General features: G+C 49.5%; 5 protein-coding genes across 9 annotated transcripts; 2 read left to right on the forward strand and 3 right to left on the reverse strand.

Moving 5' to 3' along the window:
• Positions 1-2,236: 2,236 nt before the first annotated feature.
• LOC119107563 (V-type proton ATPase 16 kDa proteolipid subunit) lies at positions 2,237-8,789 on the reverse strand. Its single transcript, XM_037231048.1, has 3 exons — positions 8,597-8,789; positions 3,672-3,861; positions 2,237-3,345 (listed from the first exon to the last, which is right to left on the reverse strand). Exons 1-3 carry the CDS (start codon positions 8,670-8,672, stop codon positions 3,138-3,140), a joined length of 474 nt encoding a protein of 157 aa, XP_037086943.1. The 5' UTR covers positions 8,673-8,789; the 3' UTR covers positions 2,237-3,137.
• Positions 8,790-13,355: 4,566 nt separating this feature from the next.
• On the forward strand, positions 13,356-22,054 carry crim (QVR superfamily protein crim). Of its 5 annotated transcripts, none has more exons than XM_037230657.1 (5): positions 13,356-13,371; positions 15,889-16,051; positions 18,917-19,051; positions 19,435-19,588; positions 21,293-22,054. In XM_037230657.1, the coding sequence occupies exons 2-5, from the start codon at positions 15,991-15,993 to the stop codon at positions 21,414-21,416; spliced, it is 474 nt and encodes a 157-aa protein (XP_037086552.1). In that variant the 5' UTR covers positions 13,356-13,371; positions 15,889-15,990; the 3' UTR covers positions 21,417-22,054. The 5 variants fall into 5 exon arrangements, with proteins under 5 accessions (XP_037086552.1, XP_037086549.1, XP_037086551.1 ...); XM_037230654.1 differs by lacking the exon at positions 13,356-13,371 and adding an exon at positions 13,372-13,426; XM_037230656.1 differs by lacking the exon at positions 13,356-13,371 and adding an exon at positions 13,373-13,414.
• Positions 22,055-23,082: 1,028 nt separating this feature from the next.
• On the forward strand, positions 23,083-30,510 carry HDAC3 (histone deacetylase 3). Its single transcript, XM_037231247.1, has 10 exons — positions 23,083-23,423; positions 24,862-25,090; positions 25,381-25,575; positions 25,914-26,047; positions 26,672-26,784; positions 27,161-27,267; positions 27,732-27,880; positions 28,263-28,404; positions 28,852-28,953; positions 29,391-30,510. Exons 1-10 carry the CDS (start codon positions 23,357-23,359, stop codon positions 29,461-29,463), a joined length of 1,311 nt encoding a protein of 436 aa, XP_037087142.1. The 5' UTR covers positions 23,083-23,356; the 3' UTR covers positions 29,464-30,510.
• A 256-nt stretch (positions 30,511-30,766) lies between these two features.
• On the reverse strand, positions 30,767-37,373 carry TfIIFalpha (transcription factor IIFalpha). Its single transcript, XM_037232178.1, has 10 exons — positions 37,060-37,373; positions 35,183-35,364; positions 34,801-34,935; positions 34,242-34,412; positions 33,600-33,727; positions 33,220-33,339; positions 32,880-32,994; positions 32,285-32,584; positions 31,801-32,025; positions 30,767-31,340 (listed from the first exon to the last, which is right to left on the reverse strand). Exons 1-10 carry the CDS (start codon positions 37,069-37,071, stop codon positions 31,136-31,138), a joined length of 1,593 nt encoding a protein of 530 aa, XP_037088073.1. The 5' UTR covers positions 37,072-37,373; the 3' UTR covers positions 30,767-31,135.
• Positions 37,374-42,498: 5,125 nt separating this feature from the next.
• LOC119107562 (sodium- and chloride-dependent glycine transporter 1) lies at positions 42,499-52,711 on the reverse strand. Its single transcript, XM_037231047.1, has 16 exons — positions 52,602-52,711; positions 51,942-52,140; positions 50,791-50,922; positions 50,185-50,328; positions 48,571-48,727; positions 47,976-48,108; positions 47,199-47,333; positions 46,721-46,824; positions 46,299-46,423; positions 45,869-46,052; positions 45,508-45,589; positions 44,962-45,147; positions 44,351-44,524; positions 43,888-44,005; positions 43,604-43,658; positions 42,499-43,344 (listed from the first exon to the last, which is right to left on the reverse strand). Coding segments are annotated over exons 1-16 (2,007 nt in total). The 5' UTR covers positions 52,680-52,711; the 3' UTR covers positions 42,499-43,343.
• Positions 52,712-70,498: the final 17,787 nt, after the last annotated feature.

Here is a 70,498-nt window from a genome sequence, read left to right on the forward strand (position 1 = left end):
CTTCGCGAGAACATCGCAGCCGTCACGCGAGCGGCGTTGGTTAGTGAAGGGTGACTAGCATCTGCGCCGCTGTCCTCGGCAGGCTGGATCGGTGTGCCGCTGATCCTGGTGTGAAGGGTGACTAGCATCTGCGCCGCTGTCCTCGGCAGGCTGGATCGGTGTGCCGCTGATCCTGGTGTGAAGGGTGACTAGCATCTGCGCCGCTGTCCTCGGCAGGCTGGATCGGTGTGCCGCTGATCCTGGTGTGAAGGGTGACTGGCATCTGCGCCGCTGTCCTCGGCAGGCTGGATCGGTGTGCCGCTGATCCTGGTGTGAAGGGTGACTAGCATCTGCGCCGCTGTCCTCGGCAGGCTGGATCGGTGTGCCGCTGATCCTGGTGTGAAGGGTGACTGGCATCTGCGCCGCTGTCCTCGGCAGGCTGGATCCGTGTGCCGCTGATCCTGGTGTGAAGGGTGACTGGCATCTGCGCCGCTGTCCTCGGCAGGCTGGATCGGTGAACCGCTGATCCTGGTGTGAAGGGTGACTGACATCTGCGCCGCTGTCCTCGGCAGGCTGGATCGGTGTGCCGCTGATCCTGGTGTGAAGGGTGACTGGCATCTGCGCCGCTGTCCTCGGCAAGCTGGATCGGTGTGCCGCTGATCCTGGTGTGAAGGGTGACTGGCATCTGCGCCGCTGTCCTCGGCAGGCTGGATCGGTGTACCGCTGACACTGGTGCCGGACATCGCGTCCGCTGCCCCCTACAGACCAGTGAGCAACGCTACCAACGCTATCCATATCAGCGGTTGATGTAAAACTAACAATGGCGTCTTTTGAAAACCGGGCTGGATCGCAATCTACCGTTGGGTCACTGGGTCGCGCAAACCACACATGCAGCATCCCATTTTACTTTAGCCAACACTGATTCACCGAAAACAGTCTCGCTGTAACAATTCCACTTGATGTGAATTGGCCGGGCCAGGCCAGACCCAGAGCCAACCAGTCCCAAAGCCAAGGCATTGCTAAATCAGCGGGCGAATGCCACATCATTGTGCTTCTTGGTTGCTATCATGAAAGACGCACATGCCAGTGCGTTAATCCATCCGATTTGGACGTTTGTTTTTGGTACGCCTGGTTCCATGCCCTTAGAATTTGTAGCCATCTACTCTGCCTACAATAACACTCCCGCCAGTTATAACCGCGATCGTTTCACGCCACAGAACGCTTCTCATCAGCTTCTTGGGTCCCCTTGACGAGGTTTCATCATGGGAAACCTCCGTTTAGACCCCTTTACCTGCGCGACGACGCCGCCAGATGTGACCGCCTCTATTTAGTGACGACAACCGGTGTTGTGACGTTCAGCAGTGGGCAGTTCTCCCTGCGGTAGCCCCGCGCGTCCGAAGCCCTTGCTGTGACCGGGCAGCCACCTGCGTTAAGGCGCACGTGCGCTAGCACCGGTAGATGGCGTTGGCAGCGGGTCTCCCTCCCCACTAGCGTGACCGAGGGATCATGCGACGGCGGACTTACCATGCCGAATATGGCCGCGCTGACGACCGGCATTCACGTGCAGTTCTCGGCATTTCCTACGAATCGGCTTGTTAGTGCGTTCTACTCATTCGTTGATAGTGTGATGCTTACTATTTAAATGGTTTGGCCCACTAAGGGCCGGCGGGACGTTTAACGGAAGACGGCATAGCTCGCTTAAAAGGCATAGGTCCTTAACTAAACCTATACCAGGTTCCTTTACGAACACGGCGTCTGTTGATACCAGGGTACATGTTCATGCTCATATTCAGTTCGTGGTTTGAACACATTAGGCATATTGAAGAACTGTCAATCAATGCTCAGAAAGCATGTTAAATTACGCTTCTCCTTGTCGCGAACAGAAACCCTCATACTAGAGGGGAATAATGGCGTGTCGAAAATAAAGGCATGCCATTGCATTGAATGGAACGGTCCGCGCTGCACACGAGTCCATGGCATCGCTTGCACCTGAGGATCAGCGCTGTCTAAAATGCTTGCATGTGTTTTCTAGTTTGTTTACTTTTGGCAAGCCAGTGCGAGCTTCAATTGCTGCTGTAATTTGCAGCCCCACAAAAGGATGGCAGGCGCGGTGATAAAGCCCGTCACGTCAGCTGCGCTGCGCGTATAAGCAGTCTGCCTCTGTTTTTGTACCGCAATTCGTTTGAAATTCATTTTCCACACAGAGAATAATGCTCTTCAAACCTTGATCGTGTTCCGTTTAGCCACAATCAAAACCGTTAGAGGCTACACATATATTTTTGTCTTCACGAGTTCGAGTCTTGCAAACAGCGATAAATGATTAAACAACACGGGTAAATTCCGTACCAGAGCAATGTGCACCATATATCCATTCTTGGGTTATCCTACGGGAAGATACACGGCTGGACTACCGGTTTCGGTGAGTCCAACCAACAATTACAACAATCCTACCCATATATACAGAGCACATTCACAATTACAACACATCCGTCTGATGTCTCTCCCGTCACATAAAATATTATACATACATAGCACTGTACAGATCATCAACACATTACCAACATAGTTATAAGATTGGTAAGTAAATTAGAGGTCCAAAGAGCATCACGCCACTGCTATATATGGAAACTAAGTTGCAGCAACAGTCACCAATCGAAATAATCGTTCAAAAACGGTTCACGTATTCTACAGCAATGTTCAATAGTCAGCAGCAAACAGCAGGTGTCGTAGCCAATCAGCGCTGCGTCGGCTGAGAACAGGCACCGCTGATTGGCCAGTTATTGACGACTGGCGCTGAGCAGCCGACAGGCAGCCATCGGCCGGGGCGGTTTCCTGACACCGGCCCTTGCCAGACTGCGTGTATATGGGCCCCACACAGGACTGCCCTGCATGCGGTCCGAGCGTGCGGTTCTTCCAATTTGTGTTCGTATTTAGCAACAAGTGTGTGCTTGGCCACCGTACCCATCGGCGCGTATTTTACATGTCGAAAGTGGAATGTTGCGGGCCAGGGCCCCGGCGGTGACGCCCTACCGCCCTAGCGGCATCACATGACGCACACAGGGGACACTGAGACGTGCGCCACTGGCTGGATATGCGCGCGAGCGCGTCGGCGCGCCACTGCTCGCGCGGCGCGCCGACCGGTCCGCCCCGGACACGGCTTACGCCTTGATGTACAGGAAGATGGCCACGATGAGGCCGTACAGGCCGAGCACCTCGGCGAAAATGAGGATGAGGATCATGCCGACGAAGAGGCGCGGCTGCTGCGCCGTGCCGCGCACGCCCGCGTCTCCCACAATGCCGATGGCAAAGCCGGCCGCCAGCCCGCTCAGGCCGACCGACAGGCCGGCGCCGAAATGCACGAACCCGCTGCGGACGCAGAAGAGGCGATGTGAGCACGTCTCCGGCTGGTGCCCGGCAGAGCGCGCGTCGCCGCCAGGCGGGCGACAGCCGGACACCCCGCATGCCGCCCGTAAACAAGGCAGGCCGCGCGGTGTGTTACACATAAGCAGTGCAAAGTACCAGAAAAAACACCAAAAACGCAGGACAGGGAGTCGCTGCTGTTTATAATAACACGCCCGTCATAATGCGACTATCAACGCTATTCAGCGCGGTGAAAACGACACGCGTTGAGCCGAGGAGACACGCCACGCGCCGCCGGCGGCGGTAGCCGCGGTCGCAGGGTCCCGACTCACGAGAACAGCTCGTAGGTGGCCGGCTTGGTAATGCCACCAGCGATCAGCACGGCCACCACCAGGCCGTAGATGGCCAGGATACCGGCCATCACCACCGGGATGATGGACTTCATGATGAGCTCGGGCCGCATCACCGACATGGCCGCGATGCCGGTGCCCGACTTGGCCGTGCCGTACGCGGCGCCCATCGCTGCAGCGAGACAGACCGGGGTCAGGGCGGAGGCCGACGACGCGTGGTACGCACACGACAGGCGGGGATGCTCGCAAGCAGCAGGCGCCACCCTGTGCTAGTCGGGTCATGTGGAAAATGTAAGACCTGCGTTGTACACCACTAGGCCTTAAATGCCTTGAGATCTGCGACGCATATGCCACTGCAATCATGATCATGCGATGTAGCGAATAGTCTCAAGACTACAGCAGTGTGTAGAATAGGTTCCCAAATACATGAAATCAGTCTCTTGCCGCACATTTCAGACATGTTAAGCCCCATGGCACATTGGGCTTTATTGTTACACACAGAAACAATTCATTACAGCCACAGGTCATCATACTAGACAAGGTTGGCTGTGGTGAACAGGTTTTCAGGTTGGTGGTCAACCAACCAGGTACAGGCTGCAAGACCACCATGGTGGTGGAGATGATGATTGGGGCTTTAAGGCGCGCATATTACTGTGGTCATTCCGTGCCTAAACAGTTGAATAGCTAATTCAGCACATAGTCACAGATTTTCTTAAGGCCAATAAGTATGTCAGCTAGCCCACCAAGGCTAGAAATTATACCATGTTTATTACAAAACAAGACAAGCATAGCTAGAGTTTTCTTTTATGGACATCTCACAACTCAACTATTAAATGACTAATGCAGCATGTAGCCACAGATCCTCTTCAGACTAATAAGTCATGTGGGCTGGGCCACCAAGGCTAGAAATTAGACCATATTTACTACAAAATAAGACAGGCATGGTTAGGATTTTCTTTACAAGGGGGGAAGGTCGGCGAGAACGCATCACAATGGCTTGGTTGCTTGGATTAGAACCCTTTCCATAAGTCATACTGTTTCGGGACAATGAGATGGGGGGGGGAGGGGAAATGGACAACAGTGGAGCACACCCACATGCCAGGGGGCCCCATCTGCCAGGGTTTATGTTGCACATGGACCCTCTTCAGGGTATGGCTTGGGGCTTGGATGGCCCCAGCAGGGTACACTTCAGCTCAGTCACGGCTGGCACATGCAGCCAATCCAGCACAAGCAAGCATTACAAGGATGGTGGATACAGAGAGAAAAGGGATAAAACAGCAGATCAGATAGCATCACAATGATTTTAACTCCATATCAGGAGTCACCTTTGATCACCACACAGATACACAGGTCCCTGACTCACAACTGCCCTTGCTGTGGGTAATAATACCACATTTCCAGAGTTTTAGCAAGCTGGGTGTAGACATCATATAAACCAGTATATTTCACTTAGAATGCTATAGATCAAGCTCTAGTGTTGGTAAAAATAAGCAATGGGATGCAAGCAATTGTTCAGCATGAGTGATCTAGCACTGACAATGAAATCCATACTCAGACAAAGATGAAATTAATATGATATAATATACAACATAGAACCTATCTGACATCACTTAAAATATGTGTCATCCCCCAGTCCCCACTGTTTGCGAAGAGGCAAACACAACAAATTCTATGACATCTTACAGATGCTCTGCCAAGTGTGCGGAGCCTTCTTGGCATGTTTCATCACTATATCACAACACTAGATAGCTGAAGAGCACTAGTTTCTGCTCATATCAAAGAGACAGTGCGCAATATGATGAAGCAACATTAAATGAGCTACTGCAAAGCATGTCATGCTGTTTTATCACATCAATTCCAGTGCCAGTGTGAAAAGAAATGGCAGTGCCAAAGAGGCATTACACTAATGGTATCAACAATATTGTCACTGGCTTCATCTTAATGGAATGACACAAATAACCTACACCTTTAAGGCCTCATGCATGTTCCACACCATTTGAAAATGTTTCATACAAAATTATGTACCATCACAAACTGACCATACCATTTGTTCAACACCATTGAGTAAAACAAAATTGCCTACATTTGTAAATTACCATGCATTTGGCCAATATTTTAACCATAGCAATTCTGTTGAAATTAATTGAAACATAATGCAACATAAGACACAATGGTTGCTGCCAGGCAGCACATTCTGGTTTCAAAGTCTGATGCACTTATTTGAAAACAGCAATCCAGACAAATATCTGAGAGGAGCAGAGTTCAGTGTGAAAGTGTCATTGGGTAGTCCTGTGTTTGGAAAGACCTCCTCATGTGTCCAAGACTAGCACCAGCACATGGGTTCTAGTGCTTTCAAGCATATCCCATCCACATGTTATACATGAGCAACATTAAGTGAGATGACATGTAAGCATCTGCTGGAAATAGAGCTTCATATAGGTATAGCAAGTTCAAGACCAGATGTAAGTAGGAGCTCATTTTTCAACTTTTGGGGATATTCAGCACTTTTTCAGTTGCATTGGCCGCAATATTGGTGCATGACAGAAATAGGAAAAGGGTTGTACCAGTCAACCAGGCCTGTTACAGGGGCATAGCTCTACAAAATGTGTTGAGGGCTGAACCATGAAAAATGATGAAACCTGCCCCCAAAGTTATGCTGGCAAACAAGCTTTTCCCAAAATATGACCTACTTTCTTCTCAAAGCCTATACCAGTTAACCAATTGGGGGGGGGGGGAGGTTCCCCACTGGTCTGTCAGCTGTGTTGAAGATAAGTCGGCAAGCCAATTCAAGTTGCCTTACTAGTAAGTGTGCAGACTGTCTTTGGCTCACTAGCACAACTTAGCCAAAATCTGGGGATACATATCTACAGGAACTAATTAAGCTGGTTTTAACTGGTTGCAGAACCAGTGAGCTATATGATTGCAATTCCCACCCAAATGCAGATGATATAGAAGATACAACAGTGACATCAAACAGTATCCAAAACACTTGCTTGGGCACATGGAAATCCATGGCTCCATGAGTCTTCAGCTGTTGGGGGCATTGGAGAGAAGGCATATTCTCTGCCAATAAATCTGAGCTGAGGACAGGATGAAGCACACAAAAGAAGGAAAAAAGCACAGGATTTGTCTATCAATCTACAGAGCATCAACACAAAATCATCATCTGAGTATAAAGCTAAAGCAATTTGTTATTCTCCATTGAGCAGAGTTTTTGGTTCTATAATTACATAACTAGTTGTTTTTGAGATCAACCTTTAAACTGAGCTGGCTGTTGCCAATGAAAAGTTTTTACAAAATTAATCCAGCCCTAAAAAAGCCATATAAAAACCAATAAATAACTTACAGTAGTTCTGTCATGAAAGACTGAAGACTGCTGCTCTGTGAGTGCCATTTACATAGCCTTCCTTAGTTCTTTTTTGGAAGAGCCACATGCAGGAGCCATGCTGGGTGCACTGGAGCTGTGTTGGGCAGTGATAGAGGGAGTGGTTGATAGTATAGACAAAGGCAATATATAAGTTCAGCTCTGTGTCATACAGTGCTGGGAGTATTGCATCACACCCAACATTTGTGTGCAGATGTAGCAGCGCTATCTGATGCTGGCTTGCTCTATGAGGAGAAAATAATTCCTCAGCCCCAGCTGCAGTGACCTCTGAGCACTGATCACACAGCAGCCTAAAGTCCTAGATGATTTAGTTTTGCACTTAGCTTTCTGCAGCTGGTGGGTAGATATATATCTAGGCCCAAACAAAAAATGCAAGCCATGTTCCCTCTGATTTTGACCAAATTTTTGTAGAACATTAGTGGAGGGGTTAGCATCCCATCCAACTGAATGGCAAACTACACCCCTAGTTCAAAATATAATACATACCTAGGTCACTAAAAGCCACATGGGTATCTCATTACCCCAGCATCTGTCCCTTAGGTAAAAAAGATAGTACCTTGGCTAGAACATGGCTGCACTAACTACCATGTCCCTGATATTCCTATCTATATTATTGTGGTATGCATAACATCAAAATCATTTATTTGTCATGATGTTCTCTGGGGTGCAGGTAGCATAGTGGCTAACATGTCCATGTTAACCATTGCACATCTGGGAGACCAGAGGTACAGGATTTGATTCCCTAATGTGCCTGCCCTTTCTGCCTGGGTGAGAGGCGGATACCATATAGCCTTAGCAGCTGAGTGCACCATAAAGTACCAATGACACAAACCCACACCCACACTCACAAAGTTCTCTGGATAATTATTTAACAGATGCACAATATTTAAGACATTGGTTACTACCAGGATTAATTGGGTCACACCTTTACAATAAAATTATCAACAACTTAACTAGTAGGTGACTAACATTATCAACTCTATAGCCTCAAGAATACAGATGGTCCAGAAAATTGAAGACTTGCACACAGCTAATCTTTGAGGGTGTTTAGAAATCACTGAGACCAGCTAGTGCATGATGTTTTCTGTCCTCTGAAGAAAAAAGAATACCTACAGTGCCAGCTGTGCCTATGGTACAAATTCGCCTGGGCTATTTTCTCATTCCAAGCCATGATTTTGTAATTTTTCTCTCCCCACAAGGTAAAATCAAATTTCAGATGCTGACGGCCCCACAATAGCATGAAATGACCCATTTCAGTACGTCATCCCAAAGTTTAAAAGGAAATGCAAAGTATTTGATTTTGCCCCAACCCTCTCACATAGGATCTCGTGGGGATGTGCCATTTGCAGCAGACTGGAATGGGCACTCAGACTGACAGCCCATTGCACTTAAGGAGATGCGTGTGGGCACTGCTACATGTGCTATACCACATGTCCCCTACATTGGTGTGCATACCCGGCACCGAAGACAGACGGCCAATTTCAATGTACATCACTCATGCTGAGAAACCAAAATAACTTACCGCTGAAAACCATCGCCGAGGCGGCGCCCATGACTCCAAAGAAGGGCCCATAGATAGGTCTCTCGTCCGTCGACATTATGCTGGATTTGTGAGGCTCTCACACGCACCAAACAGACAGCAACACACGAACGGACAGGGACAGAATATGGCCGGGAAAGACTTGAGCTTGTGCGCATGTCTTGTGACACTCAATATTTGGGGCTGAGACCGAGTTCAGAACGTGTAGATCATTGGTTGAAACGTTGCCATTACCTCGCAGGTCACCAATCAGAACAGCTTTTACTATAACCCAGCTGGACCACACCTCTGACGTCACCGGCGCTTGGCTGCTCGGCTAGTAAAGAGGGATTTCGTACAATTAAATCCTGAGAAATAGGCGATTGTATTACATGAAAGAAGCTATGAATGATGTTTCTTTTAATAACTAGGGATTTTTGTAAAGACACATAGACGCATAAGTTTTCTTATAAACATAACTGAGCAGCCCAATCCGCTAAGCAGTTTTACAAACTATTGCGGATATCAGAAAATTTTAGGAGAATGAATTCAAGCAAAAAATAACAGAATGATTTCATCTTGAACTATTGGAATTCCTTTTAAAGGGAAACCAGAATAAGCTCGAAATCGTGCAACGGATTAAATTGAAACAGCCAGAGACTTTAATGTCTTCTACAAATACCTCGCAATCGCTACGAGTATTGCCAATACTCGTAGCGATTGTAGTTGCGTGGTACGTCTGTCAAGCTAGCAGCAGATTGATATCCAATTGCCAGTTGGATATTGCGGGGCGTCTCGATTGCCGCCAAATTTGGTGTGCAGGGCCTTCTCAACACGCTGATTCCGAAAATCAACGTCTTTGGGGTGGAATTTTGCGTAATTTTCGAGTTATACGCTGCGTAACATCCCAATGTGATATTGCGGGGCGTCTCGATTGCTTCCAAATTTGGTGTGCAGGGCCTTCTCAACACTCTGATTCCGAAAATCAATGTCTTTGGGGTGGAATTTTGCGTAATTTTCGAGTTATACGCTGCGTAACATCCCAATGTGATATTGCGGGGCGTCTCGATTGCCTCCAAATTTGGTGTGCAGGGCCTTCTCAACACGCTGATTCCGAAAATCACTCCCTTTGGAGTGGAATTTTGCGTAATTTTTGAGTTATACGCTGCGTAACATCCCAATGTGATAATGCCGGGCGTCTCAATTGCCGCCAAATTTGGTGTGCAGGGCCATCTCAACACGCTGATTCCGAAAATCAATGTCTTTGGGGTGGAATTTTGCGTAATTTTTGAGTTATACGCTGCGTAACATCCCAATGTGATATTGCGGGGCGTCTCGATTGCCGCCAAATTTGGTGTGCAGGGCCTTCTCAACACGCTGATTCCGAAAATCAATGTCTTTGGGGTGGAATTTTGCGTAATTTTCGAGTTATATGCTGCGTAACATCCCAATGTGATAATGCGGGGCGTCTCGATTGCCGCCAAATTTGGTGTGCAGGGCCTTCTCAACACGCTGATTCCGAAAATCAACGTCTTTGGGGTGGAATTTTGCGTAATTTTTTAGTTATGCGCTGCGTAACATCCCAATGTGATATTGCGGGGCGTCTCGATTGCCTCCAAATTTGGTGTGCAGGGCCTTCTCAACACGCTGATTCCGAAAATCAATGTCTTTGGGGTGGACTTTTGCGTAATTTTTGAGTTATACGCTGCGTAACATACCAATGTGATATTGCGGGCGTCTCGATTGCCTCCAAATTTGGTGTGCAGGGCCTTCTCAACACGCTGATTCCGAAAATCACTGCCTTTGGGGTGGAATTTTGCGTAATTTTTGAGTTATACGCTGCGTAACATCCCAATGTGATATTGCGGGGCGTCTCGATTGCCGCCAAATTTGGTGTGCAGGGCCTTCTCAACACGCTGATTCCGAAAATCAATGTCTTTGGGGTGGAATTTTGCGTAATTTTTGAGTTATACGCTGCGTAACATCCCAATGTGATATTGCGGGGCGTCTCGATTGCCGCCAAATTTGGTGTGCAGGGCCTTCTCAACACGCTGATTACGAAAATCAATGTCTTTGGGGTGGAATTTTGCGCAATTTTTGAGTTATACGCTGCGTAACATCCCAATGTGATATTGCGGGCGTCTCGATTGCCTCCAAATTTGGTGTGCAGGGCCTTCTCAACACGCTGATTCCGAAAATCAACGTCTTTGGGGTGGAATTTTGCGTAATTTTTTAGTTATACGCTGCGTAACATCCCAGTGTGATATTGCGGGGCGTCTCGATTGCCTCCAAATTTGGTGTGCAGGGCCTTCTCAACACGCTGATTCCGAAAATCAATGTCTTTGGGGTGGGATTTTGCGTAATTTTTGAGTTATACGCTGCGTAACATCCCAATGTGATATTGCGGGGCGTCTCGATTGCCTCCAAATTTGGTGTGCAGGGCCTTCTCAACACGCTGATTCCAAAATTCCACCCCAAAGGCAGTGATTTTCGGAATCAGCGTGTTGAGAAGGCCCTGCACACCAAATTTGGCGGCAATCGAGACGCCCCGCAATATCACATTGGGATGTTACGCAGCGTATAACTCGAAAATTACGCAAAATTCCACCCCAAAGACATTTATTTTCGGAATCAGCGTGTTGAGAAGGCCCTGCACACCAAATTTGGAGGCAATCGAGACGACCCGCAATATCACATTGGGATGTTACGCAGCGTATAACTCAAAAATTACGCAAAAGTCCACCCCAAAGACATTGATTTTCGGAATCAGCGTGTTGAGAAGGCCCTGCACACCAAATCTGGAGGCAATCGAGACGCCCCGCAATATCACATTGGGATGTTACGCAGCGTATAACTCGAAAATTACGCAAAATTCCACCCCAAAGGCAGTGATTTTCGGAATCAGCGTGTTGAGAAGGCCCTGCACACCAAATTTGGCGGCAATCGAGACGCCCCGCAATATCACATTGGGATGTTACGCAGCGTATAACTCGAAAATTACGCAAAATTCCACCCCAAAGACATTGATTTTCGGAATCAGCGTGTTGAGAAGGCCCTGCACACCAAATTTGGAGGCAATCGAGACGCCCCGCAATATCACATTGGGATGTTACGCAGCGTATAACTCAAAAATTACGCAAAATTCCACCCCAAAGGCAGTGATTTTCGGAATCAGCGTGTTGAGAAGGCCCTGCACACCAAATTTGGAGGCAATCGAGACGCCCCGCAATATCACATTGGGATGTTACGCAGCGTATAACTCAAAAATTACGCAAAATTCCACCCCAAAGGCTGTGATTTTCGGAATCAGCGTGTTGAGAAGGCCCTGCACACCAAATTTGGAGGCAATCGAGACGCCCCGCAATAGCACATTGGGATGTTACGCAGCGTATAACTCAAAAATTACGCAAAATTCCACCCCAAAGACGTTGATTTTCGGAATCAGCGTGTTGAGAAGGCCCTGCACACCAAATTTGGAGGCAATCGAGACGCCCCGCATTATCACATTGGGATGTTACGCAGCATATAACTCGAAAATTACGCAAAATTCCATCCCAAAGACATTGATTTTCAGAATCAGCGTGTTGAGAAGGCCTTGCACACCAAATTTGGCGGCAATCGAGACGCCCCGCAATATCACATTGGGATGTTACGCAGCGTATAACTTGAAAATTACGCAAAATTCCACCCCAAAGACATTGATTTTCGGAATCAGCGTGTTGAGAAGGCCCTGCACACCAAATTTGGAGGCAATCGAGACGCCCCGCAATATCACATTGGGATGTTACGCAGCGTATAACTCAAAAATTACGCAAAATTCCACCCCAAAGACATCGATTTTCGGAATCAGCGTGTTGAGAAGGCCCTGCACACCAAATTTGGAGGCAATCGAGACGCCCCGCAATATCACATTGGGATGTTGCGCAGCGTATAACTCAAAAATTACGCAAAATTCCACCCCAAAGACGTTGATTTTCGGAATCAGCGTGTTGAGAAGGCCCTGCACACCAAATTTGGCGGCAATCGAGACGCCCCGCAATATCACATTGGGATGTTACGCAGCGTATAACTCAAAAATTACGCAAAATTCCACCCCAAAGGCAGTGATTTTCGGAATCAGCGTGTTGAGAAGGCCCTGCACACCAAATTTGGCGGCAATCGAGACGCCCCGCAATATCACATTGGGATGTTACGCAGCGTATAACTCGAAAATTACGCAAAATTCCACCCCAAAGACTTTGATTTTCGGAATCAGCGTGTTGAGAAGGCCCTGCACACCAAATTTGGAGGCAATCGAGACGCCCCGCAATATCACATTGGGATGTTACGCAGCGTATAACTAAAAAATTACGCAAAATTCCACCCCAAAGGCAGTGATTTTCGGAATCAGCGTGTTGAGAAGGCCCTGCACACCAAATTTGGAGGCAATCGAGACGCCCCGCATTATCACATTGGGATGTTACGCAGCGTATAACTCAAAAATTACGCAAATTTCACCTCAAAGACATTGATTTTCGGAATCAGCGTGTTGAGAAGGCCCTGCACACCAAATTTGGAGGCAATCGAGACGCCCCGCAATATCACATTGGGATGTTACGCAGCGTATAACTCGAAAATTACGCAAAATTCCACCCCAAAGACGTTGATTTTCGGAATCAGCGTGTTGAGAAGGCCCTGCACACCAAATTTGGCGGCAATCGAGACGCCCCGCAATATCCAACTGGCAATTGGATATCAATCTGCTGCTAGCTTGACAGACGTTTGCGTGGTTGCGAACGGTTCGCAACTCAAATATGTTTAAGACGCAGTGGGAATGCGGCTGTTTGTAATAGGGTGTGGTGTGGTGTTTTGCGGAGCCCTTATGACCTTAAAATGGCTTGTGAAATCAGCCTAGTAATGTTGTTTCATGCAGTACCAACTGTTCTCAAAGCCTTGAATTTATTTTGTGCGGTCGTGATCTATGCCTTCATAATTTATATACCTTGAGTTAATGTTATGACTCTGTTATGATTACATTAGCGTAATACTATTGTAGATATGGGATGCCTTTTTTCTATTCAGTTGAAATCCAGAACACCAGGACTCAGATTGTTCTTCTCATCCCATGTCAAGATCATCTGACTTATGGTCTATTGCTATAAATATTGGAGCTTGGGGAAAATCACACTAGGCTGAGTTCCTATGTCTTTGTATTCAGTCCCACAATGCAAACTTGCAGTGTAAACCATTTCAGTTACCATGATATGGCCTTATGTGCCATGAACTGCCTGTCATTACTAAGGAGTGCCATTTTTCATTAAGCTGGTAAAGCCCTTGTGAAGTTTATTGTTCCTGGATGGTTGGATGCACAGTGATATGGAATGGTGAAAGCTGTAAGTTTGTGGTATGAAACTGACTGCTCATTATTATGTTAATTTTCCCTACCTTACTTTACCTTATGGTGATCAGGAATTGTAAAAGGCCACTAGGCCTGTAGGTCCCGCTCTCGTCAGGCTCCCGGTCCGGTAACCAAACAGTCCCAAATTATGGGAATATTCAGTGTGGGACGTCGTACATTTTCCTCATAGGGTTTGAGACTTGGCCACCCAGTCTGAAAAATTTGACCTAATGTGTTGGACATTTATACAGCATTTGGAGGTAATTGTTGTGCTTGTCTCTATGAAGCTCAGGCTAGGCTAAAATCATGCTGACTGTTTATCTTACATGATAAAAACCTATTTGTGAACTTTTTCTGCCTGAAATCACCTTTGCAAATGTATAATTTCTTGAAACTTTGGCTATCTGTGCCCTGAAATAAGTGTTAACTGTGCATTGATCTCAGACCTCGGGATAACAGTCACACACAATTTTATTTTTGTAGCAATGCTGCTATGCATGAGAAATGAAGTCATTTTTTAAGGCATCATCTGTCACTATTATGCTACAAGTGTTAGGTGTAGTAGTCTTTTTGTTGTTTGGCTGCCAGCTAGGCCTAAGGATACTGATCTTGTAAGACACAGTCAGGACAAATATGACAGTCTTAAATTCAAATGAAAAGCTTATTTCCCTCCCAGAACTGATCAGATGTGGTCTTAAAAGAAATATTTCACATTTTAAGGTAGTGTAGCAACAGATATAATGGAAGTGTGTTGTTTATGACTAATTTTATACTTCTAAGCCAAAATGACTGCTTTAGACAACATAATTTCTGTATTTAGTAGTTATGCTCCTGAAGATGTCACTGTTTGGTTGCATCACCATACCTTGCACAGCATTGATTGAGAGCAAATTGACAGCCATTATATCTGGATATTGTGCTCACAAAGGCCAGGTATGAGCAAAACAATTGTATTTTCTTGGCCTTGGCTGCTGCATGGCCAGTGGAATGGCATAATTTGAGTGGTATTATTATGTCATCATGAATGCCTTGGTGACATTGAAATAGTCTGCACCTCTTTGTGTGGCTCAGTGGAGCTTAGGTCTTAAAATGGACAGTGCTGTGAACTGCACCAAATAATTGTCAAGATGGTTATTTCAGTTCAAAACCTGATACAGATCTGCAACTTTTTTAAACTCATTAACACAATCATGTCTTCCATCACCAGGAAGGTAGTTTGAACTGTTAACTGGTATGCCAAGTTACCTTACATGACTTCGGGTGGTATGACATCTTGAGCTTTCTATCGTGGTCTGTTTTGCACAAGTCTGTGGCAGTTTTGATCAAGGTGATGTGGTCCAAGTCAAAACCTGAGTGTGGGAAGTGGAATGTCTGTACCCTCTTCCTGTAATTACACCTGTTTATGGTGGTGGCAGGCCAAAGGGTCTGAGGCACTCACAGTCAGGCCTGTTTTGTAGGGCTTCTGGTGTGCCTTGTCAGATGTCACTGTGTTCTTCCAAGGAGTACCAAGGAGATTTTCACCTTAGCAGGATTGAACAGGCTGAGTGTGGCCTTGTCATTTTAGATATGTGGTCAGATTATAATTTACAAAAATGCAAAACTATGCATGCATACAACATAACCAATGAGCATCACACCATTGCCAACATCTGACTAGCTTTGGTTGCAGCATTGACCATGTTACTGCCAGTGACAGGTCACTCAATGCACTTTTCAACTGAGACTGACATACCATTAACTTAGTGCTGGTTACATGATATAGCTATACTAGTTGTCTTAATCACTTTTGATTAGCAATACTACCTAATCTTCATTTTGTTTTAGGCCATAAGCCACAATTTGTCTGAATGATTTAGCTGAGCAGGGTTTAGCAGTTTTGTCCCCTTAAATGTCTGTTCTGATGAATATTTCTTTTCAGGTCAGTATTTGTAGGTATTTTATACTGCTTGTGCTGTGCACTCAGCATATTGCGCTTCCAGAAGGAAGTATTCTGATGAACTAAGCATTTATAAAGGTCATCATGGTCATGCCCCAGCAACTGGTGCTACTGCTGGTTGTGGCTGGCATGCAGATACAAGAGAGTAAGTATGTGTGCTCATGAATTAATTGACATTGTGTGGCTTACATTAATCGGCATGCACACCAGAAGTTATTTCTAATGCATCTGCACTACTGTTATGTCATTTCGATTTAGTTCAGCGTGGTTGTATGTGGAACTTGTCTTCATTAATGAACATACATAGAATATGGTTCATGCTGTGTCTTACAGTGGTTCTTTTCCCCAGCAGTGGACCTACAGCCAGTGGTACCAACTTGTCAGTCTTAGCCTGCAGAACTGGGAGTGGGATTGATGTCAGGCTGTCTGAATGTGAATGTGCTTTCAGCACACTACTAGGAAAAGTTTGTCTGACTGCAGATATATTGTGATTCACTCAAGTAGTGTAATATTCTATTTAAGGCAATTAGGAGGGGCAGCAGTGGTATAATGGCAAGAGTACTCAGCTCTGTACCTGTCAGTTTCGGGTTTTGGCCCTTTCTTTGACACCACTGCATCCTATGTCACAGCTATGAAAGGCATTTGTGTAGAAATGACCCTAGCAGTTGGTGAGATATAAAGCCCCAATCATGATTAATAAAGTTGATCACTTTATGTCAGCAGGTTTGCAGACCATGCAATTCAGCATTACTGTATGCAAGTTGTACACTCACTACATGTTCACAACAGTCAGTGTTTGGGATCTTCATAGCTGTTTCATATGGTGACTGTCAGTGTTTCATCCTTAGATCTTGTTATTCCAAGGCTCAAACTGGGTGTTTTAGTGTGAGCTCTCATTTGATGACAAGGCTTCAGAAATTTTGTTTACTTTGTGTTCTGGAAGGGAAGGAGATATATAAATAGATATGTAATGCTGCATGTTTTGTGGATTCACTAATGTGTTACATAAAGTAATTAAGAAATGCACCAATATAAAGTAATATGCATTACACATCAGACAGCTTGGTGCTCGCTGGGGATGTGGAAATGAGTTTCAGGCAACAACATAGTTTTGCACAATAAGCCAGGTATGGGGGATGGACAGGGAAAATGATACAGGGAATGATTCACATCTGATGGTATTGAAATAAGCATCAAATATGATGAAACAGACTCACTTATAACTGTTCATATCCTTTTAAGGAGAAAGACTGCTTGAGGCCACACAATTTCTCTGTTTAGAAATGTGCTCCTCAAAACATCATTGTTTGATGACACCATAATACCTTACACAACACTGAAAGCCAAGTGATGGTCGTTTTATCCGGATATCATGCTCACGAACGCAAGATATGAACGAATGGACCATTATATTTTTTTTCGGCTTCCATCGTCGCATGGTTATGGAATGGCAGGATTCGAATGGCGTTATTATGATGTAATAAATCCCAGGGTGACTGTGAATGCTCTCCTCGAAATATCCCCGCCCGTTTACGCGAGCTTGCTGCTCAGAAACTAGAAGGATTTAAAATAAAAACTAAACTAGAGGGATGAGGAAGGACGGAGCTGTGAACTGCACCGAAAGGTCTTCAAGGTGGCTATTTCAGTTCAAACCCCCATATAAATGAAGAACACTTTAAACCTTCCCCAGTAATACTCAAAAAGGGTTCCTCCTTGTGTTTGGCCTGCTTTTTCTCAAGGTGATGTTCTCAGGTACGTTCATAAAGGAAGTTGGTGCACAAGTTCGCAAGTCCCACTGCTGCAATGCTCACAAGGCTACTTTCATTAAGCATTATGCTTGTGATGCTGTTCAGATTTTGTAGAAGGACTTTGGTTTGGTACTTTTGCCGGCAGTGGATTTCAGAATATTGTATGAGGAAGTGATCAGTGTCAGCTTAATTTCCACGTTAAATACATGGCCAAGTTATTTAGCGTTGTGTACAACAATCGCTCACCGGAGTACAAGGCGCCCCCACTCCCTCTGATGATACTGATCTGAATGGATTCGAATGGGTCCAATCTTGCGAATCCCTGAATTTCAAACACGATGATTCAAGTCCAGAAAAGCGGGATGGCAATCGCAAAACCACACTTGCCGAAAGTCATGTCTTAAGTCCCCAGATGTATGTAATTAACAACGGCTGGGTTCCCGTTACGTTTGAATAATCCACATGCAACACGTTTATATGGGTTCTGCTCCCGTCCGCATCGTTCGCCCACCCGCATTTTCATCGGGCCACATGAATCTCGATGCAAAGATTCGAATAGAGTCTATTATAGTATATTATAATACCGAGGATGTGTTCGAATTCGAGTCACACTAGGATCTGCGAATTCCCAGCTGTAGTTTGATCCGAAAAGAGACAATCATTTTTCTCCGGTGAACTTGATAAATCCTTATCACGATTGCCCGTGCCGTGGTGGATGATGACCCCTTAGTGCCAAAAACGGCATCATGTTGATCTTGGTGACATTGTGGCACATGATACGATAATATGATGCGACGTTATGTGGTTGGTGCGATAAAGAAGCCATAGGGTAAAAGGACAGGCAAAGGATATCAAAGTCTCATAGATTTCACTACTTACCGTTATCATGGATGGATATTAATGATACCATGGCGTCATAGTACTGAAGAATCTATTCCAATGGGCTCCCAGTATTGCTAACAGAATGCGTCTGCGCGTGTCACGTTGTTCGAGAACAGGCGTACATGTAGCTAGGTTGCACTTTTTAGTCACGCAAATTGGAGGGTTGACAAAAGCTGCTCTGGCGATGCCGCTGGGATGACCATAACCAGCGCAAAATCGTATCGTTGCATTCGCTCCGATGTGTTGTGCTGTCGATGCCACTCCGGCCACGCCGCCTCCCAGCGTGACATGTCAGCTTGTAAGTGGGCGACCGCAGGCGTGACGTTACCAGGTCAAGACTGGTTTGACACCGGCGTTGACCGGCGCTTTGTTGGCTTCAGGCCTGGCCATCTGGTGTTATCAGTGCGTGAGCACACACCCGGGCTGCGGGGAAGACTTTTCGCCCCAACTCTACTGGAGCATCTCCTGCCCTACTCCGTGGGATGTCTGTGTGAAGGTCACAGAAAAGAAGGGGGGTAAGACATGTTATGATGATGTTTTGGTTATGCGTGGTGAAGGAACCGCGCAGCGCACTTCCCATGTCAACTCAATGGAATATCTCGATACAGTGCATTTTTTTTCGCTGTCGAAAGTGGTTCAATTCCATCCACACATGGTAACCTTTGTGCACATGATGTTGATTTGATACATTTAGCACTTATCTTACCTTGCATTCGTTATATACTTTGTGTCTTCACAATGCGTGTGATTGCACGCCTTTGGCTGGGCGGTGCGATACCAGAGAAGAGATCCGGATCGAGCAGTGTTCGGTGACACTCGGAAGTGGCTCCGACGGGGGGGGGGGGGGGGGGAGCCGCCGCGGGGTGGGGGTGTCTGACGGACCGTGTCGTACCGCCAGCGGACACGCTCATCACGCGCGACTGCCTGAGCGTGCTGCAGTGGAATCGGCGAGACGTGCCGGCCGATCACTACGAGGGCTGCCGCAGGGCCGCCGACGACCCGCGGCTCGGCCTCTATACGTTCAACAGCCTGAAGGAGCTGGACACCAAGCGGTGAGCTGCGCAGCTGGGCGTGGGTGGACCACACTCGATGGCACGGGTGGACCACACCCGATGGCGCGGACGGACCACGCCCGATGGCGTGGGCGGACCACACCCGATGGCGTGGGTAGGCCACACCCGATGACGTGGGTGAGCCACACCCGATAACGTGGGTGGACCACACCCGATGGCGTGGGTGCATCACGCCCGATAGCGTGGGTGGACCACGCCCAATGACGTGGGTGGACCACGCCCGATGACGTGGGTGGACCACACCCGATGGCGTGGGCGGACCACACCCGATGGCGTGGGTGGGCCACACCCGATGATGTGGGTGGACCACACCCGATGGCGTGGGTGGACCACGCCCGATGGCGTGGGTGGACCACGCCCGATGGCGTGGGTGGACCACACCCGATGGCGTTGGTTGACTACCTCCGATGGCGTGGGTTGACTACATCTGATGGCGTGAGTGGACCTCACCCGATAGCGTGGGTGGACCACGCCCGATGACGTGGGTGGACCACACCCGATGACGTGGGTGGACTACACCCGATGACGTGGGTGGACTACGCCCGACAGCGTGGATGGACCACACCCGATGACGTGGGTGGGCCACACCCGACCGGACCACACCCAGCCGCGACGGCTGCGGCGATGCATGGTAGAAGGGCTATCTGCACAAATGCGTAACTTTTTCATAGTTCAACAATGACCAATGTGCAGAATCGAACCCTGTCTTCTTCCGCGGAAGTCAGGGCCTTCAACCTAGCCATTACACTCAAAGTGTCTTTTGCGGGCAGTAGTGGTCTCAGTCGCAGGCTGCCGCTGTATTGGTGTCGTTATGCGCTTTTGACGTGCAGATGCAACATGATCAACCGAATTGTGTGGTGTCCGCCGTCGGGACATGAAGTCAAATGAAAAAGTAGACCAAAAAAGTGGACGGGGAGATAAGTTGAATCCGAAAGGTCGAAGGACAATAAATAAAAGGCTAAGAAATCGACAGGATTAGAAGTCGAATTGGAAAAAGTCGAGAAGGATGAACGTCGACAGGGATAAGATATTGGAGAACACCAGTGCGAACCGGTGCCCGATGTGTGTAACTAACACTTGGGAACCAGGTTCCGACAGTCGCGAAGTCGGAGTGAATCGGGGATTAGCCTTAGGGCCGATTTTGCATGATTAAGTCGCGAAGGCTCGATGGCTGGCTTCCTGCCGAGTGAGCGCGAGCCCAAATTAGAGGACTAAGGGATGCAGGGTAGTCAAACCCATGGAATCCACGGGCGCATCCGAGTGCAGTCGGCAGCATCCTGTTGTTATGCCAAGCGTCGAATCGTTGAGACTCCCCTGTCTTAAATTCTCTTGACTGCGTACTTGTTTGTTTTGATCGCAATGGCGGTCTGTCCGTGCCGCACTTCTGTCCGTTGAAATATTGTTTCAACCTTGCTTTTTCCTCCTGACTTGTGTTCCCAACGACTTTCTGTCATTATTATTGCTTTCGGCTTTTTCTCCTGCGCGCTGTTTTTTTTTTTTGGTTTTCTCCGCTGATTATTTTATATTGTCGATTTTTCCGATTCCACTTTTATCCTTGTCAAGTTGTATCCCTTTTGACTATTTTCATTCGAATTTTTGCCTTCGACTTTTTCATCCGGCTCTTTTTCACTCGATTTTTCCGAATCGTGTAGTGCCTACCAGTGACACGTGCTTCTGTTCTAGGGACTACTACGACTCGGTGGAATACTGCTTCTGTCAGTATGACGAGCAGTGTAACACGGCCTCAACAGTGTCCGCTTCCGTGGCCGCCCTCCTGCTGCTGGCCGCGCTCCCGAGGCTGTTCTGATGGCGTCCGCTCCGGTGCTTGCGACCTCCCCCTGTTGAACATCATCCTACAGAGACTTATGGTGGCCGCCGTCCCATTGCCGGTGCCAGGCTGCTGCGACGATCTGGAATGCGGTCGATAACATTCTTTGCCCGTAGAGTCGTGATACTGGGGCCCTTTAGTGCGCTTTGGGATACACATTCCAATGATCTGCCATGTTCGTTAACACGAAGAGAGGCTGCTTAAAAACTATGCGAATTAGTTGTCCACCACAGTTCTGCTGGTCGTCATGTTTGAACGGCATGAGGCTTGTGCCGGGTGCGATATCTGTTCCATCCATCCGCAGTATCTTCGGCTGCCGTTGTCATGGCAGGAGCTGGTGTGTCGGATCATTCACTTGGTTGTGTATTTGGACGTGTTTTTACGGTCCTCTGCCTGTTTTGAAATATCACAATTTCTTCCTGTCCTTAGGTAAACCGTTTTTGACCAGCTATATGCCGTGTTCGGTTGTTGATAGCTGGAGAATCGCTTGTGTCCGTCCACATGGTGGCATATATCATGTAGAATCTCACCGTGTATTTTTGTACCTGCGCGGTCATACAAACTGTAGCCCAACGGTGTTCACTGCACACATACTCATAAAATAAAGAATATTCGCAACCCTGTTTTGTCAGTGAGCGAGGGTGAATTGTGCACCCGTCCACGTGGCTGCAAGATCTGTGACCACAGCGGTAACACCGCTTTCTCCTAACCTTAACGTGTCAAGTGCTGCGCTACAGCGCCATCCACGCGAAACAGTTCAATAACCTATGGATGCGATTGCTCGTTAGTTCGCATTGGTGTAGGAGTGCCTCAGTGGCGACGGCATTCTTAGTAGTTCCTGCGCCAGTGGACCGGAATCGTTCACGTTCATGTTCACGTATGCTCAGAGCTGTGGTGTGGTCATGCTTGATTCTCCGGACAAAATTCAGAGATGATGCCAGAATCAACAACAAATTTCCTTGCGTCAGGGTGGAATGAACTCGGGACCTCTTGTTGGGGGAAGTCAGAGCTGAGTCAACCGAGTTGATTGTTGTGTGGACTGGTGTGACAAACGTCATATTCATAACTGGACATTTAATGCTCGTACGCATGTGAATACAGTGCTTTTTAACTTTGTTATCGAAATAAATGTCCTCTTTGGGTTCTAAACGACCATAATGCCCTGAAAACACAACGTGGGTGATTTGCACCACCACGCGGTAACCGGCATCGATTCTGTCGCAATCGCCTGCGGGCGTGAAATGTCGAATGGCGCCAGAATTCTGGTTGACCTAAAGTTTTGCTGAGTTACTCTGGGTCACGGTCGGAATAAACCCCACGCACGGCGAGACAGAATCGATTTTGGTAAGGCGAATCAAGTACGAGTTGGATTTCGACATGCAATGCAGGTAATAGTCATAATGACATAACATAAATGAAATAATGGTAACACATAATGACACATAGATGACATATGACTTAGAGGATATAATGACATAATAGTCATGCTAACAAGGTCTTGCATACGTTGGAACATAACTGTTGCGACGCGAGTCACAATCTGGTAGCCTTCAGTTGACGTCATTTCGATAAAGGTCAGATAACTTTTTCGTTACCTTGAGCCTGTTCACCCCGCTATACGCCCAACCTTGTTGCATGTCTGCGCTATCAGCTCTGTACCCTAGCACCCGCCAACGTTTGACAGTGTGTCCGGGGCCGTGTTTGGAGAAGGGGGGAAGGAGTGGGGATTGGGCCAGAATCGTCGGGGCCAATTTTATGTCGAGGTGCTACAAATCAACTCTATGAGGGCTGATTCCGAGCTGCGAGGGGTTTCTGGCTCTCTGTTAATTGAAGCCTGATTGTTATTTTGATCAGAGTAATTAACTGCTTTAATTTTAACGTAATTGTGTTTGTGTTTTGAGATATATAGCATAAGCACCATGACAAGCACATCCAATAAAACTGTTGCCTATTTCTATGACCCTGATGTTGGAAATTTCCACTTTGGTAAGTTCAGCGGTGTTACCAGTCCTTGACTGCAAAAAGTTCGCGATTTTTTGGCAGACCAGACTGCAAAAAAATGCGTATGCACTTAACATCTCCGGTGTGTTTAGAAATGGCGGTAACAATGTCAATGCATGCACATCTTAAATCAAACACTGAGTCCTGTTTTTTCAGCAGCAATGCCAGTATGTAACAGTAGTCATTGTTTCAAGGCATTTAAAGATGTGATGGTAATTTCATGCAAAAATTATGTTAGAACATTTGTTTACAGAAAAATGTTAACCCTTAGTACAATTGCATGTGCGGTTGCACAATTCTTAAACGCAAGCACATTGACTGAGGTTTGGTGTTTTAGCTGGAAGCCCCCAGCTCAAGCCACATCAGCACACTGATATCACTGGTGCAGTGGTGGATTTATTGTGCGCTGGTTGGTAGGCATGTTAACAGCCAGTCTAGACAAATTTCACATAGTTCACAGGATGCCTAAATGAGATATGTGTGCTGGCCCACATGCTTGGGTGTGCAAAACATAAACTAGGCTGTGATGTATTGAAGTTTCCATGTTTTCATAAAAACATGCAATTGAATTTGTCTTGAAGTTTTTTTTGCAAGATTATTTTATGACACATTTACTCTATGTGCTAAAACTGGTGGTGATGGTGTGCCAAATGCTTAGTGCTAAGATTTGTGCTGTACATGCTCGGAAATTGTTGCTGCAATGTTGCCGCTACACCAGATAGCATAGGATGTATTTTCACAGTTTTGCTAACACTAGAATAAAGGGAGTACTAATAAAGAGCAGTGATATAACCTTGTTACCAGTGTTGCAAAAATGCACTGTATGTTATGACTAAATTACATTTTTACTACATTCATTAGATTATTAATGCTTTTGTTTTTGTGTTGTGCCGCAACCTGTTATGAGCCTGTTATTGTGTGTGTGGTCATGTTTTAGAAAAATTCCCCAGCAATCAGATGAACATATATTTTTGATTTTTGAAAATAATTTCCCAGCAATCAGATGTACACAACTGCTAATAGTTCTGGTCATTAGCAAACATGTAGTTTTACTGTTGGATCATGTCATCCACTGACATATGAATTAGATTCCCAGTTATGTGCTCAGGTGATCACATGAAAAAGGGAAATTTTGTTTTTTAATGCTACAGGCCATAGTACCTTTGCATGCATTGACCTTTGTGCGGGGCCTGCTGTATTCACCGCCATCAATTGACAGGTATCCAGGCTCACTGCCATTGTTTGATGCTTATCAGGGCCCACTGCCATTGTTTAATACCCATCAGCAATGGGGCCATGTGTGGCCCCATTGGTGATGTTGCCATGTGTGGCAGATGTTTGACACCATAGGCAATAAATACCATGGTGTGATTGCACATCATCGCTAGATGGAGAAGTGAGCACTTTGACATTGGCCTGGCAGGACCAAGTCACCCGATGAAGCCACACCGGCTGGCAGTGACACACAGCCTTGTGCTCAATTATGGCCTTTACAAGAAGATGCACGTGTACAAGCCATACCGCGCCAGCAGCCAGGACATGGTGCGCTTCCACTCGGGCGAGTACATCGACTTCCTGCAGCGTGTCACACCCATGAACATCCACGGCTTCTCCAAGAGTGCCACACACTTCAATGTTGGCCTGGATGACTGGTCAGTGGGTGTTGACTATGCAGTCGCCGCGCGGTCGGCCTGCTTCGTGGACTCGCGTGTGTTCATTTGCCAATCTAGTTCGTAGGTTTTCCTTTCAGTATCGCGATCGCCATGGGCCTTCTCTTTTTCACATCAGCTTTATTTTAATCACACAAAGCTCTTGGCTGTAAGTCTTCTTGTGAATCGCCCGCTGGTTAGTTCGGCATTGGATACCGGCTTCGTGTCCATTCTCCGGTTACTTAACAGTGTGTTGGTTTGACATTGGCTTCGTGTTTGCTGTCTCCCGACAGCCCGGTATTTGACGGACTGTACGACTTCTGCTCGATGTACACGGGGGCGTCCCTCGACGGCGCAACCAAGCTGAACCACAACACCTGTGACATCGCAATCAACTGGTCCGGTGGTCTGCACCACGCCAAGAAGTTCGAGGCCTCGGGCTTCTGCTACATCAACGACATTGTCGTCGCCATTCTGGAACTTTTGAAGTGAGGCCCTGGTCAGAGGGCACAGTGATACCCAGCCTTAAGTGTTTTCAAAGCGTGCAAAAAAACCTGTGTTTCTGGCACGTCACAGTCTCACGCGATCACGATCACTTTTGTCTCGCGAACCTGCAGCATGCGTCCAGCCAGGATTCAGCCTTGCTTATCTACAGCCTGTGCACTTTATGACTCCAGTCGCAGGGCCTGACAGCCAGATTAACACTCCAGTTCCGTTGTCAGGCCACACGTGCCACAGCACCCGTTTAGCATGCTGTCGTGGCAAGAGATGCAGTCGTCCGTCAGCCGCGCCCCCGAGCGCCTCTGACGCTGGGCGATGTCGGCAGGTACCACCCGCGGGTGCTGTACATCGACATCGACTGTCACCACGGCGACGGCGTGCAGGAGGCGTTCTACCTGACGGACCGGGTGATGACGCTGTCGCTGCACCAGTACGGCAACGGCTTCTTCCCAGGCACAGGTGGGGGTCGGCCAGACGGCCGACGCGCGCCGGCTTCGGCGGTCGGGTTCGGTGTTTGGCAGGTGCCTGAGTAAGCTTACAGTGAACACGGCGGGAGGCAGGACGGTATGCTGCGAAGACAAGTCTGTTGGAAACTGAAGGCTCATGCTCACAGGGTTTTTACAGTAACCGATGGCCGCTTTCGTAAAACGAATCATGGGACAGAGTTGCATACTGTTAGCGATATAAACCTTGACTACTCGATTTCACAGACCAACGAGACACACCAGCATATGGGTAGCCCATTTCTAGTTCATCTTTCTGCGAGTAGCATGACTGCATAACCGTTCGAATACCAGTTTTTCTTCGTGGCATCAGCATTGCATGCTATTGTGTGTTTTGCAACACATTCAGAACGCTGTATTGCACTCGTTGGATGACGCGGTGCCTCGGCTGCTACAAGGCGCCTTTCACAAGTGCTGCCCTGTGAGACGCCTGGCGCGTCGCAGTCTCCCATGGCCTGGTGGCCTGTCGAGACTAGGAGTGATGTGACGGACCGCGGTCCCCCTGCCCGTCCGGTGGGCTTCGGGGCCGCAGTCGCGGGGTCCGCGGGCCCTGACCTGAGGCGCGTCTCCGTCCGGCCAGGGGACATGTACGAGCTCGGCACGGAAGCCGGCAAGTACTACTCGGTCAACGTGCCGCTCAAGGGCGGTATCGATGACCCCAGCTACATGCAGATCTTCAAGCCCGTCATCACGGTGAATCTGCGCGCTTCGCCGATTCGGTGTGGGGAAATGAATGATGCAGTTGGGCATTGCACTGGCTTTAGCTGAGGACGCAGATTTGTGGAGTGCTTGTGGACCCGATACAGTGTTTATGATGTGACCCTTTAACTTGCTGCGGGCGGTTTTTGCCCGAAGCTGGCGCACGAAAACTTTGTTAACGCGTTCGTTAACATTTTGCCACAGTGTGAATTCAACAGCAGCGCTTCATGTGTTTGTAGGCTTCAGCGCTAAGAGGCGATTCTGATGACAAATCAGACGCTGGATGAAGCGTCTGTGTAGGCAGCCAGTCCGCTGCTGCTCTGCCGTATGCATGCCGTGGCGCCTGTCAAACTGTCGTGTTGTGCCCCAGGCGGTGATGGAGAGCTACCGGCCGACGGCCATTGTGCTGCAGTGCGGCGCCGACTCGCTGGCGTACGACCGGCTCGGCTGCTTCAACCTCAGCACTAAGGGCCACGGGTCAGTCTCGGGGAGCGGCGCAGTTTTGGCTGAGGCCGCCGCTCTAGCGAGTGGGTGCAGCGGCCGGGGTGTTGATGGTGCGGCCTGTGACATGAGTGTTGAGGGTGTAGTTGAAAAGGCTCTCTGTCTTGGGTGGCACTGATACAGTGTAGCTGGTGTTGGTCGCGAGAAGACGTCACGCTGTATCTGTCGCCTGCCAAAACAGGTAACTGCCAGCAACGCATTTTGTTGCAAATCATATTTTCTCCCTCAAGTCATCTTCACCCCCATTTCATCTCCGCTGCTCCAAAAATTGTCTGGTTCTATCACCCCGGCCCATTTACCCGCGTCACCCAGATTCCTGTCAGTTCGGCCCGGCAGAACGGCCCATTAAACACACGTGTAGTTCGTGATCACGCAACGGCGCCCCGTACCAGGTAATAATCCGTTCTCCCTGTAATTACTGATGCACTCGCTCTGTGCAGGGAATGCGTCAAGTTTGTGAAGGATCTGAACGTACCGACCCTGGTGCTGGGCGGCGGCGGCTACGTGCTGAAGAACGTGGCGCGCTGCTGGACGTACGAGACCTCCATCCTGGTCGACACCGACATAAGCGACGAGCTGCCCTACACCAGTGAGCCGGCTGGGCAGCAGGATGGGCGTCTAGTATTTGGTGTGCGCTGTATCACTGCTGTTAGTGGCAGGCGTGGTCGTCCTGTCATTCAAATGGCAAAACACGTCTTAAAGACTCCGCCAAGGACTATCTAATCATTTTTGAACAGTGATATCCAAGTTGGCAGACCTGTAGTTAGTCGGTGTTTCCGTTGTATAGGCTTTTGCTATCCTGGCCGCCTGTTCTGCCGGACGATGACGGCGGCTGCTGCTGGTGGTCGTTTGCCCGCGTCGCCAGCAGACCCGACCGACCTCTTGCGATCAGTGCGTCGGCGTGTCCGCTCCCGCCCGCCCGATGGCCACCCTCACCCCGCCGACTGACGCTGCGTACCGTGCCCCGCCAGCCTACTTTGAGTACTTCGCGCCGGACCTCTGCCTGCACGTGGACAGCATCCCGCGCCAGGAGAACGGCAACACCAAGGCGTACATCGAGAGCATCATCCGCACTACTATCGACAACCTGCGCATGGTGGAGTTCGCGCCCAGGTGAGCCGCCGTCGATGTGGAGCCAGGCTGCGCGTCCGGCGCCAGGCGACGCGGACTGGGGGAGGGGCTGTCGGTTCCAGCAGTGTCGCAGGTACGCACGTGCCGGCCACGTCGGGCTGATGTGCACTGCGCAGCGGAGCGGTCACTGGTGGCACAAACATTACGGTAGAGGGCAGGGATAGTCGGTGTTCCTTTTGTTTTTGCTTCTCCTGTTTTGTTGCGTTGTTATTTTTAATGTTTTCTAAATGCTGCTGCCCCGTGAGACGGTCGGGCTAGTTTGCTCAAGGCGGATGGGATGCTAGGAAACAGGCGCTGCTGTCCAACGTGTCTCGGGTGTAGATTATGTGGACGGTCTGTTGTGGAGATTCGCCAGGACTTTAAACACAGCAGGGGCCCACTCGCGTGCGGACGCACCATCGCTGCCCTGACGCCACGGTACCTCCCCAGTGTGCAGATGCACGATCGGCCACCGGACTTCATCAAGAAGGAGGAGGACGAGGACGAGAAGGACCCGGACGAGCGCGACCCGGAGGACGAGCAGAACGCCAGGTGCGAGGCCGACCGTGCGCCGGCGCCCGGCGGTCCTCTGGTGACTCAGGCCTGTTTCAGGCCGGCGGCCGTCGCGGCTCCCCAGTCCGAGAATTCTTCGGGGTGCCCACGCGCATTGTACGGCGATATGACGGTGATAGGCGCATGAGTGGCTTGGTTTTGCGTCGCGGCTCGCGTTAGGCATCGCAGTTTCTTGTAACCCAAACCTCCGCTGCAGACATTGCATTGTGCCATGTGAAACTTCCCGCGTGGTTTGAGTTTAGCGCTTTGGTAAGTGGCTCGTTTTGTGGCAGCGATGTCTGTCGCTGTCTTTGACGTATTGTACCGATCCTCAGGCCTGTGAGATGCTTCCTCTTGGAGCGGGTCGTGAGCTGGGACGTTGCACAGCCCCTCCCTCCCTGCCCCAACAGATCTTGACGAGCGCGTTCCATTCGCAGAGTGGAGCCAGACAACGAATTCTACAACGGCGAGAAGGACAACGACCAGGACGTCGCGATGCGAGCCACGTGACCCGCCGCCGGGTGACGGCGCCGTGTGAGGCCAGGCAGTCACATGACGTGCCACTGGCCGGCGGGGCGGGCGAAAGGCGGGCGGCGGCAGCCGCCGAGGGGGCGTCGTGGGACGCTGCCGTCGCCCCGGTCCGAACGCCGGCTGAGCACGGAGCTGCCCGCCGAGCCTGCGGACTGACGCTGCTCGCGGCCGCTGGTATGAATGCGGTCGTGAGGAATCTCGCCCGCGCTGGGCGGTTGCCTGTGCAGGACGTGGGCAGAGCTGGCCGCATGGTCAGACGCCTGGAAATGAGTCGCTTGCTCTCACTGCGGAAAGTGTGCGATCTCTTGTCTGTGACACATGCTGGGAGAGCCGGAGTGTGCGGGAATACGTTCGCGGCGGCGTCCGACGTGCCGCGGCCGGTACGCTGCTCGCTGTGCGGGCAGGCTGCTGCACCTGAGCAGGCAGACGGCTGCGGCTGTGCTGGCAGACGGCTGCACCTGTGCAGGCAGACGGCTGCGGCTGTGCAGGCAGACGGCTGCGGCTGTGCAGGCAGACGGCTGCGGCTGTGCAGGCAGACGGCTGCGGCTGCGCAGGCAGACCGTTGCGGCTGTGCGTGAAGGCAGCTGTGCGGGCAGGCGGCCGCGGCTGTGCTGGCAGACGACTGAGCTGGGAACTTTTGCCCAGACGGCGCGCAGGACAATGCCATGTAGCTGGACGTGGACACGTGCTTGGTCGGCTGCGTTACAACACGCTGCTGGTTACTGCTGCTATTCGGCAAGCGTTTCTCGGCATTCTTGTGGGTGCTGTTTCAGTGGCAGGCGTCCTCGGCCACGGCCCAGCATGAATGAGAAGCTGTTTTGTAAGGACTCACTGACCCCGGCTACGGGGTTTGCCATCGGATGTTCGAACAGGTGTTCTCGGTTCTCAGATGACTTATGGGTGTCTGGCAGTCAGCACATGTTCTCACCAAATCAGCATGCGTCTTACAAGAGTGTGAGGTTTTGCTGAACTCCGCTGCATCATTTTGAGTGGGTCATCGTTTTGGAATAAAGCGAAACTAGTTGCTGTGGTGTTTTAGAGCAAGCATACGGCTGATTTGAGGGGCGCCCGGACTGTTTCCCGGGCATGCCTTTCCCGAACAACTGATCCTTCAGCGGAGACGCGTTGTTTCCTAGGAACAGAATATAGCCCTCTAGCACCTAATCGTACCCGTCCAGCTTAGGCTAGCGCAGCTCCGTGTCCCGTGCCAGTAGCTAAACGGACGCAGCGGCTACACCGGCAGAGTCATGGCTCCATTCGCCGGCGATGACTGAACGGAACCGCCCGGCACAGAGCGCCACCTCACACCTCTCGGCCCGGCCGTGTATTCGGATGGCCCATGTTCTATAAATAGCGCGGGTGTTCCTCGATGGGCCCGCCTCACCGACACAGCGTTCAGCACGCACCAGCACCGCCTCTGGACTCCCGGAGACGGCAGCGTATGCCGGCCGGCAGCCGCTGGAAGCACGTCCGCTGGCCTGAGTGTCCACAGCCGCCGCAGACCGACCTCGAACGAGAGGCCGGGTCGTAAGCGCGTCGGCCCCGGCGGTCAACAGCGCCAGACGCCGGCGGGCGCCCGTCGCTGGGGGTGAGCTAGAGCACAGGCGTCGTCACGCCGCGTCTCCTCCCGCGGCGAGTCCTGCCCGCCAGGTCACTTCTTGATGGACAGGTACATCTTGCCCTTGATGGTCTGCTTGTTGGGGTTGATCTTCTTGAGGATCTGCGCAATGACGGGCACCAGCTGGTCAGAGGAGAGGCCCACCTTCTTGCTCTTGAACTTCTGCAGCAGCTCGGTGGTGGTCATCGGCTTGCGCGTCAGGTACCGCCGCACTGCCTCCTCCGTGATGCCCGTGTCGCTGCAGTGGGGGGGGGGGGGGGCAATGTCAGCGGCAAGGCGAAACGTCCCACGCCACCAAAGCCGTCACCGAGGCGTGACGTCCCACGCCACCGGAGGGGGGGGGGGGGCAATGCCAACGACAAGGCGTAACGTCCCACGCCACTGGAGGCGTCACCGAGGCGGGGATGTTTGGTAGCCGAAGGCATAACAGCAATAAGTGGCGTGGCTGTGATCTCATTCAGGGGGCCAAGTCCCACCAAGTGGCTCTAACATTCCAAGCGCGCCAGAGAGATGTGAGCCGACCTGTCCCAAAAACACTGGATCCTCGGCCCACAAGTAGTCAGGCGAGCTCTGGAGTGGAGCGGAACACTCCCATGCCACCTTGATAAACCACTGATGGCCCCCAGCCAGCACCAGGAGAGACTCCAGTCATGGTAAGCTTGGCGGCCAGCGTCCACGAACGCCAGGCATTTACCCACCTGGCGATTTGTGGAGATGGCACAGACTCGAGCTTTGCCCTCTTGGCGACAGATGTCAGGCCAGCACCATCCTCCGGCTTCCGTTTCATGCCGCCTGACTCCAGCTTTGACCGCTTGCCGCCAGACGGTGCGTTGGAACCATCTGCAGCCTGTTTCATGTCGTTGACGATCTTTTCCGCTTTCGTCACGGTGGTGCCGGAAGACGCGGCAGAGCTGTTTCCCGTACTGCGGAACATGCCACATACCGGGTCAAATGGTGGAGAAGGCAAACGGAACTCGGAGAAGCAGCGCACAGAGCTCAGATCAGCAGGGATTACTTAATTTGTTAGAAAACGGTCAACAGCCGCGGTAGATTAGTCATCGACAGACGTACAGCGTACAGCCAAAACGGCCAGAATTGAACAGAAATTTCATTGATTGAGGATGACAGCAAACTGCGCTGAGCTGCGACGACCCACCCGCGCACTACCAGACAACATCTCACCCGTCGCCTTTGGCCTTGGCCGCCGCCGCTTTCTCGTCGTCGGAGCTGTCTACGGCATCGCTGTCGCCGCTGTCCTCCTCTTTCTCAGGCTCGTCCTCCTTTTTCTTCTTCTTTTTCTTGCTCTTCTTCCTCTTCTCGCCGGCCTGCGGCTCCTCGTCCTCCTTTTTCTCGTCCTCGCCGTCGCTTTTCTTCTCCTCTTCGGACGACTCCTCCACCTCGGCGTCCGAGTCGAGCAGTCGCTTAAGCGCGTCCTCTTGGTCCACACCCTTTTCCTCCGCCGCCGGCTTCAGATCGTCCTCGCTGGAATCGGCCGAAGCACCGGCCAAAGCGGGTCAGAGCCAGCGTCCAACGGCGGCCGACGGCAGGCTCGTGGGTCACCGGCACGACAGCACAAAGCTGAAGCCTTCGCAGAACTCTGGGGTAATCTTGCTGAAAACGCCTCATTTGAGCTCGCAAACAAATGACGTACGCCCATTTGAACAGTTCACGATAATTTATCAGCTATCAATGACTGTTGTAGACCACGAGTCTCCACGATTTTCGGCGTCCCCGCGAAGAATCAACAGCCCGCCCCCGCTGGAGGCCTCCCGCTCACCTGTCCGAAGAGTCCGAGATGTAGTCCATCTCCCTGCCCTCATCATCGCCGTCGTCACTGTCCTCGAATGCCTCGTCCTTGACATCCGATTTCCGTTTTTTCTTCTTCTGTTTCTCTAGAAACATGTGATAAATATTTTATCTGCATTCTCCAGCTCCAACAATGCCAACATTTTGAAGCAGGCACCAGATTTGTGGCAGCATAGCGCGACAAGTTTGCATTACGACTACTCCAGCTGAAGTCTTTTGTAATGTTTACAACATGCTCAGGTCTCCAAGGACTTCACGTTACCATAACGCATCGAACCTTGCAGGTGCAGAGCATTAAATCAAGCTCGTACCTTTGGTATCACGCTTCTTCTTCTTCTTCTTGTCTTCCTCGTCCTCGGCCTCGTCTCCCGAGCCGTCTTCCTCGCCCTCGGAGGAGTCGGGCCACTCGTCCATGTCGGTCAGTTTAAAATCTGCGGGTCACGACACGGAAGCCATTGCCACACCTAATTCGCGCTGACGAACATAACTTACCCGTTCTGGACCAGCTATCCAAAATATTATTTTTCTATTCAAAATTACCTACCCACTTTGGCTTTTCTAACTTTGATATACGGTAAAAAGCTGGGCGTCCTCCATACAATATCACAATATACGATAGATAAAATTGAAAGCAACGTAGCAAATTGAGAATAATACAAATACATCGTGTCACTACACCACCGGGGCTGACCTTCGCCCTTCTTTTTCTTGCCGCCCTTTTTCTTGTCCTTTTGTCCCTCGCTGTCCTCGTCCACGTCATCCTCATTCTTGAGCCGTTTCTTGACCATGACGCTGAAGTAGTTCATGATCTTGTCTCGCCTGAGGATGTTGACGCCTTACTTAGTTCAGCGGCGTGCTGGGTACGTGCCCCACACCTGATCTCGCACGGTTACGTTCGGGCCGGAGCGTCGCGGCGTCATATGGCACACAGCAGCGGCCACTCTATAAGCTCAAGCAAATCGCCTAGAAAAGGCTATCTGGCCAACTTACACCATACAAATAAAACGCGTTACTGAAGCCGCAGGAGCCGCGGGCAGCGATCCGCAGAAGATTTAGCAGCGCTGGTAGAGCGTGGAGTTAACCAAACGACAAAATCACGGGCTACGGCGAGTCAAATCCTATTTGAACTTTATGAAAGCTCAACGGAACACAAAAGGTCATGTGTGTAGTGCACGCTAACAAGACAAAGCAAACAGAAAACAACGCCAACACGATGAAACAGGGTATCACACTTTCAATATCTAGTCAACTTTTTATAGCTCTCGTTGGAACCCGGCAGAAAAAAATTACCCACACCCCACCCCCTTTCCACAGAGGTCAGCGGATTGCTCACTTCGTGAACTGCTCCTCAGCCTCCTCAGCCGTGAGCGCCTTGTATCGCTGCACGTGCTGGAAGTTGTACCACTCAGAGACCGGGCAGGCCTCGAAGGCACCGTCCTTGGCTTGCGTGAACACATAGTAGGACGCGTTCTCTGTGATGCTGCCGCCGCGTACGCCGCGGTATCTTCCGAAAGGAGAGAACAGACCTCACTTCAGAGGTATCGACATTAGTCATGAACAGAAAGCATGGTCAGCCCATTGCTACAACATCAGACGTAGCATTCCCAGGTTTTAGGAGTCACCACTGTGGATTCGCGAGAATTCCCTGCTGTGCCGTGCAGATTGACTAATGGTGATGCTGATGATAATGATAAGCTTCATCTGCCCCCGAATTCCTCGATCGCAAACCCAACGCACTCTAGTAAAGCACGAAGGCTCGCAATGGTCAAATACGCTTATGTGGGGATGCTCCACAGCGCATATACGTGCGTGTCAGCTTTGTCGACGGGAAACATAAGCCAATGGGCAATCTGAGACAATGACTGTTACCCCACGAGCCAGCGAGCACTCACTTTTTGCCCGCCTTGCCGCCCACCTTCATGAGCCACGGGTATGAGTCCGGTGCATGCTTCTTAGCCACAATGCCCAGCTTCTTACGTCTTGCCTCCTCTCGCAGATCTTTACCAAATTCGCTGCCAGCGCCGAACCTAAAACGATATCCCTTCAGAAAAGGTACGACGGTCGCATGGTAGCGTCACGGGAAAATAATATGTGCACGAAGTACATACGTACAGTTTCAGTGCACCAGCATGCTTTATTTAATGAAAAAGCCAGCACAGTAATGAAGCAGACAACTATACACCCGACACTGTCATAATCGACACTGCCACGTTGTTTCACTTTCACCCAGGCTGCTGGCATTCAGCACGTGTCCGACGCGCGCAGGGTGCTCACTTTGGGGCCTCCTCGCCAGCCGCCTCCTTGATTGGCACCTCACGGACCATCTTCACCTGGTTCCACTTTGTGAAGTCGACCAGCAGCGAGCTGTTGAACTGCATCACGCAGTTCTGCTTCTGCTGCACTTTTGGCACACGCACACTGTACTCTTGCACTGTGACGCCCGAGGACGACGAACCCTGAGGCCAAGTGCAGGAGATACTCAGTGCTGACGTCAGCTGTGCTTAATTGGCATGTGCACAATTGTTTGAAAAACATACCATTAACAAACCTGTTTGCAAAGAAGCAGCATGTATTTCATTGTTGTTCTATCACAAGACTGTGGCCTTCCCATCCAATACAGCAAATCTGGTTTCAATGAAAAGTTTTGCCAGCATATTTCAGCATGCCACATCACATGCATGGCACACCAGCTACAACAGCACCAGACCATAGCACCATTATAAAAACCCTATGCTGTCTTCTGAATACCCCTGTTGGCTGCCAGCTGCTAATCAAATGCAAATTACATATGCATGCTCACTGCAGTAATATACAACTGGCCTGCTACAGCAGTCACAGTGGAGCTATGGGGTATGCTGGAGCTCCTCTGAAGGGTTCACATTACAGTTACTGGTCTGCAACCATACATCCCTTAATATTACACACCTAAAGCCCTATCCTACTGTTTCATCCAGCCAAGTAACTCTGATTATCAAACACAACTACAAACTTTTGGATATAAAATGTTATAAAATCATATCACATATACCAAGATCTTTGCACATTTCTGAAAAATGCATATAATAGCCAAAGATAATATAAAACTGGCAAAAAATCCAAAGTGCCAACACTTTACCAACAGTGTTTGACCTAACCATCATGTATGTGCAGTGCTGTATTTTACATGAAATCTGGTTACCACAGATTTGACATGAAAATATAACTCAAATCAAGTGATCAACAAGTTTAAGAAATACCATCAAGAACATATTCCATCGCACATGTAGTGCACTGTTGGGGCCAAGCTTCCCATACAAAATGTTGTCATCATTTAAAAATATGCTACCAATTAAAAATTGTGCTATGCCTGATCTAGCAGCATATCAATGGGACAGCCAGGGTTTCTGAAGGGAGGGGCTTAGAGCATGGTGAGTACATCATGCTGATTTCCAACTCTCTGTTGCAGTGATCTACTGTGAAAAACAAAATTGCTAGGTTTAAGGAGGGGGATGGACACTTCTCTTCACTGTGCACCTGAACCTGAACAGCATTAATGCACTGATTTTAGTGCTTTCAGATAAAGCTTTTGAATTTTACATATGTAGTGTAACCATAGGGGTATCCCATAAAATCATCCTGGTCCATCTGCTGCAAACCCTGCCCAATCCAGATATCATATGTGCACTTCTCTCAGTTAAGGCTAGATTGTGCATGAATTTTGGCATTGTTTTTTTGTCTTTTAAGCACAATTAGTTCAATAATTTGAAACAAAGGCTATCCATGCACTGAAACTGGTCACTATCATGTGGCAACCCAAAAAAATCCAGTTTTAGTCATATTATATGATCTGGCATTTGTGGTTAATGTTTTCATTATGTAAGCCATGTTTGATATAATATTGGTCTTGCATTCCTTGGTCCTGGCAATGACTTTTATCATTACAAATTTGATATGCATTCTTACACCATGTCAGTGCCAAATGATCACAATTTCTGGTCTATGGATGGATGCCTTTTTTGCAATCATATATCTTATTTACCCAAGCCTATCATGAAGGTCATGATGATACACATATACTGACAGGCCTGCATATTACTCCATGCATATCAATGTATTCCACTCCTCTTCACCTTCAGTGAAGTGCAAAAGGACTTCATCATGCACATACTTACCGGACTGGACATATTGACCCTTTTTATTCTGCACTAAGGGCTACCAATCAAAAGAGAGGGCAGCCACCCACGAAGTTTAGAAAGTCTTGAAGCTGATCCTCATAGCACGAACAGAAGCGGTATCCTTTCCTCATGCGAGTGGAGGACGGACAACATGCCTTCAGAGCTACCGGTGAGCTAATCCCTACACTGGTTCAGGATAACCCGCTCATTTCCGTCAGTGATGACCGCATTAATCCCTAGCTTAACGAGTTATAGCCACAGTATTCAACACGCACTCCCTTCATACGGATCACTAGCACCAACGGCACCAACCAGCACCGTTATCGGCCCAGGATCTCCGGCTCTCTCTAACACCGTGAAATGTCGCAGACTCGCCATATTGGTGACCGGGTCCGAATAGAATGTGGACAAGTAAATTTAACTATATCACGGGCTATGCTAAAACTCATGGGCTAAAAGGGGTTACGTTGCAAGAGTTGACGCTTGGCGGAAACTTTTTTCGCAGATTAAAACTGAAGTTAAGCATAGCGTGCATATAATGTGGTAAGCCACTAGTATGCTGTCTGATATATATCAAGGGATAGCAAGGAATCTGTGTAGCATGCGTGGATAGCAAGACGCCAACCATGCAACCGTCTTAAGATCAGCTCAGCTCGAACTGCTCGGAAACCTCTAGGTCTTACGCTACTTAGCTCTGAGCATGAAAGCTGGTTGCATGATCCCGACCTAGGTGGGCTGGCTCCACAGAATAAGGCGACATTTGAATCGCGGAAGGGCAATTGCCATGGCGACGTTCGCAGGAGGCGGATCGGATCCGATCGGCCCCAAACTCAGCCACCGCGGCGTCTGTTCACAAAGCATTACTGCCATCTCCCACCGAGGGAAAATGAGGGCACTAGTATCGAATAGCTCACACCAAATAGGCTTCACCACACTGCTTTTGCAGCTTCGATGCAGACATGCGGTAAGTGGGGATTCCCTTGTAGAGCAAGCGTATGTGCTAGAACTGGCCCTACCCAAAAGTGCGCACAGAAAACGCGGCTTCTACTGACTCCCACTACAGTACGAAATACTGGTACGGATGTTTGGGGATTTTGTGAAGGCATCGGCTAATGAGGCCGTTTCGCGTTTTAACTATCACTTCCTGAGCGTTATGCTGCTCAAAGTATGAGCATATCACACTAAGACCGGTAGTGAACAGAAAGTTCAGCAATTGATAAGGTTCTGTTTCATGATGTTTTCCAACTAGTGACGTCAGTGGCTTCGACCCAACAAAGAATTTTTGCCTCTTGGCTGACAGCTGTCGACAGCCAACATAGACAAAGGTGACATTCAGCATTTCCCCGCATCTGCTCCATAAGGGAAACTCTTGGGCGTTGTTTCATCGAAATATGTGCCTGCTGCGCGCGTGGCCAATGCGTAGGCGTGGAAATGTTGTCTCTTCTTGACGTGATTTTTAAAAAAAAATGATGACACCCAGGCCTATGAATGGTTTGATAATTCTGACCTGTTTAAATGGTGTTCCTCGGTCCAACGGATTTGCCATTTGGCAATCATACAATCATTCCCTTTTGAGGATATGTCGTTTGCAGGGATTCGCAGCGTGCTGTCAGTTGTAAGAAGCGCGGCAGACTTGGCCGCCTGGTCTGCCGGCTCGTTGCCAGGCAGCGCTACGTGGTTCAGAATCCAGACCGACACTGCGTGTTCTCCGTTTACTCTCAGCGCAGCGAGCTTTCCTGCAATCAGGAGTATTAAATAAGTGTCGGACGTTTGAGCGTTTTCAATCGCTATGACGGAGCTGAGGGGATCAGTGAAGATTGTGGACGATGGAGGTTGAATCTTTGAGACACAGTCAAGGCGGCCCGAAATGGCGCACAATTCAGCGGTAAAAACGGAGGCCGAAGAGGGCAGTGCTATACGCTCGCTGCTTCGAGACGACACGTCTGAGCATTCTGAACCACGCGCCGTTTTAGCACCGCCGGTGTAGAAATGCCCAGAGCGTACGCACTTTGTAAAAATAAGCCTCTGGGCTTTTTTATTTGAGCTCGATGGGATGCGTAGAGCCCTTCTGAAACTGAATGAGTGATATATGACTCATGGGCTGAGCGACTTGGCACGGCCATATATGACCCATGGGCTGAGCGACTTGGCACGGCCATATATGACCCATGGGCTGAGCGACTTGGCACGGCCATATATGACCCATGGGCTGAGCGACTTGGCACGGCCATATATGACCCATGGGCTGAGCGACTTGGCACGGCCATATATGACCCATGGGCTGAGCGACTTGCCACGGCCATATATGACCCATGGGCTGAGCGACTTGCCACGGCCATATATGACACATGGGCTGAGCGACTTGGCACGGCCATATATGACCCATGGGCTGAGCGACTTGGCACGGCCATATATGACCCATGGGCTGAGCGACTTGGCACGGCCATATATGACCCATGGGCTGAGCGACTTGGCACGGCCATATATGACACATGAGCTGAGCGACTTGGCACGGCCATATATGACACATGGGCTGAGCGACTTGGCACGGCCATATATGACCCATGGGCTGAGCGACTTGGCACGGCCATATATGACCCATGGGCTGAGCGACTTGGCACGGCCATATATGACACATGGGCTGAGCGACTTGCCACGGCCCCGGAGATAAGCTGCAGCGGGTCTGTTTAGTGTTTTGATCAACACCGGGGTTGTGCAGCTAACCATTTACACGCACACAGAGTGTTTGAGTTTTACTGGTCCTTCCCGGAGAAAAGTAATGTATTTGATGGGTACTGAAGGTCCGTTTGTATGCTGGGTGCGTGGGGAATTGGCTAATTCTTGTCGCATACAACATTACCAAGGCGCGTCGTCTCAGATCAAGGGGGGGTTCATTCTCGTCTTCCAGCAGGCTCGCTGTGGATCACGTGCGGAACGCACCGGTGACTGTACGAATGGATACGTGGTGAATGGTGTCTAGCACTTCCTAGATCCGCGTGCTAAATCATAAGCCAGGCACGTGTACCCCAACTTTGACCTGGCTAGCCAACGCTACAATAGAAGCATACACTTGCGGTTTACTCGGCATGTCATACGTGACACCACTTTTAAGCACTTCACACGGAAATCCTTAAAGTGGTCCACATATGAAGGGTGATAGTCAAGCACCACGCCCAGGAACTTGAAGGTTTTCACCACTGAAACGACGCCGCCACACAGCTTGACCTGCGCGTCACTGAACGGTTTCCACCGGCAGACAGACCAGGCAGACAGGTGTCATGCCTTTAAAAATGAGATTCGGATCCCATCCGTGAGCCCAACGACTGAACTCTACGCCGTTCGGACTCGACGGACCTTGACCGCACTCTGGGGCGTGACCTGGGACTCCCGCCGTCCGCGGGCGACACCGGCCAGGGTGGGGCTCGCCTGGCACCACGGCTGGCGGGAGGTGACGTCGAGGGTCCGTCTGTTTCTCTCGGTGGTGGTGCGGGGGGCGGACCCATCGGCCCCGATGGGATGGCGGGGCACGCAGGCGGCGGGGTCGATGGAGGCGGCGGGGTGAGAGGGACCGGGCGGGCCAATCGCGCCGCGTGCCCCCACGCCGCGAGGTAGGTCGAGGGATTCAGGCCGGCCGCCTAGGCCAGCCGTCTCACCCCGCGAGAGCACCGATGTGGGGGAGTGACGGCCGACCGGTGCTGGCTCACAGGCACGGAGGACAGTGCCGTTGCTCTTGGAAGCGGCCCGAGGTGGGCTCCCGCTCTGAGCCGGTTCATTTCCAAGAGCCTGTGCTCCCTCCGATGACACGTTCGTAGTGAGGTGCGCCCGGCCCCGCCCAGTGGAGGCGGGTCTGTGCCCTGCCTCGGGCGTTTGTAGCTTTTGCAGGCTTCTGCCCCTCACCCCAGACTCTCCATGGGCTGGCGCTCTTCCAGAGGACACGATGGCAGCAAAGGCTGCCCGGCCAACTCATGGCTGCTTTTCTGTTTTGGCTGTTTTGCCGCAACCACAGGAGCGACCGCCCTGTCATGGGGAAGGGGGGGGGGGGGGGCAGAAGGAGCTTGGCGTTCCTCGGTGTTCGCACACGCACCACGCACCGAACCGTAGATCATCTTTTGACGGCAGCCCCAGGATAACTTGCCGTATGATATTTAACTAAATGCCGTTTAGCCGGATGTGAAAGACCTCAATGCCCTTTGCTGGCATGTGTTGCTGTTGCCATGTTAAAATTTGTACAACGATAGCCTCTTAAAACCATGCCAAAAATGACCTAAACGAGAAACACATATTGACGACAGTTTTTGGGACGGCGTGTAAATTGTTCAACTTCTAACAGGTCAAAAAGGTAACAATTCAGCAAATGCTTTGAGAGTCAGCCAACCAACGATCGACTGGTTATTAAAAGATAACGATGGGAGAACAAGTTAATCAAGGGATCACTCGAGATCGTCTCGTTACTATCGGTCATTTTAGACGCGGCATGACCGCATTCGGTAAGCTTCACCAAGTTCAACCGTGGTTTCGCCCGGGGAACGGGCTGAGAAAATGGGTACTTCCGGTTAATCTGTTAGCATGAAACGTAACCCCATTATGTGTCCATGCAGCAACAGCCAGACAGATGGCAGAGGTCTCCAAAGTAAGCTCCATCACCATTTGTCCGTCGCGCAAAAGTCTATGGAAATTAATGCATTGAGTGAAAACCGTGATCCGGCGTATCCGGCGCGATCCGGCGTGGTCGAACAACTGATCAAAGCACAGGTAAGCCAAGACTAGATTTGGGCTCATATTGTTACTACAACACTGTTGAACTTATGCCCTCTAATTTAGTGCACTTCTCGAAACCCATTGCAAACATTAAACTGTTATCTCTTCACGTTGTTTTTTTATAATAAGCCCTCTGAGCATCTGATTATGTGACGCCCTCCCCTTGTCAAAATATGACGCACGCATTGATTAGGGGTTTAACTGGGCTGTTTGCACGGACTAACCGTGGCTGAGCATGGTAAATATGACATCTTTATTTATGCTGGAGGCGGTTTTTGAGTGTATAATATTTTATGTGAGGGGTTTAATTTGGCAGACAAGGCGACTGCTTTTCATAAAGAGCACGTTTGCTTGGACAATTAGGTCGCGTTTTTGGTTTTGGTGATTTAAGTTTAGCCGACGAATCGGGATATCGGATACACCAAACAGTTCAACTTACTGTGGTGTATCGCTTGTTAAGATGCATCACTCACATCGTTTTCGGCAGTTGTAAATTTGCCGTCTCAGCGGGCCGACCGAGGACTGAGTGTCGGCCAACCGCCGACTGGGCGTGGGCTGAGCTTGGGCTGAGCGTGGGCTGAGTGTGGGCTGAGCGTGGGCTGTCTTGACAGCGATGGCAAGTGGTCGCTTCCTACGTAGTTGCAGCTGTATGGGACGGCAGGAGTAGAATATGATGCGCCAGTATTCATTTATTTTGACGTAATTCTCATCAACATTTATTTATTTTCACTTCTGACATGATGCATATAAATACCCAGACGGCGTTGGGTACACGCTTCCCTTGTCATAACGATAAAGAGATGAGGCTTAGCGAGCGACTGGAACCATCTGAAACGATAGTCATGGGAGGAAATGAAGAGTTAAAAAACTCCTTGGGGCTGCGGTGCTAATCTCTAACAAGTAGAGAAACACGCGTCGTTCTAGAGAGCATTTTACGACATTTTAGGGGAACTATGGTTCCAATATTGATCTCACTGATTGAGCTAACCATTCAGTGGATGGGGTTGCGGCTCCTCTTCAGAGACACAGTGCTGGAACACTGCCTTATCCTTTTCCTGTTCTTTCATATGAAATATCTCACAAAACACATGCTTACTTCATACGCCACACCATGAAACAGCCTACAATTGTGCAAACGTGCACAATACAAAGCACCGCCACTCGTGGACAAGAACCTATTGCACTTGGTCTTGATTCACGCTGTATATCACCGTCTTGTCCGTGATCATTTACCATATTGCAGATCACCAATTACCGTTACGGAAAAGTATCCAAAAGTTCCAGCATCACTCCACAAATATGAAACATCTCCAACCGCAGGCATTTGCGTGACATGCCAAAGAAGTGTATGTGATGCCGTTGAGGGCGTGGAAGACGCTACGCCCACCACGGCGTGAATGTCATGTCGCGTCACAATAACAGCTGATTCAGCACTGGGTGCCCGACGCATTCCAGCCAGTCGTTGTCGTCATATTGTCGCCATAGGTGCGACGACAGGGATGACGCGACTCAAGGTGTACAAATCTGAAATGAGGGAAGATCAGAGCGTAAAAAGGAAGTTTAAGTAATTCGGAAGCAAAGGAGTCAATGATGGCGAGGACCATTACTAACTGTTGGCGGCCGTTTGTGCTTGTAGCTGGTCAGGCCATGCTTCAAAAACAGTCGTTCGTTCGTGGGCAGTCACGTTTGTTTTTGCTTGTCTACGAGATAGTCTATGTAGTCACATTAGCTGCGATGACGTTGATAGCAAAATAATTTGCCGTTTCGAAAGCGTCCATCTTACCAATACGGAATGCTGTCCTCTCCACTCTCTTCCGAGAAACTACCAAGGGTAAAATCTGAAAACAGGACATTGGATCACGAGGACTCGCGGTCGGATGCGTCATGTACTCGTTTTGTCTATGGGGCTCACATTGCGTCGGCTTGCATGCGTGAGGAGACATACGAGGGCGAAGCACACGCAACAACAATACAATTTCTAACTCAACGTAACATTTGGTGCCAGCCCCCGTGCCATTGCACTGGTAGATATCACCGCTACAACGGCGGTGACGGACACGCACTGACCGTTGCAAATCTGCTGGGACCCGTGGTGGGTCCCTCGGGCCGCCATCTTGGCCTCGGTGCGGTGCACAGGCAGGGCGGGTCCCCAGGGGGCGTCCGGACTCGTCAGGCGTCGCACCCTCTGCACACGGGGAACGGAGGGGTGATGTGAACAGGCTTCATTCTATTTACCCGACAAGGAGAATACTTCACCTCAGCAATCGCCGTGGGCGTTCATCAAGCCCTGCATCAACCGCACGCTGTTGCATAAAACGCAAACGGCTCATGGGCTGACTCCGGTCTCCTGACGCTGTATCGTGCTTACCAGGACACTAAGAGCCTGTGTTTCGAAATGTAAACGTTCTGTTTGCTGTAGAAAAAGGCAAACCCTTGTACGTAGCTGTTCCATACATGACAAACTGCGAAATGCACTCTCATACAAGCGCCACAGAGCGTAACTTCACAGTAGCTGAATATGCATCGTTACCTGCATGAGCGACAAACTGCTGTCCATGCTGCACAGCTTGATGGCGGCCACCAGCGGTATCATGGCGACCGACGTGAGGGAGATGATCCAGCCCACCGCCGTCGCCCACAGCGGGAACTCGTAGGCGCCGTACGTCAGTGGCGAGTGGTCGATCCAAGTGAATAGCAGCAGACCCTAGAGAGAGACAGAGTTTCGCCAGCGATCGTTTTGCACGCTACCGGCCGGTAAGTCTGCGCCGCCGAAAAGACGGGCCTCCTGAGACACGTTCAATAATGCAAAGCAGCAGTTGGAAGTTCATGGTTTAGATACACACGCGTGGCCGTATAAGGGAGCGCGGCAGCATGTAGCGTAGGTACGATGTGCCTTCTAATGCAAATGCTTTGCCAGCAAGAAGACCCAATTAAAAAAAAATGATTGCATATTCTTACCTTACTGCAGGCATATTTCACGCATCTGCACACTCCACTAATTATAAGTCAGCAGGCCATCGTAATGGTCGCGTTCACAGCCGACCGTCACATGGTGATACGCTTGCCACACGACTCCTCGCTCATCTCCAACAGCACGGCGCACAGATCAAATGACCAGCACAGACTACCAGCGCGGCCTACCGTCACCATCACGGGCGTGACGAGCTTCCAGGACCACTTCCACCAGACGTAGTGGAAGGGGTAGTAGCCGAGCATGGTGCGGATGTCGTCCAGAAGACGGTCGGCCCCGTAGATGTGCGCCACGACCAGCACCTCAGCCATACCCACGGTCAGCGCCGAGAAGGTGCCCGCGTAGCTGTCCAGCAGCTGGTGACACGGAGGTGGCGAGGCCAGTTATAAGGGCACGATCAGGGCCGCACACGGTCAGACTGTGAAGCACGGTCACGGTCAGCAAGGTATGGATGATTGATTGAAATGTGAGGTGATGACAGTTATTTAGACGGTACGAATCGGTTGCAAACAGGCTGGGCCGTCGCTTGTCGTCTATAACATAGTGTCCCCCTCGCTCCGTCCGTCCATTCGTCCCCCCCTCCACCCCCTCTCCATCTCTCCCTTTTTCATCCATTTCTCACCTCTCCATCCCTCCATCCTCCCATGTGTCCTCGCTTGCTCAGTCTCTCCCCTACCCCCTCCCTTTGCCCTCACATGGAGCAAGGACAAACTTACAGTGAGAATGTACAGACCACCGCTGCTGCACAAGGGAAGGCCACAGCCGAACATAAACAGACAGCTGCCCAGGAGGACCCATCTGGGAACAGAACAGAAATCACATGAAACAGGCCATAGCGTGGTTATTTGAGTACTATCGGGACCATGTCGCGCAGATGTCTAACCTATAGAATCGTCTGGCATGCTGCTACGCCCTTAACTCGCGGTTGTTTAAACCATGTGCCTTGGAGAAATCTCGTATCATACGCGTCGCATGACGTCAGCAAATGCGTCACAAACGCCCACGGAAACCCAACACCCCGCCAGCTGCAAGTTTCCAGCCGAGGCGCGACGCACGGGCTCCGCAGAACACACGCACGTGTGGTGCTGACGCAGTCGGTGGGGGTAGAGGTCAGTGACCGTGCTGATCACTGTCTCCAGCAGGGTGAACTGCGTGCCCAGTCCCAGCGTGAGCAGCATGGAGAAGAAGAGGACGGACCAGAGCGGCGACACGGGCAGGCGCGACACCGCCTCCGGGTAGGCGATGAATGCCAGGCCGGGGCCTGTGGACGTAGCGTTCGGCTGAACTACAACACGGGTGGCGCATACCAGACGGCTGGTGCACGGACTGCAGTTGACCAGGGAGATAAGAGCCGCCAGATCCTGATAAGTCACATGTTCGAGGTGCTGACTTGGGAATTTGAACGTGTGGACAAATGCCATGTACAAACATGTGCAACGGAGCTCTAAAACGTCACGGGTTCTGAAACTGGGTGCCGGCGCGGGCACTGAGCAGCGACATTACTTACCTTGGGCCACCACGTCTTCCACCTTCACCCCAAGTTCATGCGCCATGAAACCGACGATCCCGAAAATCACGAAGCCAGCGAAGAAACTCGTGAAACAATTACCACACGAGATGATTATGGCGTCCCTGCAACGCAATATACTTGTCATGCCATGTCCGTTTGGGAAGGACCGGGACGCTCCAAGCCGAATTATCAGCGCATTGATTCGCAATCGCGAGCCTGTTCTAAGTCACATAACCGGAATCCAAATTGCGCCTTGACTACATACCAACTCCAGTTGTCTCCGTGGCTATTAAGTGCTTCTCGAACATCGTTCGATCTCAAATAATGGAAAGTGAATTATTGCCCCGCCTTGAAGAACAGCGCGACAAGGACGTCCTGCACCCAAAGCACACCGCCAGGCCTATCATCAGAGTACCCGCCTGAAGTGGTTGTTGTGGAACTTGTTGTAGGAGGCCAGGGTGATGAGACCGCCCCAGCACGGTGACAGAGAGAAAAATATCTGGATGGCCGCGTCTGCCCACACCTGAAGCAACGCAACACCGGAAGTGATGCAAAACAAAAAACCGTCTCTAAAGCCTCTAAAGATAACTCTTAACAGACCTGCAGACGAAAGCCTCGAAGAACCCCGAGATGCAGGCTACAGAAGGTCAAATACAAGACAGGGTACACACACCAAATACGAGCAGTCGTTATGTCATGCATTAAAACATAAGCTTGCAATTATTCTGTTTGAATTTCGTCACGAAAAAAATTATTTGTCACAGGGTAGGCTGAGAAGTACCAATCACATGCAAACATCTATGGGCAGCCTGACACGCAAACTGTAACGTCCATGCACTTCAGGCTTACAACGACCTGACCTGAGCATGCCAATCAAAGACGGTAGAGTTTCTCCACCTTAGCGCTGGCCAACTTCTCCCAGCGCGGCGTCAGGTAGAAATAGATGCCGTCCACGTAGCCGGGCAGGGTGGCGGCACGCACCAGCAGACACAGCAGGATCAGGTACGGGAACGTGGCCGTGAAGTACACTGCCTGGAACGGGGGGGGGGGGGGGGTGAGAAGAACTAGGGTGAGAGGGGAGGGGTATAACACAGCAGCCGTGTCGGGGAGGGTCGCGGAATGTGGCACACAAGGAACTGGGGGACGGGGGACGGGAAGCCATGTCCACACGCTTAACATGGAAGCTTATATTAATCCTATGACATCGTGAAAGCGACCTGGTTTGGTACATTCACTTTTGGGGGAGGGGTCCCTACGCCGCTGGCGTGTTTAAGGCACATGCGTATCAACTAGGTTTGCGTGGAATGTTTGCACTTTGTAGGTATGATGCACTTTTGGATAAGGACTCCCAAATTATTGCCGGCCCGTGACGTGAAGCGAGCGCGAGTGATAACATCGTAGAGAACGGTAAACGACATCGGGCTTCCATCTAATCCATCCATCATATCCATCTAATTCATGATATCCATCTAATCCATCTTAAAAAGATCGTCCACTCAAGTTGTGCAGACTTTCCACACATAGCACAGGTGTTGCCATGACACGGAATCACAACGAAGGCAAGAATAACAAAAAACATAGTGACTATCATCTGCATGCCATAGCTGGGGCTCAGATGGCGGCGATGGGAAGCTAGCTCACGATCCGAAATGATAGCTCTAAGTGGTGTCTGACCTTGCCGAAGCTCTTGACGCCCTTCAGCAAGACCAGGAAGACGAGCGTCCAGGCCACCAGCAGGCAGAGGACCAGCGGCCACCGCATGCCGCCCGGCGTGTGTATGCCCTCCGTGATGTTCAGCATGTAGTTACTGCGGCACGCAAGGCAAGGTGGCAGGGCCGAACCCCGACGGTCGGCGCCGACCACTCACGTATTATCATACAGCACAGCGTTACCGAATGGCTCCAAGTGCTTGACATGAAACCCAACGCGTGGGATTAACGAGATATCAAATGCAGTTTCCACGAGTCATCAAAATCATCGATTTTATCAACCTACAAACAATATGGCAAAGGCTGCTTGCTATCAACGACGTGGTCCACATGTGTTGCCAAATCAAACTGCGCGAAAAGTAACGGTGCGTGTTGCGCAGCGCCGACTTCTTTTTCCATAGTTCCAATACAAGACAGTGGCGATGTGACCCGCCGGTTTTGTTTCCCAGCCACTATAAGCTAGACTTACAACGCAGTGTGCTCTCATAGGCAAATACAGCTTATCATAGCCCGCCTCCAGTCCCACACACAGCACAACCAGAGCCAGCTGCGGGCCGTACTGGAAGAACTCATCCGCGGGCATCTTCAGACTGCCGGCCGCCTCGCTCAGCGAGGCCCAGGTGCCGTCATCCACCTTGCTCTTCAGCACGCAGCCTCCGGTGCCGTTCAGCAGGCCGCCGGCCAGCGTGCAGTTCCTCGCGTCGAAGCGGCGACACGCTGTAACACAACACGGCAGAGCGTGATTGCAAGATGCAGCAGAGGCGTGTTTGCAGGCGTTCCTTCACGTTAACTAACAGTGTTGGACTATTAGGCTTCCGGTACTGGATTGGAGCCGTTGAACTATGTGGCTTCTAGTGCTAGGCTGGAACGTCAGGATTGTGTTGTGTCGAGGAGTAAAGAGCAAGACATCTATATTTTGAAAACTAGCACAAACGTCAATACTTGGTGAAAGTGATAAGTAATGTAAGCAATTAAATGCCAAATCAGACGACGCTTTCCGCTCGCACATAACATACTAGAAGACGTGAATTAAGCACCATTTCTCAGGCAATGGGAGTACAGTTCAAAGCAATGGCAGTTTTTCAAAATGTGCTCTTTAAAAACGATTCCGTGCAAGCAGATCGATGTAAGCTGCGCTTCACTATGACGAAGAGCTGTTGAATATTTCATTTATATATATATATATATATATATATATATATATATATATATATATATATCAATTATCACAACTTACAAACATTACAAAAATGCACATTCTGTCAATGAACTAACGCCCTTCGGGCACGTCAGACACGCCATCTTTTGCTGGCATCTTCCATCCGAACCCAGCAATGCGTCAGTATTTCAGACTGAAACGTTACGGCATCGTGAGCCGAAACCAGAACTGCCGAACTGGTAACATTCTGCCGCTCGGCGTTTGCTAGCGTTAAAAAACTGCTCTCTGGAGCAACAGGTCTCATTTTATTCCTATAAAAGAACACACCATTGGAAAAAATTATCGGCTGGATTAAATCCCTCTAATGAGTACAGCTCGCAAGGATGGTACGTTCTCTAATGGCGCACGAGTGCTATTTAACTGCCCCATTGCGCCTTCTGAGCACACTGCAGCGACCACCTTGTGCGTATCTTCTTCCACTCTTATCCCAAACTATAAATTGTGGTTGTGGATAACTTCTTTACGTTGCAGTTGTTCGGGAGGCAAAACTTAAAGTTGTGCCGTGTAATGGAGTCAAATGTTTTTCATCGCATGTACCAAATTCAGCAAGCGCTGGCTTGATTTCGTGCATAAAAAGGCGTGTTTATTGCTTCTTCTTACTTAGAATATGCATGCCGGGGGTATCCAGAACGCCAGCTACCAGATAAACTCGACTGAACCATGAGTGGGTGTGTTAAAGCATGAGAGGGTACCGATGTACCTTGGCAAGCTGGTCCACATGTTTTTTGTTGGTGAAGCGATCTTGAACCGTAAACAAGCAGCATGTTTAGTTCATGCGTGAGTGTCCAGGCGCAGTGCAACGTGCAGTGGTGTTAACACTGAGGTCCCTTTAGACAAATATAAACGGCGTTCATCGTTCCCCGTCTTTCAAACAGGCAATGTGAAGCAAACATGAAATGACATGCAACTGCACTCACACACTATGAGGAGGTCGCTGCACGCTGCGGCCTCTTACCGTCGGTGTTCCACCAGTTGTCGCAGCTGTTCCAGGGAAGGCTGTCCGTGAAGCTGGAGTACAAGTAGAACAGCGTCCACGCCAGGATCATGTTGTAGTAGATACCGATAAAGAGCGAGATGAAGAACATGGCGTAACCAATGCCTGCCGAAGCATACGATGTAAATGACACATGAAGGAGGGCAACGTGATGGGAAGCTAATGACGGCTGTGCGCATGATGCATGCGTAACCCGGAGTCAGCTGTTTTAGTCTGATGACTACGAGTTTTGACCGGCGTATCAAGATCAGATAAGATAGGCTTATACAAAGGAAGGTGTGTGGAAACTTGTCTGCACTCATGAGCCGCACAAATGCCCAGAAAATGAACAAACTTATGGATGAAATGTACAAACGCTGAGGAGACACAGACACACCAGTCCACTCTCAGCAGGCATGTGAGCGCGAACTACCAGCACCGACCGCCAGGCATCTACCGAAACGCTAGACATCTACCAAGGTGTCGCTGAGCAGACCCCGCTATCCTGCGTGCGACAGCGGCGCCTGCTGGCTGTTTATTCGTCCACGACACGGCTCGTCCGGGGACGCCGCGGCCGGCGGGGCTAACCTTGGAACAAAGGGCAGATGCTCCACACGGCGATCGGCCCGCGGCTGCTGAACTGACCCAGAGTCAGCTCGAAGAAGAACAGCGGCACGCCCGTGCAGAACAGCATCAGCACGTACGGAATCAGAAACGCTCCTACGGTGCAGGGTTAGCCGATGGGGTCGGTGGGTTGCAAAGCACAACAGCAGGAAGCACGGGACCAGAGGCACTCCTGCAGTGCGAATTCGACTAGTAGCAGACAAACAGGTAGGTCTAGAACAACAGGAAGCGCGCGGAAGCAGGTGTAGAACAACAAAAGCATGCCGGGAAATCGGTAGAAGGTAGAACTTTTCAGCGGGCAAGAGTCGTCCAGCACGAAATCAGCCGTGCTGAGCGGTGGCGCGTAGGCAGATCAGCAGGGAACGGGGCTTTTTCTAGACACGTCAGCGGGTATAACATGGGAAAGACTTCTGGGAGTCAGCATCAGGGAATATATCGGAATCACCCGTGCACAGAACCCTTGTCATACCCGCTGCAACATGAATACCGCCGCGAGTTGCAAGTATGTGCAAGATTGTGGTGTATGGCAGTTGTTTAGGGCGTCTACGCGCCAGGAAAGTGGCAGTTGCGCGAGAGAGTTCACCTTGGGTGGTGGCGCGTGGAGGGGGCGCGGCGTGTTCGGACGCCTCGGACGTTATATTATTGCTATTGTTGTTATTACCGAAGTATTTGGCAAATACTCAGGGTAACACCTGACTTAGTGTTTGAGCGGACAGGATACTACAAAGATTATCAATGCTCCTAAGAAGTGTAATCTTTCTAGCGTTTCTAAAAGTTCAATTGTGAAGAGATCATTAATATTTCTCTCCCTCACGCCGATGGGAGCGTGGAAGCCGGAACCGAGCAGGATCGGCAAGTAACTCACAACTCAGCGTTGTCATAGGCCTATCAGACCAGAAATGGCTATGCTGTGTCTTAAGGTCGCTGACGAGTGGAAATGTGACATGACGGCCATATACAATTATAAGCTAATTTCAGGTAAGTAATGTTCAGATTTGTTCGTCTTCCGTCTTAATTACGAACGGGCGAAGCAATTTTAACCAAATGTACCCACCATAAAGAAGACCCCATCTCCTTGAACGTCGAGGACACGGCATTTACGAAGGCGAACCCACCTCCGCCATTCTGGTAGCACAGGTAGGGAAACCTCCAGATATTTCCCAGTCCGACAGCATAGGATAGGCAGGAGAGCAGGAACTCCAGCTGGGATCCCCAGCTGCCACGCTCAGCACCACTGGCGCTCGGTTCAGACTTCCCCGAACAAGCAGACAGATCGGTCGCAAGTGGAGCCGAATTTTCCTCACTGATGAACGCCTGAGGACATCAGTGATTGGGTTACGTTTGGAGAGGTAAACGACACTTGGTTAGGCTTCTGTTGCCAGGTGACCAATCATGACTGGAGACGATCGCGCCTTCATTTGCGTGGATCTGGGCGCAAAATACATCCACGGGGTCTGGGGCTATTTGGCAAATTGTATTCACATTACTGGACACGATCAGATAGATGAAAAGGTGACTGTATTTGTGTGATTTACGTTATAGATCAGCGCTTACTCGAACGGTGTGATCATCATTGGGAAATTGTTCATTGAATATCTGTTGCGGCTTCATAATCGTTTTATGCCATATCTTCCACTCGGGTCACTGATATAGATCTGACTCCGGAACCTTCGAAATATTTCACTCACTCTCTATTGCTAATGAGATCATTGCTCCACGGATTACTTTTACTATCACTGAGAATGGCGCGAGAACAGCGCCTGTCAGAGTCTCACCATGGCCTGCACGCTGCACGCGCCGTCCTCACTCCTGCCGGGAGGATCCTCGGCAGCTGGCGCGTCTGACGTCCCCATCTCCGTTTACCAGAGCCGGACTCGACCGGACCCACCCTCGCACCGCCTGCCCTCAGCGCGCACTGGCGCCCGTCGGCCTCGGCTCGCCCTCCTCCCGTCCTCGTTCCCGGGAGACCAGCGGCGCCAGAGGCGTGCCGCCCGAACGACAACGGCAGACTAGGGGCGCCAGGAGCGTGCCGCCTGAACGACAACGGCAGACCAGGGGGCCCACTCACAGTCTACGGTGCTGCGTCACAGAAGACCCGTGTTTGTTGCTAGTCCATGGAGATGCCCAGACAGGGACGGCTGTCGCGTGGCGATGAGGGGGATGTGCTACCTCGAGCTCTTAACGCACCAAGCATGCCAGAGCAAAACGTTCCCATCGTAACATAACGTCAACGTTACGGGTAGTCGGAGCGCGGATGACCAGCACGCGGGAGTTGTGTTTTGAGCTTCGGCATTGCCCATACGGGTTCAATGCATTAGAGGCACAAACATTCAAGTAAGCCAGTCAAGTACTTCCATGTCAGTTGCGCACGTGTATCCCTATAGCTACCTTTCCATTGGTCTTCATATTTCAGTGGTTAACTTAGACTGAATGATGTAATGCCTGGTTGCCGATTTTTTGTGATTCAAGTTTCTCCGAATCGATGCCAGCCTAGCGTTTTTCGCTCCTGAAAGCGCATGACGCTTGACTTGACTTGGTTAGTTCTGTAAGTGTAGGGATTAAAGATTAACCCACGGTGTGCGAGTCAGCCTTGCCATACACACTGCAAGTACCAATCACATTGTTTCTCGGAACTGATCTACTGAAAAGCCACGCATCACTGACTATATACCACCCCTTTTTCATTGTTTGCTTAGGTGAGAGGCCTCCCAAAAACACGCCAAAACAATACATTGCACTTCTTATCATGTCAAGGCTAGCGTAATTACTCACGAGCGGCCACATAAATATTTGTGGTAATAAAAATCTGAAATATGTTTGTGACCACTCACAAGTTATTACGTTGCATCAACACACGTACATGAACATGCCAGATACATGAATAATCATTCGCAAGTGCTACCTCTCCTTGCGCCGTTATTCACATGACGGTCAGTTGGCGTGACTGCCGGTGGGACGACCCTCTGGAATCCCATAGAGTCCTGGCGCTGCGGCCAGCACCCGGTCAGCGACTAGCCGGCACGAAGAATAGGGCGTGCGCTTCACAATGGTTGGCGCGAAGCACAGGGATGGGCCGGACTCCGGGGTTCTTATACTCGCACCAGTCTGGAAATTGCAGGTGGTAACAGTGGGCTGTGCAGTGATTAGTGAATCCCGCAAGCCATGCCAGAACGGTTGGCCCCACCGTATAGGTTGTAATTGCAGTCTCCCAGTACGGTTGAGTAAGGTGAGAGATCCAGTCTACTCGCAAAGACGTCCACAGCTGTGCTGAGCTCGACTCTCTGTCAGTTTTTCTGCGGCGAGAACCGTTTCAGATGCACCACAGGGGTGCGAGAGAGCTTCTGAATCAGAATCAGAAGTTCCGGGATCACTTCTGACGTTTTTGCCATGTGGACCAGACTGGGTTTTCGTCTCCATGAAGCACCTCTTCCTTCGTGAGAAGACCGAAGCTGCTCTGGAATCGCACGTGGTCCATCTTGAACGGGACCGGCAGGCTCAGGTCCCAGAACGGGTCAGACATTGCAGACGAGTGGCCACACACCATGCGCACGGCGATGTGGACTTGGGATGTCCGACGAGTGGACCAAGGAACTCGGAGCTCTTCAGTAATCAGAAACGCTTCCAGACCTCAATGCTGAAAGTTCGAAGCCTAAAACTGTCATATTAGAAGTAGGGCCTCCGCACGACAGAGCTTTCTGTGTTGCAAAATAAGTCATGTAATGCGTCAATGTAAAGCATGGCTTGAAATGAATGTACAAGACGCCCAGACCTGTCCGCAGCGGAGTGGCGTGATCCACGGTAACATGACACCGAGCAGCATCGCCATTCCAACGCCTGTTGATGTCAAACAGGCCAATAAGTGTAAACAGTTTGCGATGTCTTCACATTCAGTGGGGAAATCAGCCAGATAAACGTCGGTGCGAACATGACCCGCATCGTCGAGGCGCAGTTGGGTTTTGTATTTGCTTTTGCCAGTTGGGTATTGGATTTGTTTTGGTCAGTTGGGTTTTGGATTTTGGTTGTTGACGGAATGACGGAAAGCGAGATGGCGCCGCAGCACCGTGCTACCGTCGTCGTGCCACATCAGTTGGGATCATCCAGCCTCGAGGACAAGGTGGTCAGTTGGGTTTTGGATTTGTTTTGGTCAGTTGGGTTTTGAATTTGGTTGTTGACAGAATGACGGAAAGCGAGATGACGCCGCAGCACTGTGCTACCGTCGTCGTGGCACATCAGTTGGGATCATCCAGCCTCGAGGACAAGGAACATCTCATGGATTTCAACCATGAGTTTGATTTCCTACCCACTTAAGCTGGGGGAGAGGCTGAAGCCCTCTCCTTCCAGTTTGAGCTCTACCCCATGCAGAACTTCAAGGTGAAAGTGCGGGCAATGTGGTCAAAAACCTGCTTTTGGGATATTTTGGGCGTAAGTGGATTCATTTCTTACTGTTTCGGCCGGGACCAGCCCGGTTGCACACATATAGCTTGATGAATGGAACTGTAATGTTAATACCGCCACCGGAACTGGTGTCCGAAGTTTTCTGATTAAGATCTGTCACTGCACGGTACCGGCACTGTCGGTTCAGGCACTGGCCCAATGCTGGTTGTGAATGCTGTGGTGCGACTTCTTATTCCTCTTGCTCACGTTAATGTTGGCTTCTATAAATCATCACAGACTCAAAACAAGTTTCGATAATCGCAATATTTCTCGCCAGTCGCGTCCACGATAATACAGGGAAGAGTTTTACTGAGTCCATTGAACTTGATGAGCATCTAGCCTTGACTCGAAGTTTCTGTGCTGACAAGCGCTGGTGGGCGGGCGCTAGAACGGTGATAGATCAAAACTCCTTCAGGCCATGCTTCACTTTATCCACGCGCAAGACCACGAAGGTTCGGAAAATATAAGGCAAGAAATCGCCGACCCCATACAATATGGATGAGAGATTAAAACAATCTACCTCCACAAATGTTGCATGCGTTCCAGATCTGCGCACCAGGGAAGCTCTTGGTATCCTGTCTAGATCGGAAGGGATATCCCCTGGTAGGTAAAAGACAGCAGATAACAAACATAACAATGTGAGGAAGTTGCGATAGGGTGCGTGTGGAACCACGGCCCGGGGGTCATCGGCTAGCACCGTAAAATGGCGCTCGTCCGACGACACCTTTTTTATAGCCCTCCGTGACCTTCAACAGCGTATCGCCGAGTGGGGGCGACCTCTATTGATTTATTGAGACGCAGATATAGTGGTGTTGGAATAATAACACAAGACCACAACAGTGTTTTGAACGTAATTATTTTGGCGTGCAGAGACTGTAACAATGCATGTTTGATAGCACTGGCCGGAGGTCACAGGCTGGCACCATAATGTTCGGCCGTGGAATTTGTTTTGCATGCTATGATCCGAAGGCAGTGTATTACCATATACTAGCCGCCAACTTTAGCGAACAAACTTAATCATGCCAGCGTTTCAGAAATATTTACAATCACGCACGGAGGCTTCCATCATGTACGCCTGATAGCGCTGTCTGAGGGCTATCGACCGAGGGAGCCACCAAACGCCCGAGATAGTGGTGTCTTGTGCTCGTATTATCAAAAATCGCAATATCCAGCGGTCATAACATCAAAACCGTGGTCATTGGCAGAACTCACAGCATCCAAGCTTGCTACATCCGAAGTCGTAAGATCTTATGTTCAAAATATCCAGCAATCGTGACATCCAATTAATTAGCTTTTACTCCTGCCGCTAGACGTTAGTATGGCGTCATATTCTTTCCATTCTTACTGCTCGTTGACAGAATGGTGGGCATAAAAGATAACTTGCTTGGGTTGTGTATTTCCACCCAAAGTTTCGGATTTCTGGTGGGGGGTCAATTTGACCCCTTGAGGTATAGAAAAGGAAAACTAAGAGCTAGGGAAACCAAGGTCACAGGGTGGGTTGGTATGCATGTAAACTGGCTTCTGTCAAAATTCGAGATCCATGCATTATGACCTTTGGGTAAATAAGATCAGAGTCAAACTCAATTTTGGTGCCAAAAGTGCCCTCATATCTCATGCAATAGCCTGAACCTAGGTGCCTGTTCTAAGCAAAATGTAACTATGTTCATGTTATACTAGTGGTCTTGCCTTACCTTTAGAAGGTCATGGTGACCAAAGGCCTGCCAGATTGTTTAGATTATAAATTTCAAAGCATTAATGATAATGATACGCGGTAAGTTCCCAGACACAAAATGTTCATTGAGGTCATTTTAGGTTAATGAACTACTCTGATCATTAAAAGGTCGATGAGAGATGTCTCTTGTTATCGCTGTTATCAAAAATTCGAAAAGAGCATCAGAAGCTACTCCATGAAGCAAACCCAGTAAAAAAGGTTAATTTTGACCTAGGTCTGGCACCATACCTCACCCTGTTTCCTATGGATCTAACCTATGGATCCCGAACAGCCCCTCAGCTCGTGCCCTACACCGCAAGCTGGCCCACTCCTCGCTGCCGACCTTAGCCGGTGGCAGGGTTAATTGTCGCCGATACGCCGCCCAGCCGGTTCGCTTTGATTGATTTATGGCCAGCGGTACGCCGCCTTGCGTCCCGTCCACAGTCGGTCCGATAGCTGCCCCACAGACGACGGCATTAGCGTCAAGCACCACACTCTTGCTCATTTATCCAGGCCGGCCACGGTGTGTTTTCGGGGTCTGGTGGTTTTTAGGTGTTTCCGGTGTAACATAAGGCCGTTTTCAGCCATCCCTCCCCACTGTCATGCACTGCCATCCTTGGCAACCTCCTCCCTTCTCCGCAGGTAACTCTGTCTTAAACGTAACGTCTCAAAGTGATAACGTCTGCCTGACCCCTACCTGAGCTGGAGGTGCGAAACAAAGACGGATGTATTGCTTGCCATGAAAGCACGCTAACAGCATACAACTTTTTGGCTTTGAAACACCTCGTTTCTGTCACTCACTCTGCCGATCTAACAACACCTCCCTTTATTTAAGTGGCTTGTCTGAGGCGTTCGTGCCAAGCGCACCTGATCAAACCGCGTCTCTCGACGGACCCCATTGCCTCTCAATGCGAAAGAAGCCTCATTTCTGGTGTACATAGCTCTCACTCTGCATGCCATGCAGCGCGTCATCATCAAGGTTTTACCTGATCCGCAAAACAGACCCACAGTTTAACATTCAGCATTCGTGTACCGGGCGACGAGGGCTATTTTGGTCTTTTCAACGCACGTTCTCCTCCATTTCAGTTCCCTTCACATCCACTTACGACACACGCATCGGTCGGGTGATTCTGTATTTCAAATCATCATCTGACAGAGTAAGTAGGCTCGCACGACCTCCCCGCTGTAGTACTCAGCGGCAAGTGCCCGTCTCGCGGGCCACGATGCCCCGGCCGGCTACGAAACATACGACTGGCTGCGTGACTAAGAAGTGCGGGCCGAGGGGTGACTGCCAGCAACGCAGATTTCAAGCGTCGTGCAGTACGCAACAGACAGATAGCCGAAGTGAATTCCCTTCGTTGTTCGTTTTAATACAGGGACGTTGCCGAAATCTCAATGCATCTATATCTCTATTCTCGTTTTTCTCCAAGGAATAAGCCTATTACCACTTCCTTTTCTATGTGAACGATATTCATCACAACTACACTTGACAACTTAAATACACTCTTCGATGAGGCATTGTTGGTACATTATGATATATCATTGCACCTTGCACAACATTGAGAGCCAATCGACGGCCGTTATATCTGAAAATCGCGATCACGAACGCCTGATATAAACGACTTTACAACTACATCTTTACTGGCCTGAATCAGTGCACGGCTTATGGAGTGGCAGGGTTTGAAGGACTTTATTGCGACGTCATGAATGCCAAGGTGATCTAGAAATACGCTCCTCGAAAAAGACTCCTTATATTTGCGGGCATGCAGTTCAGAAACTAGAGGGGTTTGTGGCCTTAATATGGGCGGGGCTGTTAACTACACAGACTGGTCTTTAAGATGACTTTTCTGTTCAAACCCTAAACGAATGTGGAGCACCGTCTAACATATGTTTCACAGAGTAAACATGAACGCGTTTCGCGGTCAGCCATGATATCGCGCTGAGGATGCGGGTCGTCGAATCACGTCGGGCACTGCACATCAATGCCGATATTCACCCAAGCCACAAAGGACCCCTCATGTAGTTTTGAGCGAACTGGGTTTGTGGAATGTGCCTCATTGTACGGTGACTTAGGTCACCGAACGCAAAAAAGAGGAAGAAAAACTGCAACAATCATCGCTGAAGCAAAAATCACATCTACACTTCCAGTTTCAACTATTTTTTTCAGACAAATAGGGCCATATGGGTAGCGATTTGGAAGGGCCAGGTCTCCATCTAAAACTGAGGGTACGAAAAGCCTCTACAAGTGGCCAGACAACTTCGGTGGCGTCCTAGCGAAGGCCCAAGAGTGGGACAAACTTTCCCTATTTTCTCAAACTTCATGGACTATTTAAGCCGCCGTCATTGTTGGCATCTCCATATTACATATCTGACGACCCGAAAAGCAACGCTGTAAGGCACCTCAAATTCGTGGCGAAAGCAGGATCTTGAGGATACACGATGCACTCAATTTTCATACCACGCAGAGTTGCGACGTAAATTGCAGCTTTCCCACTCAGCCCCACGTTGTAATACTTGTTTCCGCCTCTGGGTATAACCCGGATCAGCGGCAAATGTATGATACACGAAGTGTGTGATATATATATATATATATATATATATATATATATATATATATCTCTCTCTCTCTCGCTCTCTTCTCTCTCTCTCTCTCTCGCTATCTCTCCCCCCACCTGCTCTCTCTCTCTCTCTCTCATTCTCTCTCTCTCTATCTCTCTCTCTTCTTCTCTCTCTCTCTCTGTCTCTCTCTCTTTATTCCTCTCTCTCTCCTTCTCGCTCTGATCTCTCTCTCTCTCTCTCTCTCTCTCTCTCTCTCTCTCTCTCTCTCTCTCTCTCTCTCTCCTCTCTCTCTCTCTCTCTCTCTATCTTCTATCTCTCTCCTCTCTCTCTATCAGTCTCTCTCTCTCTCTCTCTCTATCTCTCTCTAGCTCTTTATCTCCTCTCTCTCCCCTCTCTCTATCTATCTCTCGCTCTCTCTCTCTCTCTCTTTATCTCTCTCTCTATCTCTCTCTCTCTCTCTCTGTCTCTATCTCTCGCCTCTCTCCTATCTATCTCTCTCTCTCTCTATCCTCTCTATCTCTCTCTCTCTCTCTCTCTCTCTCTCTCTCTCTCTATCTCTCTCTCTATCTTCTCTATCTCTCTCTCTCTCTTCTCTCTCTCTCTCTCTCTCTATCTCTCTTTTCTCTCTCTCTCATGCAAATGATATTATATATATATATATATATATATATATATATATATATATATATATATATCGCATGCAAGTGTTCTCTAAGACCATGGCGTAGGTGCGTTTAATAAGCTTTTTCTGCGCTTGCTCTAGTTTTCTGGGAGGACGCTTCATTCTCTGGAGGCTGGCCGCAATTGAAACACTCACCGGAACTGAACAAGCAAACCAACCCCTCAGCCACCCTTCACCTTATTTAGAGACAAGCCGATACCATCAGTGGACTGTATATCTTACAATTCAGCATTGGTTTGCCGCCTCAATCCCTATGCTCCTAAAAATGCCGACTACCTTATTTAGACACTGGGCTATTTGACGATTTTTAAACTGATCTTGGTTATGCCTAATCACTATGCCTTACTGGTTATACCTTACTGTAACATGTAATCACATATTCGTCGCTTGTATGCCGTATGTGTGTACCTTTGTAAATGGAATATGTAACTCCGAAACATCAACCCAACCAATAAATGCCAAAAATCGGTGAATTACTTTTTAGTCTCAATAATGGACAGACAACCGTAATCAGAAAACTAGAGCAAGCGCAGAAAAAGCTTATTAAATGCACCTACGCCAAGGTTTTTACCAACGCGTTTATAGAACACTACTTGCTGCCTACATATACCAATATATATATATATATATATATATATATATATATATATATATATATATATATATATATATACACGTAAGGAGGATTTAGGAAGCAGGTTTTCTTTTTGAACCTTGCTGGCTGTCCATCGCAACACATCAGCGTTGAGTCCTTGGTAGTTTGTTCAAGGCTTCATACTATGCACTCATCGTTTTGGAGTGCGATGGAGAATGTTGCCAAAGTTATTATTCAACGTTTCGATCAGTTCCATAATCATTTTCCAGCAAGAAGAAAGTACATTTTCAAAATATAGCTGCAATCACAGTACAAATACTAAAGTTTTTATCGTATGCCATGAAACGCGCCGTCGAGACCTTTGCAATAATAATGTTTACATGCTGGATGCTCTAATTCCAAACACACTGCATCAACCACATTCAAATGTCACTTGTCCGGTAGGGTTGCATTAGGGAAGGGGGGGGGGGGAGAAGTTCGCATCAGTTGCATTGTCGTTAGGTGGTAGCTGTGTGAGTGGTTTGTTTTCTATGTTGATAGACACCATGTCTCTGATGCATGATGTTTCAAATGTCACGAGGCCCATATGGTCTATGGTCTGCGCAAGCATGGTAGTGCTCATGAATGACATACTTCAGGTGAGTGGGATGTTGCAGTGTGTCCGCGCACGTGTTTTCGCTGACCCCTGTTTATGTTATTTGTTTCCACCTCTTTCAATTCCTCTCCTTTTTGTTTTCGGTTGGGGCACATGTCACAGTGAAGTATGTCAATCGAGCAGGAGGTTAACGACTAGCATTATATCGCTTCCTAGCCTCAGCATAGGGGATTTCATGCTCGACTTTTAGGGTACATACGTCTTTTTCTTGGTCCACACAGGACACTCATGTGACAGACAAGTGTGTCCTGCCACGCCACAACTCATGCACTTCGCCTCATATTTACCCTCATGCACATGCTCACCACACTTCAGACATGTTCGGTCGTTTGTGCATCTTCCCTCAGGGTGCCCATATTTACCACATCTGTAGCAAGTTAATGGGTTGGGCACATGCTTTTTGACATGGTAGGTTATGTAGTCCAGTTCAAGTTTGGGGGGGGGGGGCAAGTTGGCACACCAAGGGTGAGAAGTAGGTAGGGGTATCTCGACCCTTCCCTCCCATCTTCTTTGTAAACCTCTGCTCCACCCCACCAATTTTCTTTAAACCAGTGAACGATCTCATCCTCAGGAAGGTCCATTAGGTCATAGCCATGTATAGTGCCTTTGCTATGTTAAGTTGGGGTCACGGTAGGACCTCACACTCCTCTCCCACCAGTGATGATGCCTTCAGAAGCTTTTCAGTTTGGTTCTGTTCTTTTGTTTTTGTTGTTCTTATCAGGAGGCTTCCATCCCGGAGGAGGCTAGCCTTCTCTACCCTTGGTCTGTGTACCAATAATATTACGAAGTCCTGCTGAATCCATGCCATCCCTTGGATCTCATAGGCTTTCCACATTCCAAGGTCACTCTCAGGTATGAACCGGCATTGCGGTCCCCAACGTCATTCCAGAAGTTCTCCAACCACATTCTTCGGCTTGGGATCGCTTCCCAGGTCGACTATGCACTTACCACACTCTCCATTAAGTCGGTCAGCGTCAATTCCCACCCTCTAACCCCGATCTAGATTTGGAAAATTTTATTAGGTCTGTTCATTGGGCAGTAGACACTTGAAAAACACAATCACAAACACAATCGAAAGAATCCGCTGACTGATGATCTCGCCGACAGCCTCCAGGGCACGTCCCCCCTGAATCGCTGCAGATCCCACAATGATCGTTTCCTAACCACCTCCACCATGCTTCCCCGCTGACCACCAACCGACCGGACCTTGCCCCGGCCTAGGAGCAACTCGTACTCAAATGGGAATTGGTATCCCAAAATGGTGAAGGAGGTTTTCTACTCCCATCGAATGAGAAGAAATTTCACGGACATTCACCTCTAAACAGCCTTATTTCCTCTTTCAGCACTGGGCCACCGGGCTGGCTTTGTTTAGCAGCTATAAGTACTAAACATCACCCACTTTTGGGCGAATCGGTACTAAACCCCTCAGGCCCTAGCTAAAATCCGTTTCCCTCTTAACGAAGATCTGTAACTAACTAGGCTCGAGGACGTGTTGACCGGCCGGATAGAGACTGCCCGCCACCTGGTGGTAGCCAAGGCAAAAGCAGCCTCATCAAGAACTTCGCTCATATTTGTAAATGTAGCAGTTTAAAATACTTTTTTATATAGGTTCTGAACATGTGAAGTCCAAAGTTTAATCCACAGCTTGATTTGACAAAATACAAACGATCAAAATATGGTCACTAGGTTCGCAAAGCAATCTTTAGATATCGCTGCGTGATGTGCCAGAAATAGCGTGAACCGTTTCTGCCCAACATCAACAGAATTGGTAGGAATATAGTGCTACTATTAGTAGGTAAGAATTATACGGGTTGACTTTCTTTTGCAAAAAATCACATCTGGGCATGATGTATCGTGTAATCGTTATAGAAAACCTTGTCGGGACTAGATCAGCGAGAGTAACGACTTTGTTCGCTCTTGTGAAGGCTTTAGCGAAATGGCGGCCAAGATGGCTGCGACCAAAACTTGGACAATAGCTGGTAGATTTTTAGTAATTCCGGAGTAAATTTGAATCGCATGTAGGAGTCAAGATTGGGGTGCACGATTGGTGCATGCCGCATGAATGCGGATGTTGATGGGGTCGGGTCCTTTTCCATATCTCATTGAATGATAACTTTCCAAGCAGACATTAACATTCAGTGTCCAAAGTTGATGACACCATGAGAAACAGAGCGTTGTAACACACATGGTGGCTTAATGTTTGAGAGGCAGATCAACTTAACAGTTAGGTACGTGCATACCTACCTAGGTGGGCATGCTTTTAAGATGGGTCCAATTAGGGAAGCAAACCAACAGCTACCAGCATGTGTGTCCGATGGGTCAAGAAGTGCATGTACCATGGTGAAACTGTCCCTCTCTATGTACATGGTGATTGGTGGGAAACACAACTTGGTTTTTATGTGATGGTCAGGTGCATCTGCAGTATGTTGGCGGTAGTTAATGACATCAGCTTTGTGCTCAAATTCATATCATTTTTTTTGCAAGAGTGTTTGCATTGCTTAGACTGGTGAGAAGGTTTTAAAGATGGTAGGAAAATTCCCACTTTTGATTTTACATGTCATTTAACTGTTTGGCTTCAACTAAGAATTTGAACACAAGAGAGAAAGGTCTAGACAATAGGGACTATGAGCACTGAAATTGTGTTGGATTTTAATTATTCAAGATCATTTTATGAGAATGTAATGGTAAGGTAGTGAGTGCTTATGTGTCATAGCCAGGAGGACCTGGCCTCATTCCTGTTGAGCCATGGTCCCTAAACATTAAGATGCTATTGCAGGTAGTAGTTAGTAGCAGTCTAAAGGGGTGTGCAGTAGTGTGCATCACAGTTTGTTTTTAAGACAAAATGTTTTATTATGCTCATCACTAGGCCAAGTGACTGAAAGGTTATATGAATTCCCTTACTAAAACAAAATGCAGTCTTCAAACTTTTATTTCAGCTGCAAATAGGTTTGAACCTTCTAGCTACCCACAACCAATGCCTCTAGTCAGTAATCTTGTAATAAGTAGTGTCAGAATGCATGCAGATTAAGAACTTTGAGATTGTTGTCCAATTCTGTAGTGCAAAGCACATAGGTTCATCATAAATGAAGCAAATTATCCACTATGTATCCAGTTCTTTGATGTCAATAGGATAATGGATATCTTAGGGATGTGATAGCCAATATATTTTTGCATGTTGGATGCTCCAAATCAGCTAGCTGTGTTTGCATCTTACAGATGGACAGCATTATATTGGCTGAATCTGTGGAAGGTACGCATTAAGTGCCACTGAACATTTCAGCCCCCCGCCCCCCCCCCTGAAGAAGGTCAACCATTAAACCTCTACCACCTCCATCTCTCTCTTTGGGGAGTGAACTGAGTTTGTGTACAAAATTGTGCATTGCCTTTGTAATATGGGTTGCATCAAAGCTGAGATAAAAGTTTTCCTTTGACAAGTATGTTCTTTGTTTAGAAATTGCTTGATTTTGAAAGAGCTTTTGCCTCTTCACAATGCTGTAACATTTATGCTGCCTGATAGCAATCCCTTTTGACATGTTTGGTTCATAGCTCTTGGCTCTCTTCATCCTTGCATTATGTTTAATATTTGATAATATCCAAGTCCTTGGGCTGTGGTTTTGTGACTCTAGTTTTTAAATTTCTTGCAATTGACCAGCCCAACAGGCCATGTAAATGTTTGTTTATAAAACTGTATTTTTTGTGTTGCCATCACTGGGATTGGTCTGCAAAGGTATGACATTATGAAATACAATGTCCACATTCACTCCACTTGTATTCCATCCACGTACAGATTCTCAAGTAACTAGACTATGGCAGAACTACCTGCACCGGACAGAGCTGCTGGTGCAGGTGCAGAAGGATCCCAACCGGGAGGGTGAGACAGTGATCCAGGTGGTACGGCATGCAGAGGGACCACGGCCCACTGACGACGAGGACGACACGGGCGGGGAGGAGCCCGTTGCCCGCGAGCCGACTGAGAGCTCCAAGAAGATCTACCTGCAGCGCTACCGCTCTGCCTGGGAGGAGGTGCCCGCATTCCGCGACTGGCTGATGCCTGTACCCGACGACCCGTTTCTCCGCGGCCTGCGCCTCCTGCGAGTGCTCGATGAAGGCCCACCGCCAGCTGCTGATCGAGCACTGCAAGAGCAAAAAGCACCAGCGCCAACTGGGCCACCGCAATCCGCTGTACACACCCGGGCCGGCGGCACGGCGCGGCAAGAAGCGCGCGCCCGCCTCGTCGCCCACGCCCTACCGGCGGATTATGAAGCAGCTGAAGCCGGAGCGCGATGAGCTCGAGGTATCCTACAACGACTCAAGCCGCGTCACGTACGCCATCGGGACTGGGCGCACAGCGCGTCGGCTTCATCGGCTCGGGGAGCGTGGCGCGCGCTATCGCCAAGGGCATGCTGGACAAGGGCCTGGTCGTACCAGCCAAGGTGATGGTGAGTGCGCCCAGCGACCGCAACTTCGAGGAACCTGGAAGAAATGGGTGCTGCCGCACCACGATCAGCAACGACCAGCGTGATCCGCCACGTGCGAGATTGTGTTTTCCTGGCAGTGAAGGCGTCGGTGCTGGAGCCGCTGGTGGCGGAGCTGGGTGTGATTGGTGAGGACAAGTCGCGCTGCTTCATCTTCGCTGGTGTCGGGCGTGAGCCGCGAGCGCGTGGCCCGCGCTGCTGGGCCGGCCGGCGTGAGCTGCAGACCGAGATGGCAGAGCTACACGTGTGCGTTGCCAGCACGAGCACGGCCGCTCATGATCGGCGAGGGCTGCTGCTCGTACTCGGCCGCCGCGACCTGCCGCACCACTGGCTGCTCGCCGTCGAGACCATCTTCTCGGCGCTCGGCATGTGCTATAAGGTGAGGAGGGCCTATGGACGCGCTCGCCGGCGCCTTTAGCAGCGGGCCCGCCTTCGCATACTCGTTCGTCGAGGCGCTGGCGGCCGGCGCCGTCAATATGGGCGTACCGTGGCACCTAGCGCGCCCCATGGCCGCGCAGACGGTACTGGGTGCGGCACGCATGCTCATGGAGACCGGCTGTACGGCGTCCGAGCTGCGCGACGAGGCCTCGCCGCCCGGCGGCACCACCTCGGCCGGCCTCATGACGCTGGAGAAGGAGGGGCTCAAGTACGCCGTGATGGCGGCCGTGCGCGCCGCCACCGAGCGCTCCGCCAACTCGGCCGCGACGAGGGCCTTGCCGGCGACCCGCTGCAGTGAGCCGGTCGCGCGCGCCGCCCGGTCCGCCCCCGGGCAGCAGTGTCATGGACGATGTACGCACCGGATGGAGGGCTGTAACTCACAGCAAGGCGTGATACATTAAGGGCGGTGCACCGGCGGAAAAGTGGGGTCCCGAGAGTGTGTTCGTTTGCGTAGCGTGTTGTGTGCGGGATAAGCATTCAAGGTCAGTCGTGCTGCCATTGTTGTTTCGTGTTGCTGTCTTCGCTCAGCTTCATGGCAGAAATCCCGCGGGTGTCCCTATGCGTTTGGTACGCGTTTGGATGTCGGTCGTGTGTGGTGCTGGTCGTTTCTTCACCCATTTTGTCGATGTAAGGGCTGGGATGCTGCCCGTGTCTGCAATGCAATAGGATCGCATCGACCCATCCCGTTCTGAACGGACCTGCGCTTATGAACACCACCACCATCGTACTAGAGCTCCTATACATATTGTACATATTCGTTTAATGTGGTACTGCCGACTTAAAGCCGTGCAAGCACGCCTGCATTTTGAAACTACGCTTCTGTAACCATAATGGAACCTTGACAGCGATAGAGGTGAAACCCCCCGATTTTTGTTCGGATTATCCAACCCGTTAATTGATTTTCATTCCGCCCTAGAATGGCTCGCCAATAAAAACCACCCGAGCATTTCGGTACCATGACACCGCGGATGTAGGTGAATATGCTACTCATGACGAGATCGCGCGCCTCACGCTCCATACGTCACCTAACCAAAGTTATCAATTTAAGACGGCCCGAACCCTAACGCTTAACAGCTGTCTTTTTGTAACCAGTGATTGTACTGCCCACGAAATTTCCCGCGACAGTTCTTACAAATTGTACCCATAACCTACTTGACTGCATCCGTCTTCTCAAAATAGTTATCCCGGTATCTGCAGGCAATGTCAATGGCACGCATGACCAATATTCCAGCACTTATGTGGTAAATTGATGTACCGACATCCCAAATAAGCGGACTCCCGTCTGCCATGTTCATGAAGTGAACCGACTATTATCACTGACGTCATACCCACATGGGCTCGACCTCAACGGGGGGGATGGGCTCTTCTCGCCACGTTATCATCTGCATTGTGCCTCCCATGACATCGGTCGGCGCCTTGGTCGTCACAACGACGTGCAAGGTGCCTTACCGATGCGCTAAGCTTCCTTCGTTTGACTAGCTGTAACATGTGGATGGCTGAAAAAGGGCGACTGAACGAGATCATGCCGGTGTATCGGAGCCGCATGTTGTCGCCCGCGATTCAAAAACTTGTTCGTTATCAGGTATCTCGCAGAAGCACACGAGGAACCAATACTTCTTCGGCTGCTAGCGATTGGCAGGTAGTTGCGTCTATTAGTTTATTTTACTGCGTCGCACGTGTTCACACTATTCACAACTGCTCCACCCACACTCCGGGGACCAGTACTGTCCAACCATTAGCGATACGTCTTCCATAGCCGGTCCTTGTAGGCCACCTGCCCCCGTGCTGTATTTCTTCTCTAACCGCTCCTGAAAAAAAAAATGAGGCTTATGAGAACATCGCAAGTTCATTTCGTCACAGGTTTTAAAATGTCCCCAAATGAGAAGTTTACTTCTTTAGAAGACGAGCTTAGAGCGCAGCCAGCAGTGTATAAACAGGCCTTTAGAGTCCTGAGTAAAACTCAAATGCAATACGCCCCCCGCTCAGGAGGTGGAAGTCTAAGCGAGGGAGTGCAACGGCTCATACCAGGTGCATCAGACAAATATCTGCTCTCGGCATCCAAAATAATCCATTAGGCATAAAGCACACCACATTATGCATAAAGGTATGATGAATGACGTCATACACCAAGGCAATGGTCCTGGCAATGTAACTGTTTCACTTGGTAATGGTACCACAAGCAAATGATCACCTGCTCTCAGATATAGCTTAAAGGACTGCTCCACATATGAAGATACTGAGGCAACGATCAGACATGGCGGGAAAAGCTCAGGTAACTTAAGGTATCTTGTAAGTGGAAAAGTGTAAGTAACTCAAGGCCGGCATTCTTGCATACGTTTCATGATAACAGGGTTTTTTACTTCAGGTCACATTTTTTGTCACACGCCATTCTTAAGTCATTCGATCACCAGTCTCACATCTGTCATGATAGGGTAGTTGCCAAAATGCCTGTTATTCATTACGAAACGCGGTTCGTGACCGGGACATGCCTGGGTAGCTCAGTCGTCCGTCTCTTCTTTTCTTCTGCCGTTGGGGGGACATTTGTTGCTGAATCATTGCAAATATGAATGTCTCAATGGCCATATCTAGTTAACCACGTACATAAAGCAAACAATGAGGTGGCGATACTCGCGTCACATTTCCATGACATACAGGTCTGAGCAATATTTAAATAGGCAGCATGAAAAGGCTACACACATTTGCCTGTGTCAAGCTAAGGAACGCGAAGGACTAAAGTCTTAAAAAAGCATGGCTGTAAACTGCACTCAGCAGGCAGTGCTCTTGCAAATGACTATCTCAGTTCAAAACAGCGCGGAAGCAGCATACTTTCTTTCACGCCAGCAAACCATCTTCACGTCACAACTTTCACGCCAGCAAACCACTCTTCACGTCACAACTTTCACGTCAGCAAACCATCTTCGCGTCACAACTTCCAAAGTTTCATAACCCTATGACATGCTTGCTCCTTTGCCTCAACAAGCCAGGACCAAGCATAACATGGGCATGAAGCTCTATGTCAACGTGACTGAGCCTGGTGCCAGCCTGCCCGACTCACACCGATCCCACCACATCAGATGGCAGAACAGCAGGATGGGATGGCGGTGATACCGACGTCGCCGCGGAAGAAGTTGCCCAGCGTCGGCCAGGAACGTATCATACTGCGTCACGGCGCATCGACCTGAACCGCTGAATGGCCGGGTCAAACTGGAACACAAAAGGCCACCTGGTGGATGCAGCACACTCCAGACAGCATGGCCCGCTCTTCTTAGTGTAGGGCTGCAGTCCAGCAGTCCACTCCAAAGATAGCACCTCACTATATGGGTGAAGCTCCTGCTTCTCAAGGTTTAACAACAAGTTAACACCTTGTGCTCAAATGGAAGCAAAAGTCTCAGCACACTTTTGTTTACTGGCTAGTCTATCTAATCTTTCCTCATCCATCCCCATCAGCTCAAACAGTAAGTATGAGTTACATATGTCACAGTGCCTGTTACAAGGCACATACTTCACATTGGTTTTCCACAAAACCCTTATTTTCTATGAAGAGAGTGTAAGACAGTTTTCAAAGGGCTACACATCAGGCTAGAATTTGTGGACAGCACTTTGTAAACATTAACCCAATGGTCAATCGTCTCTGATTATGTGCCTTCAAATGCATATGATGTACCACACCACCAACACCTCACCCATAAACAATCAGTCCGGGGGACAGAATGGAAATAATTAGCTACTCCTCTAAAACACACACCATGTCATGTATAAAAACATGGATATATACCTGCCAAGAGACTAGACCTGATTGTAAATTGTTACATTCTTACAGTTTCTCGTTCCATTGCAATTCATTCAAATGCATCTATGCTGTTCATTCAACAATATGCAAAGCTTTCCAATGCAACTATGGGTCTACTATCTAATGCATGCTACTTTTAAAATTCACCTGCCGAATACATACTACACTCACCCCATAGATTTGCTGAAACTCAATAAAATATTTGTGGTTTAACATATTCCTATACCCATCTCCAATATTCCTTTCACAGGTAGTTTTGTGGTCCAAAGGGCTTTCTCATGCACAAAACTGTTTATGCTTAAGGGGGGTGACATGACTCTCATCCTGAAAAAG

Source organism: Pollicipes pollicipes, unplaced genomic scaffold, assembly GCF_011947565.3.
Source record: "Pollicipes pollicipes isolate AB1234 unplaced genomic scaffold, Ppol_2.1 Scaffold_6686;HRSCAF=7923_pilon_pilon_pilon, whole genome shotgun sequence".
Lineage (NCBI taxonomy): Eukaryota > Metazoa > Arthropoda > Thecostraca > Pollicipedomorpha > Pollicipedidae > Pollicipes > Pollicipes pollicipes.

Coding starts and splice junctions, on each gene's coding strand:
- LOC119107562 (XM_037231047.1), bottom strand. CDS start 52,679: ATGGGGACGTCAGACGCGCCAGCTGCCGAGGATCCTCCCGGCAGGAGT. Junction 46,825..47,198: donor AGAAGTTGGCCAGCGCTAAG/GTGGAGAAACTC, acceptor GCGTTGCTTCAG/GTGTGGGCAGACGCGGCCAT. Junction 44,525..44,961: donor TCACGCCCGTGATGGTGACG/GTAGGCCGCGCT, acceptor GTCTCTCTCTAG/GGTCTGCTGCTATTCACTTG.
- HDAC3 (XM_037231247.1), top strand. CDS start 23,357: ATGACAAGCACATCCAATAAAACTGTTGCCTATTTCTATGACCCTGAT. Junction 25,091..25,380: donor AATGTTGGCCTGGATGACTG/GTCAGTGGGTGT, acceptor GTCTCCCGACAG/CCCGGTATTTGACGGACTGT. Junction 28,405..28,851: donor ATGGTGGAGTTCGCGCCCAG/GTGAGCCGCCGT, acceptor GTACCTCCCCAG/TGTGCAGATGCACGATCGGC.
- TfIIFalpha (XM_037232178.1), bottom strand. Junction 32,026..32,284: donor GCCAAGGCCAAAGGCGACGG/GTGAGATGTTGT, acceptor CATGTTCCGCAG/TACGGGAAACAGCTCTGCCG. Junction 31,341..31,800: donor CCATCTCCACAAATCGCCAG/GTGGGTAAATGC, acceptor CCCCCACTGCAG/CGACACGGGCATCACGGAGG.
- crim (XM_037230657.1), top strand. CDS start 15,991: ATGGTCATGCCCCAGCAACTGGTGCTACTGCTGGTTGTGGCTGGCATG. Junction 16,052..18,916: donor TGGCATGCAGATACAAGAGA/GTAAGTATGTGT, acceptor TGTTGGCTTCAG/GCCTGGCCATCTGGTGTTAT. Junction 19,589..21,292: donor AAGGAGCTGGACACCAAGCG/GTGAGCTGCGCA, acceptor CTTCTGTTCTAG/GGACTACTACGACTCGGTGG.
- LOC119107563 (XM_037231048.1), bottom strand. CDS start 8,672: ATGTCGACGGACGAGAGACCTATCTATGGGCCCTTCTTTGGAGTCATG. Junction 3,862..8,596: donor CTCGGCGATGGTTTTCAGCG/GTAAGTTATTTT, acceptor GTCTCGCTGCAG/CGATGGGCGCCGCGTACGGC. Junction 3,346..3,671: donor GCCACCTACGAGCTGTTCTC/GTGAGTCGGGAC, acceptor CTGCGTCCGCAG/CGGGTTCGTGCATTTCGGCG.